This window comes from Malus domestica, chromosome 13 (assembly GCF_042453785.1).
Source record: "Malus domestica chromosome 13, GDT2T_hap1".
In the NCBI taxonomy this organism is placed as follows: domain Eukaryota; kingdom Viridiplantae; phylum Streptophyta; class Magnoliopsida; order Rosales; family Rosaceae; genus Malus; species Malus domestica.
This window is the reverse complement of record NC_091673.1, coordinates 16,074,342-16,146,430: the sequence shown is the minus strand read 5'-3', so window position 1 is coordinate 16,146,430 and position 72,089 is coordinate 16,074,342. Positions and strand designations below refer to the sequence as shown.

Here is a 72,089-nt window from a genome sequence, read left to right as displayed (position 1 = left end):
TGAAATATTATTAATTTGATTTTTCTATAAATTTTATTTTTTTATTTTTTTATTTTTTTATATTTTAATGATTAATAAAAATGAGACATAAACATAAGCATAAGAAAAATAAACACAAAAGCTCGGGAACTGTTGGCACAGTCCCCAGCAACGGCGCCAATTTCTTGATAGCGATTTTACCACTTGTAAGACAAAGGGTTAAACCATAGAAAATTCTTGCAAGAGAACAAGTGTTTGTAGCAAGGTCGATCTCCTCAGGGACTGATATAAACAATTTACGAGTTTTTGTGTATTTAACTTATTTAACTCTAAGAATTACACTAATTTGACGAAACTAAATATTACTGGATGTGACTTAAACAAATATCTAAAATGGGAATTGGTTTATGGGAATAATGATTCAACTTAAACAAAACAAGCAAATAAGGAAATTCAAAATAAAATAAATGATTGAAGAAAAATAGATTGACAATATGCTAGAGTTCAACCTTTACCAACAACACTCCTACGTAGCTATTCCAATTGCTTAAATAATTGAAAACATACATGCTTTGAAGGTTGGATTTTCCTTTTGTATGTTTTACTTGTGACATTCAAGCTAAAACGCATACCACTACATGCAACTTATCCATGACATTTGGATTAAATATAAACATGAGTGATTCATTAATCTTGGTGAAAATCCTTTTGTTAAACCATATAATCCCTAAGATGATATTTACCTTAGGAGAGTACAATTCTCAATCACAAGAAGCACAACCAATTTTAACGTGACATTCGTTCAAAATTACATCCGATAACTTTTCTAAGCATCCTAATGGTGATCAAGCATCAAGGTACGTAGATAGTTTAATTCAGTGATTGAAAATATCAAAGCAAGCATGTAACAACACTTAAGCAATTGAAAAATAAACTACGTATTCATATTGCGGCTCATGGCCTCACTCTAGCATAATAAATTAGTTACACATAATTATGTTCATACATAAGAAATTATCCATAAAACAAAATAACAAAGAAAGAAAACACCCGTTTTAACGAGATGAGCTCTCCGTTGCTCCTGACTTCCCTGCGCCTGGTCACTGCCTTCCTCTTGCTGCGTACTTCCGTCTCGTTCCTGCGCATGTACTGCTCTCACCTCCCCGCTCGATCTCCCCCGTCTGCTCTGTTATGCTCCCTTATATTATTTCCCCTTTTCTTCCTTTTGCCGTGCTATCCCCTCTGTCATTCTTTTCCTTTTGCTTTTGATGCCGTGCTCTTCTGCCATCCTTTGCTCTTATTTTTTCTTTTATTCTTCTTCTGTCACTCCATGTGTCTTCTCTTTTCTTATTCTTTTCTGTTCTTTTATTCTTCCACTCATCTCTGTCTGCTATTCTTCTTTCTGTCCATGTTCCATCCTCTTTCTCCTGCTTTATTTTCTCTCATGTCGTGGTCTCTTCCTCTCTTTTAGTCTCTCTGTCCCGCCTTTTTCTTATTTTTATCCTTTCTTTTCTCTTTTCTGCTTCTTATTTTCTTTGATGCCGTGCTGCCATCCTTCATGTGTGCCTTTTGCCCTTTCTTTTCTTTAACAAAATGGGCCATGATATGATCAAGCACCAAGGCTACAAGTGGAAGGCCAACTCATCCCACTCTTTTCTACCATCTTTTCTTTCCCACATCCGTGTGCTGCCCTCTTGTGTGCTGCCCTCCTGTCATTCTTTGTCCGTGTCTTCTCTTTTCTTCATTTTAATTGAAATTGATCCTAAAATAAATTTAACTTCACATTAACACAAGGTAAGGTAAAATACCACAATTTTAACACAAAAACATCACAAAGATTTTAGAAATGGATGGTATAAATGCATGAAATATATGAGTGATCAAATGCACATCAAAATCCTTCCAAATTATCTATTCTAAAATTGAGGAATGAATTGACTGTAGCTTAGCTACAATCACAAGTTTGCCATCCAATTTCACCTTATTTACAAAAAACCCATCTCATTTGGGCTAGTATTAGGGTTGAGTTGTTTTGGGCTGCTCATGATACTTTCCCTAGGTTTTCTTTTTTGTTGGTGTGAGGCCGGCCCTTTGGGAGTCTAAATGACGAGATTGCCCATATGGGCTTCAGATCGCACCATCAGGATTACAATTTAGAGGGGTGGATTCGTCATTTCATTCTTGGGGTTTCAGAGGGATTGAGGTTAAGTTGTTCCCAGCATTTCCTCCTTCTTTCTTCAACCTAGCCGTGATAGAGAGACAGAGAGACAGAGAGATAGAGACAGAGAGCGAGACGAGAGAGGTAGTGGTCGGGATGACTGCCCATCTATGCTTTAGATCACACGATGAGGATTACAAGTTAGAGGGTGGAGTCGTCATTTCGTTCTTGGGGTTTCAAAGGGATTGGGATTAGGTTGTTCCCCATTATTTAGTTCTTCTTTGTTCAACCTATGCCGTCACAGAGAGACAGAGAGATAAAGACAGATAGAGAGAGAAAGAGAGAGAGAGAGCAGGAAGGAAGAGGTAGGGTTGGGATCACTGCTCATTCTTTGTTGCATTGTCAGATAAGTGCTGTTTCAACTTATATTTTGTACCAATTTTTTTATTTTATTGTTTCTTGCATTTATGGTTGCGTGCATGTGGTGATTGAAAGGTCAAAAAAAAAATTTGCAAATCTTTTTTCCATGTTTGTTTAGGTTAGGCTAGGCTTCTGTATTTTTTTTTAATCAATTTGGGGATTTTCTGGGTCTCTATATACTTGGTCGCTTTTGGGTTTTTTTTCTTATTCTCGGTTCCTGTCTGTCTGAAAAAATTTCCAAGGTTCATTCCTTAACTTTTTTTACGTTTTCAATTTTTTCATCTGAGCTTTGCCATTCATGTTTGATTACAATATTTATGGTTGTAATAAACTCTTTAAGTGTATTGTTAGCTTTTGTTTAGACTGTTGTTAGTTGTTAAGTTGCTGCCATTTTTTGGTAATTAGTTTAAAAAAAATTTTAAAGAAGTTTTTGTTCTGTGATTTGAATTGGAACAAAATTAGTAAACACAAAAGACTGATTTACAATCTGTGATTTTCTTAAAAGAATGCCATTTTTAAATTGAGCTCTGTTTTAAATTATTTATATTTGTGCCTCTGTACTGTGTATGTGCATATATGTGTGTATGTGCAAATATTTATGCATGTAATAAACCCTTTCGCCGTATTGTTAGTTTCTGTTTAGACTGTTCTTAGTTGTTGTTAAGTTGCTACCATTTGTTGGTAATTAGTCTTATGTTTTTTTTAAGAAGTTTTTGTTCTGGGATTTGAATTGGTAATTAGTGTGTAAAACCCTTTGACCAATTTGAATACGATGTTTTTATTTCAATTGTTTGAGAATAAGAAAACTAACAGTTCTTCTCTTTTTTATGGATTGCAGAAATTGTACCGCCAACTCGGGATTTTGCATTACAGGTTTCATTCACTAACCCTAAATTTTTAATGTTGTGCGACTATAACTGTTTGTGGCTTACTTATTTGTGTTGTCCAAAATATTTTTGTGTGGTTTGTGCAAAACGTTTTTCATATGGTGTTTATTATTGGACAACGATGTGATTAATTAGGATTCTTTCAAAAACCTTTAAAAAAACGTAGCTCCTTGTAACTGTTTGTGGATTAATCTAGGTTTCATTTTCCGTATGTGTTTATCTTTTGCCATTGAATTTTATAAATGTATGTGTTTATCTTTTGCCAATGAATTTTAGAGTGTTGTTAGTTGTTGTTAAGTTGCTGCCATTTTTTGGTGATTAGCATTAAAAACTTTTTTTTAAAGAAGTTTTTGTTTTGTGATTTGAATTGGAACCCTTGAACTAAACATGTTTTTAGAGTGTGTACATCTATATGTATGTCTGTGTACATGTAAAAAACTCTTTAACTAACTACACATATTTTTACAATTGTGAAACACTCCCATTTGCTGAAAAGTGCAGTTTATATGTGTGCATGTGTATAAATGTATGTGCAAGTATATGTATCAGTATATACCTAAATATACGTTTAGATATATGTATAAGCATCTGTATAATTATATGTATATCTGTGTGCATGTATATATGTATGTATGCATCTGTGTGTGTATCTACATGTATGTGTATGTATGTATGCATCTGTGTGTGTATGTGTATGCATACATCTGTATATATGCATCTTTTTCTGTCATACATGTGTATGTATGCATGCATCTGTGTGTGTATGTACATGTAGATGTGTGTATATGTAAGGTTTAGGGTTTAGATAGTTTGTGTCTGGAGTTTGTGGTCTTTAATGTTTAGGGAAAATTTCGAAGTTAGTTATTGTTACGGGATTAGTGGTGATGGATTTCCTATGTTTGTGAATTTCAGAAATTTGGATACTCGAAGGGAACACATGGGGCTTTGGCTTTTTGAGGTATATTTATTCATAGCGGTTTTGTAACTATAGAATGTTATTTCTTTAAAGGTTTAAAGGTGCAAGTATAGAATGTCATTGCAACTTTTGTCAACGTAAAACTTTCCTTCAAGTAATTTCGATTGTATATTGGCTCTCGATGTCCACTTAATAGAGTAGCAATGTAAATTGAACTGTTTATTTTATGTATCAATTCACCTATCTCTTACCTTTTCTTTCATTTGGAGATGATTGTCTAAATGTGTGGTCTTGTGAGCGTTACTCATGTAAAACGCACGTTATCTGAATTGATACATTTAAGAATGTGAATGTATTGCTGTAGCATTTTTAGTTAATTTTTCTATGAATATTATACATGGTTTGAATACCTGCAGTAAAGCGCGAACATTCGTGCTAGTAAACTCTATTTAAATGATAGCTATTCTCCTCTTTGTATTTCTATATATAAATAATAAAAAATAACCGTACTTGTCATGACTAGTACTCACTGAATTATTAGCCTCATGATTCTTTCCATTTTCGTAATGGTTTGAACCCAACATGCTACGCTTTTTTGTTTTGGTTGACATGTGTTAGTGATAGAAGGAAAAATGCATGGGAAAAAAAGAGAAATGAAGAGTGAATGAGGGATGGTGAGAGAGATGAGAAGAAACGTACAATGCACACACAAAATAAAAAAGGGAAAATTAGAATGCCCTACATCTTTTTTATAGTTGTTAGATTAAGAGCTGGTTTGGTATTGCTGTGCTTTGAAAAAAAACTGTTGTGAGAATAGGCGGCTGTGGAAAAAAGTAGCAAAGTGTTTGGTAAACTTTTTTGTAAAAGTGCTTTTGGAAAAAAAAACCTGTATGATAGTGTTTGGTAAACTTTTATGTAAAACAGTTGTGACTGTGTGAAATGACCAAAAAGGGTATAATACTAGTTGTGCTATTAATTTAATTTTCTTAACAAATAAAAGTGAATTATAATATACTTTATTTTTAAAAGAAAAATATTTATAAACTTTATCTTAAATATTAATTAGTATGACAAACTACTTTAATTGAAATATTTTAGACTGAATAGCTAGGATTCATTAGTACAATATTGTTAATGTACTTGAAAGTAGTCTAATTAGATGCATTCATTAAACTTGCCGCTATTCTATTTCTTAATGCTTCTATCTCATGGGATCCTTCAACTTGATAATTTTAGTATTCTTCATCATCATCATCACTACTATCGCTCTCTTCACAATAGTCCTTGGGGTCATCAAAATGACGATCACGTTCAGAATGCCTCCGTATGTAGTTATGAAGAGCCATTGTAGCAATGACAATCTTCACTTGCTTATTGAATGGGTAATTAGGCATATCCCTTAAAATTGCCCATCTTTTCTTCCATACCCCAAAAGTTCGTTCAATGATGCTCCTAAGAGAAGAATGCATGTGGTTGAACACCTCTTTATGACCCGTTGGTTCGAGACCCCTACGAAAATCCAGGAGATGATATCTTTCACCTTTATATGGTCCCAAATAACCTCTCATTTGTTGGTACCCCGCATCTACCAAGTAATATTTTCCTTGTTTTGTATTGTAATAATTATACAAAGCAAGTATGTAAATTGTTATAAATAAGTATGAAGATTACCATTTGGAGGCTTTGAAAAGTTTAAATTTGGATTCCGAAGCACGGATAAAAAAACTCTTGTATCATGTACAGTGCCTTCCCATCCGGCACAAGCAAATGTGAATTGCATGTCAAAATTACATGCAGCCATAACATTTTGAGTCGGCATTCCTTTCCTACCAATGTATGGAACTTGATCCGGAGGTGGTATTGAAGCATCAACATGTACTCCATCTATGGCACCAATACAATCCTAAAAATAATAACATAGAAGAAAACCGTCAACCTACACTTATAGTTTGCAAACACTTCTAGTTTACAAATGAGTTAGAAGACGAGTCAAACTTTACCTTAAAATAAGGCATGTATCTTGTATCTCTCCTTATTTCTTGGGGAATGCCACGAAACTTCGAATTCATCGGTTTGATAATATCTATTGCCATCTTATATACGATATATAACATAACACCAAAATATCTACTAACAGTCTCACCAGAATGTTGAAATCTCTCTTGCGCTAATCTATTTTTCACACCATGTCCCAACATATGCAAGAACATTCCTAATATTTTAATTGCATTCATTTTCCTTGAACCTTTCAATCCATAATTAGTTTGCAAGTCATTGCATAATCTATAAAAGACATCTTGGCTCATCCTAAACATTCTATAGCATCGCACATCATTTCCTCGTAGTACTTCCATCAACCAAATATTACCTGTTTGGGAAGAATTCAAACACGAAGTTTTGTGGACATATTTTAAATAATATGTTTCAACAGCTCTCGCTACATCGCATATAATTACACCATCCTTCAAATCCTGAACATCATCATCAGAGGTATTCATATTGAATGTACACCTGTAACCTAACACATAATTCAACATTCCATAAGTCATAATCTAACAATCACTAAAGAGGTCATAATCCGACATTCATGAACAAGTCATAATCCAACATTTAACAAGAAATCATAATTCAACATTCAACATATAATCCAACATTCAATAAACATGTAGCAAGGTTGGATACATAATCTTAATGCAAAGTACAAACCACATATATAGTCCTAATTCATAGTTTTAGGGTTTTAGCTCCTTATTTTTCTTTGTTGAACATATATTTCAACCAAGTTAGTTGGACTTCAGGATCTTTCATCGTGCCAAACACCTCTCGCTTTTCTGCACTACAAAATAAACATGTAGCAAACAGCCATAACTCGCTAGGTGGCTCACAACCAGGCAATTGTGCAACAGTTGCTAACACTTCCGGAATACTATTGCCTATATGCAGTTTGGACATCAATGAGTTTGCAGAACTCCTAGTTTCATAAACTTCAACAAGACGGTCAATTTGACCACAAAGTTTTGCAGCACCTCCAATTTTTTTCCCTTTCTTATCAATCTTCTTCTTTTGCAATTCTCCTTGGTTAGCCGCTCTTTTTTTTCCCTTCCTAGTAGCTTGCCTTAGATCCTGCATAGTCTCACTTTCTTCCGAATCATCTAAATCAATTTGTCCTATAGATTCCTCTCTTGTCTCTGGTGGTAGTATCCCAGATGAAGGTGCCCAGGCATGTTCACCGGTAGCAACTGTGTTCGAGAACATCCTATCTAACTTGTCCTCCATCTCAGGACTAATTCCCTTTTTTCGCAACCTTGCATATTCTTTGTTTATCTACAAGTAAGAAAGAATATGGTTAATACATATTGCATGATATCATAATATTAAAAGATAAATACACAAACCTTAATTTTATTATTCCACCACTCCTCAGAGGCATCAACGGTATCCTTGCTCGAATTCCACCCTAGACCAGTTTCTTTACCAACTAGCTCTTCCACAACTTCCACTCATTTTTAAGTGCATCCCACTTATTTTTCAGTTGCTTTCTTTCATAATCATGCCCTATCTCTGCCTTGAAGTTGGCTCTAATATTTGCATATCCATTTTTGTCAAAGTGAGTGCCCGGATGATGTCCAGCCTCAACCTCCTTGATGCATACATCACAAAATATAGATATATTGTGAGCATTCCATGTAGCTGTAGGATTTGACGAAGATGCCACCTTGTTTGCCATCGATACTAACTAGTTGGAGCTTCAATCTGTGCTTAAAGCTGCTTATATGTAAATGTCATTTAAACCACAGTGCAGATACACAATACAAGTGAAAGGGTTGTATTATGCAAGGACTCAATTATATGAATTACACCGGATTAATTCTATATTAGAGGGAAAACTAAAGGTGGTTATCAATTCAAATAAAAGACAGTTGTAACCTACACAAACTGACAGCAATTGCATCTCTGATAGGGAGATGCAGTTGCATCATATAAAGTCGATTATCGTTTTAAGCACTGTCATGTTGGTTTAGTTGTAATCGATCCTTATACATATACTTGTCTACACATCCTACAAAGCTTCCAATATCTCTCTCACACAAACACACAAACAAATTCAAATTCCCAATTCACATCTCACGATCACCAAGTAGCAGAGAACAAAAGAAAAATTGATGTAACAATTGAACCAAAAATGAGAAATAGCAGTAATTAGAAGCAATGCTCAGGAATTCCATTACACAAAGGCAAATTAAATCAGCAACAATACAAATTAAAGGGGAAGTAGAAGAAAAAAATGGACCTCCACAGAAGAACAATCACAAAGCTTAGGTGTACAAGTCTCAATCAAACCAAACATAGAACACTCCCTCCCTTTTCTGTCTTTTTCTTAATTAGGAACTCAATCTCACATATGAATGACTACAAAAGACAATAAATTTGTGGGCAACTTTGCCCCTGTATTGATCTATTCTTTTTAATGAAAAACTTTAGTGGTTAACAGCAAACGACTAAATAAGCATTTAGGTCCACATACTTTTTCCTTTTATTTGGGGGAAGGGAATGGTGAGTGACAAACTCTTGCCATGTTGATGCAGCCCAAAAATGGGAACCACCAAGGAAAAAACAAGCAGACAGAAATATTGCACCACATGTGAATCATTGCTCATATAGTTTAAGTGATCATAGCAAAATTCAAAGTAAAGCACAACTAGTGTGGTTCTCCAACTAAATTAACTAGGAATTAAAAGTCATGATGGGCTGCAGAACACAACATCTGAAACTAAATTAACCATAAAGCATAACTTTCTTAAACAATTGGCTTCATAACAAAGGTTCACAACATGAATGTGTTAGTTTTCAAAAAGTATAACACCAATATTGAGCTCTCCATTAACCTAACTATAGAAATGTGAACTTCGATTTTCATTACCATCGTATCCATACCTTCCCCACCAAAACTTCACACTGAGTTAATATAGGCAGTAAATATTTTCACAATCATAGATATCAATGAATTCGAAACAAGTGTTATCCCGTAAGAAGCTATCGTTTATTGACTCCAGTTGGTCACAACAAATGCAACAAAATTAAGCACGGAAAACAAAAAACCCGAAATTTCGACTACCAACCTCATCGCCCGTTCCCGCTTAACTAAGAAGATAATGAAATCTACTGCTACTCTCGGAATCTTACTAACACAAAGATTTCTTGGACATGTATATTCAATAATCTAAAAATTGGGTCTAAACATGAATCTACCACTGAACCTGTTTTTCTGTTTCGGTGAGCCAGCCGGGTTCTCCCCAGCACACAGAGCACTCTGCGCATATAGCATACAGCACACAACATACACATTCTCCCCAGCGCATAAATTTTCTTGTTTCCTCCACAAACCCTAATTTTTTCCCCAAATTTTCCCCAATTGTTTTCTCCATCCCCAGTTTTCTCGACACCCATACACTCATCCCTTTGTTTTTTCCCACCCCTCTTTCACTCTCCCCATCCCCAAATTAAAAAATCCAAACAAATAAATAACAAAATTTTAGAGAAGAGAAGCTTACCAGAGGAAAGAGGGAAGGCGACGGCGATAGAAAGAGGGAAGGCGACGACTGGTGCTGAGACCGACGGAGAGAGAGGAAAAGGAGGAGGAGGAGAAGAGGGCGATTTCAGAAGGGCGTGCGAGAGAGAAGAGGGCGTGAATGTGTGAGAGAGAATCGAGGGCAACATTGGTAATTTGAAAATTTCATTAAAAGAAATACTGTAGCTCCGTGTTTTGAAAATAAGCTGTTTTCTGAAGCTACAGCTTCAGATCAGCTTCAGGATTTGGGCTTTTTTTCACCCTCAACTTTGAAATAAAGTTGTTTTTCAAAGTTTACCAAACACCAAAATTGCTACCAGCTTTTTTTCATCCCAGCTTTTTTTTTAATCACCTCACTCCCAAACCTGACCTAAACATGCATCTCTTTTAAAGATGCCCTACATCTTTTCTATAGTTGTTAGATTAAACATGCATCTCTTTTAAAGATTTGATTAAGGTGCTTTGATCAATTGCCACCTCAATAATTTTCTATTTATTTAATTTTCATATCATTAATTTTCCTTAATTTAAATGCATTTATATAGAGGCATAAGGTAGCTTAGCAACTAATTGCCTATAATATAGGAATTTAATTTCGTCAATCCCCTTCTATGCATTAAATGACATTTTTAATAAAATAAAATAAAAAATTAATTAACTAATTCCTCATTTCCTTATTATCAGTATTTAAAAAAATATATATCTTTCTATTAAAAATGTCTCAATAAAAGTCTTCAATACATTTTTTTTTCACGTATAGATATATAAAAAATATACTTAAAACTTATGGTACATTTGAAAACAAAAGTATCAACTGTTGGTACGTTTAGATTTCAAATGTACCGAGAAACCAAATGTATCATAAAACCAAATGTACCCATTATTATGTAACCCTTTTGGTACGTTTAGATTTCAAATATACAGACAAATCAAATGTACCAAAATTTCAAATGTACCATAAATCCAAATGTGCCCATTGTCAGGTAACCATTTTGGTATGTTTAGATTCCAAATGTACCAAAAGACCAAATGAACAAAAAATCCCAAATGTACCACAAAATCAAATGTCTATATTAGATAACCCTTTTGGTACATTTACATTCCAAATGTACCGAGAAATACAAAAAATCAAATCCACTATAAAACTAAATGTGTCCATATTATAGGTAACTAGACGTAGCTATATAATCAAACAAATATTTATTATGTGTTGGATCTTCTAAATAATAAAATTTGACAATTTTTTTACAAATATTCTACTATATTCACACAAAAAAAGTAAAAATTATAACAAACAATAAAAAAAATGCATAGAGATGGATAATAAATGCATAAATATAGGGATAATAGGAAAAGAAAAAAAATGAAATGCCCAGGAGAAGTTGTGAAAAACTAAAATTCTAAACAAAATTGAACTTATGTGAAAAAGCTGAAATTAATAACCAAAATTTTAGGAAAATGTTTAATCAAATTTTCAAAAGGAGTGTATGTTTAGTCTAAAAAATTAAAAAACGAGGCACCTATATCAAAACGCCCCAATAAAAAAACCAAATACAACTTTAAGTAACATTTTCAAGATTTTGTTTTCAATTTTTCTTGTTTATTATCCTCTCTCGCCCATCACTCTTCTTAATCTCTCATTTCTCTCACATACTTTCACTTATCTAAACACAAAAAAAATTAAAACCAAAAGCTAAAAATAAAGTGGTAATCAAACAGATGCTCAATTAGTAAAGGGTGTTTTGGGGTTGAGTGTATAGGTATAGTTAAAGAGTAATATTATTCACACACATTTTTTAACCTCTCCTCCACCCCTTATTATTTTTTATCATTTGGTCTTCATCAATTATTTCGATCTAATCGTCGAATGTTGAAAAGAGTATTTTAAAGGTAAAAAAATGATGTGTATATAGCACTACCACCCTAGTTACAACTTCCCTTTATTACAGACCAGCCTTTTGAGACGTTTTTGCTGCACTATTTTTAGGGGTGGCTACAACTCTTTTTTTTTATTTTTTATTTAAACAAACGATGTGGGCAAGCTTCACAATGGACTACAACTCGATTTTAGTTGTACTCAATTCTTCTCATAGAGTTGAGTATTATCTTTTAAAAGTTGTTCAAATCAGCTCATTAAATTTCTTCGAATTTTGGAGCGCACAACCAATATTTTCTATAATTTTGTGTTGTTATATCTTAACTCCGATTTCCACTTGACTATACTGAAGGCTGACTATATCAAAATTAGGCCACCAACTCCAACTTGAATGTTGAAAATTTTGGCTTGATAGTGCCAGTTTCTGGTAAATTTACCAGTAGTTGATGTAGCTTAGCTTCCCTTCTGTTGGCCACCGGTATCGACGCCTCGTCTGCCTTTCACACACTAAATAAGTGAAACACAAAAACCTGTTGTGGAGATTGAAAAGAAATATCTAAGGCCACGTTTTTTTTTGGTCAAACTAGAGATTTGTTAAATTAGATATTATATTAGGAAACCGACAGGGTCCAAACTCACACTGTTGTGCAATGACAACACTCTTTTTTACCATTGTGGTAGATGGTCACTTGTATATCTAAGGCCACGTTTGTTTGGTGGAAACTACGATATGAAATAAGAGAAATCAATACTCATAATAATTCGGCAAGCAAGCCTCTATTATTTGGTGTGAACCCGAAAGCGGTTAACAACTCATGAGAGAGCATTTTGTATTCCTTACCCGAAGTAGTTAAGAGCATTTACCCCATGCTTTGGAGCCCTTAGTTCGATTCCCCCTCCCCCAATAGCTTCTCTTGTATAGAACAACAGAAATATATGCAGGCAACATATAAACTATGAAAACATGGTATACAAGACCGCAATTACAAAACCTGGAAAACTTGAAACAACTACACCAAAGAGTTGATAAGAATTTTGGTCACATTAGGAATGGTTTATACTCTCTTATTCACAAGTTCATATCACTGATTGCTTGCCCTATCGAGAGCTTAAACATTTTGGAGTACAGAGAGGAGAAGAGCACTTTGATTCAATTTCCATGGCTTCTTCAAGTTAGTACAATTTCTACATTTGGTTTAAAATTTTATTTAGTTTAATGTGATTCAGTTACTTGAGTAGACTGCGGAACTATGAATTTAGTTATGGATTACATATAGATCATGATGCATTGCCAGTGGAAACACTATCCTAAATTGAGCAATATAATTGAATCTTTGAGTATTTTTTTCATAGATTAATTGTCAAAATACCAATGAAAACAAAAAAAATGCTCATGGTTATACATTTGTTCAAATACTAAACACTTGTATCCTCAAGAACAGAAATCGGAGGGAAGAAATAGTAGATAACAGACTGATATATCGCTTGAATGTTGCTTAGCTCTAGGTTTTTTTAGTCTGTCATAGTCGGTCAAGACCACTGTCAGCATGTCCCTAACAAAGAGGACAAAATATCAGACACAGACCTAATGGACTCTCAACGTGCAAATGTCTTCAAAGTATAACTTGAAGTGTATATACAGACTAGATAAACACATAAAACTGACACATAACAATCAAGTGAAATTCTACGATGGGAACTAGGAGTTTGAATTGATGCCATGTTGTTCGTGGCTTTTTATCAAAGCCATATTTTAATTACATGCTTGGAAACTATAGTATTGGTATTAAGTATCTATCCTACTAATGTATTGTAACCTCTCTATTTAAAGGACTTCATATGTATGTTTAAGGGAGACTTAAATGAATTAAAATATATTGTTTTGTGCAACTGAAAAGTGTATTTTTCTTCTTCTCAAATCAAGTATTTGGTTTGGTTGTGTGAGTAAATCCATGATTAGTAATGTCTAGCGAGCTTCGTTAGCCTTAATTGAGTGATTACCAAGTTATATATCCCTCGTCTCTCAATAAGCCCTTGGTTTGTCAAACATCAAAGACAAACTTGAAGATTCAGAAATTAGGGAAGAAAAATAAGGTACCTTTGGTAAAACAGTAGCAGTAACGGCGGAGCAGATGAGATTGAGAGGAGGAGGAGGAGGCGACTCTGGCTGAAGACCGAGAGAGAAACGAGAGGATTTCTTTCTGCTGTTCACGCGTTTTTTTTTTTTTTAATTTAATTTTATTCCTTCTTTTTACCACATTATCTAGTCAAGGCCCAAATGCCTCATACCAAGGAAACTAACCGGCCCAATCCATCTGTAAAGGAACATATTGGATCAGAACTCGGAAGCCCAATATACTTCTACCAAAATAAAAAAAAAGCCCTATTCCTTCAAAAGGAGAGAGAAGTCGATGTAAAGGGAACATATCCAATTTTACACCTTTACAAGGTTCCGACCATTAGAACTCCTAAAATATAGTGGTTAGTTAGTACCTTATTATCGTTCAGAAAAAAAAGTTAGTGTTGCAATTCTATTAGAATATGAATGTGATTGTGTAAATCCTAGTGTATCTAGGTATATGTTTGAATATTTCCTTTAATAGTTAATATCCTATTAGAGTTGTAATCCTAAAAAGGTAATGAATTAACTTTCCATACTACTATAAATAGAGGCACAATAGGGTGGAATAGAACACACCTCACAATTACACATATCTCTCTTTCTCTCTAACATTGCCGCACCCCTCTCTATAAGGCCTCCGTAATTGTTTAGTAAATTATGCATACAACACGTTATCAGCACACTCTTGACGTTGCGCTAAAGAGAATTTGATCTTCAATAAGGGAAGTATTATGTTTTAATCATTCTTTTTATGATTAATTTATTATTTTATTGTATTGATCTACATGCGATTGATTCAATTTAATTACTCTTTGTTGAACGTGATACAACGCATTGGAGATGCAATTCCGACTTTTCAAGAAGGATCTACAAAGTCAAAGGCTTTTGTTGTTTTCTGCCAATTAGGTACGCTTAAAATAAAGGAAGATATTTGAAATGACCGTGAAGCATGAAAGCATTCCCCATGATGCATGAACCCCCTATATTTATAGTTTCCTTCCGATATATATATATATATATATATATATATATATATATTGTATATGTTTCATATATTCGTCAATATATACATACGTTTCATGCATTACGCAATTTTTCCTATGTGGAATTTGTAAGTCAAAGAATTGAAAGAAAATAGAAGCAATTTTGGTTTTTTTTTTACAAACCCTAGAATTAAAAAAAATAAAAACAGGAAATTTAAATTTGGAAAATCTACGACTTAGTCGTGGCCTGGAGCCGCGCCACCACGCCAACCTCACCTTGAGCTTGAGGCTTGAACGCTGGAACTGTGAGGTAGCAACCTTTTTGGGCTTGCTACATGTGCGTGAGAACCAGGCAAGGCATGCGTCTGGGCTCCTTACTGAAGACCTGCAACTTTTGGCCCACATACCAGCAATTTGTTTTTCCACTGGGACCAAGCCAGCACAGTTGGGCTTTTCTTGCGCACTCAACCCACACCTAGCTAAGGCTGAGGTGTCTTTCCCTCACAGCCCTATTAGGCTTGTTTTCCTCTGCTGCAAGCCTACAACTTGGGTGCTTTTATGGGCTGATATGCAGTTATGTTATGTAGCCCAAGGCCTACAGCTTACTGCAGGGCCGTGCCTCACACAACCAGCCCACACATGTTGTGCTGTGATTTTTTTTCTGAACCCAATGTCCTGTTTTTGGCATTCCCGCTTCATAACCATACCCAAATATTTTTTGGACGATTTTTGTTAAAGCAGCACTAGGCTATATTTTCTTAATTATTTGGCCCGAAGTCATCTAAAGTAAATATGACCCGAAGTCATTATTTTGCTTCTAAGATCGACCCCGAATGGTTTCGATCTATTGAATTAATTAAAAGTTACATGTAGTCCATTAATCTGATAATTAATCCAAAATTATTAACCTGAATATCACTTTTGGACATTAACGATTCAATATTTTTATTTCTTTTCTTTGAACTGTTGACTCACTTTCATAGTGCTAAAGCACTCACACTTTAGTTCCCGAAGCAACTCAAATCCATTACCCTTAAATCAGCATATTGCATTCCATGTTCTTGCAGAAACCTCTCTGTTATGAACTAAATGTTCATAAAATAAATTAAACATGTAGTATCAAATTTAGTGCATTTGAAACCCGAAGTTTTCATAAAACAATACACCCATGAAAATTCGAATTTTTTCATGAAAACCATGTCTTAGAACTTGAATGTTCTAATTTTGATGCTTGTGGATGATTCATTCCCATAACACCAATCACAGTCTTGTTCCCTCTATTCAGTGGATTGTCGAACCGTCACAAGTTCGATTTTTCTGACTTGGACATTTCTAATAGAAACCACTTTATGTGGGGTACAAGACGTGAATCTACATTTGACTATCAAGAAGCTGAGAAACCATTGTAGCCAACAATAGCATGGAAGAGCTGAATAAGCCTTTGTCATGATCTTCATTCGAAAACTTATGCTCGAAGCATTACAAACAGAAGTACTTTCCGAACAAGGATTTCATGGCTCTTTGGCTCGCTCCTACGGACTGTCTGATCATGCGAGATATTGCGTATAAATCTGATCAAATTTTGACTAGAGAATACTTTTCTCATCCTTCCTTATTTCTAACTCGTTCCTGAAGCAACAATGTAGAAAGCAGAAATTTACCACATTCTCGGATCTGATTACTACCACAAACGTGAGAAAAAGGTATAGACCCAGCTTCGGCTAGAGTCTCCATAACGGTATAGACCCAGCTTCGACTAGAGTCTACCGCACAGCTTAACCCAATTCGATCAGAGCCTACCAAACGGTGATGCCCTGCTTCGACAGGGATGCACTGAAGGGCATGCTCTTCTTTGATAGAGGTGCACCGAATTGTACTTCTCTGCTCTGGCAGAGGCCTACCAAACAAACCTCTCCAGCTTCGGCTGGAGCCTACCCAATCCAATTTTGGGTCTGTCTCTCACACTCCAATTTCGAGTTTGTTTTTACAACATATGGTAGAATCAAGGCCTGCCAGGGTGTGGCATCATGACCGAAGCATGATCCTTGGCATCTAAGACCTAAAACTTCAAGAATAAGGGATAATATTTTTGAACCTTAACCATGCAGAATCTACTTCTGTCTTGATGGAATAGATCATTGGTTATGCACCTATTCTTGCCCCTACCAATATTGTTGAGGAGTACCATTCTAGTAGTCAATATGTGAGACTAATTTTGCTCCACCAAACACCGTTGGAATAGCAGAATTTTGACATGGATGGCCTTGTTGGCCGAATCCCCTTAGTAAACCATTTACTTTGTGAACATTTTTCTATGTTCTTGGATTCATATTTGGTGTTTGTTTTACTTATAGATAATCTTATTGATATTGTCCTCGAATACGAGTTAATTGAATCATGTTTCTTGTATACATGTGATCGAATTCAATTAAATACGTGATTAGGTAGGAATGTGGGAAAGTTAGTTGTTTGGATGAAAGTGATACTACGCACATTAACTTTACACCTAAATCACATCTCTAGCAGCGACTTCAGGTCTATCCAACCTGATTAAGAGCATTGGCACACTCCTCGTTGTATGAATGGTACTGAATTACCATTTAAAAGGCCTTATATTCTCACCGTTTTGGGGTTTTAAGGATATTCGACATGATAGAGTTGCATATCTTTGCACCACCTCTAAAAATGAGCCTGAAGCTATGATTTGGGGCCAATGGGTTGTCTTCCAACTAGGAACACACCACATGTGGCTGACCAGGAGCCTGGTGATTGAGCAGTTTACTTGTTTTCGCACGACCTTTTGGGACACTTAGGTCGAACAATGATGCTACAACGCATCTCCTCACCCGGAGTAAGGATTTTGTACCTATAAACACACTTTGCCAAGCCTGCTCATTAGGGAAATTGATTTTCTAAATCATCCCTCACAAAGATACGAAACGACCCTCTTTTCACAGTGGATTCAAGGGAATATATGTGGACTAATCTAACCAAAATGCGGACCATATAAATACTTATGGTTTTGGTTGATGAATCGACAAACTGGTCACATGTTTGTCCACACACATTGTTGCTAAACCCCATGGCCGATTAAGGGTTTACCACCCTACTTATCCCATAAAGTCCCGGATACTAGATAATGCCGGAGAGTTTATATTGACGGTTTTGCAATAAAGTATTGCATGTCTTTTGGGTTTATAATTGAACATCGAATTCTCATGTTCACCTCAAATAGCCTCGCCTAGCGATCATAAAGCGCAATTTCAATGATTGCCCGGATTTTGGTAAGTGTACAAAGTTTTCGGTTTCTGCCTAGGGCTATGCAATCTTGTACGCAGTTATGTTGGTCCGCTTTGAGGCCCATTGCCACCCAACCATTTTGACGTTACAGTTGGTCACTGGGTATGAACTTGACGTTTTTCATATTTACGCATTTGGGTGTGCATTCCATGTGCTAAGTTGAGCTGCCGCAACATACCAACATAGGTTTTCAAAGAAGGATGTGAATCTTTGTCGATCATGATTCTCCTTCACACTAGCTCTCTTCGAGCCCTTGCATGCAATCTCTTTACCGCTCATTTGCGGGTTGTCACTTTAATGAGACAATCTTCCTGTTGTTAGGGGGAGATAAGAACATCAACGTTCTTGTAGAACGGCGCGAATTTGCGTGGACATTGCCCACTATGTCTCATCTCAGTCCTCATACCGCACAAGTGTGATAAGCAAGTGCAATGAATTCTAGCTTTCAAAATGTTTCTCTAGACGCATTCTTCTGATTTAGCTAAAGTGACGAGATCATATACCAGCTGCAAACATGCCTACAAGGATAAACGTACTTAACGGACGTTGAGTCAACATACTTGGAGGGTATGCCGCCATTGTTGGACAATTTAGATGTCATTGTTGGACAGATCACTAGGTTCATAGGATTCACTTCCCTAGAAGAGGAAGACACGACACAAAATGAATCCATACTTGATTGCTATCTCAAATCATTTCCATCTCATGAGATTAATCCGGATTACTCTCGAGACTTGAAGTTCTTGGTACAGTATACTAGTTTGGATAAGCTAAATGGAATTAAAATGAGATTACCATCGATGATGTTTTCACTTATATGGTAGTTACCGACATAAATGAAAAGCAACAATATTGAACCATAGTCCATTGATTAAGTGACAACGTAGAACTGATTAGACAACTGAAATTATAATCCGGGTCAAATTCCTTACCAAAGTGTGTTTTGGACTTATCGTTCCTACACTGCCTAAGGTAACCATGTTATGTTACAAGTGGGAAAGGAAACGTAATGAGATGAATGAAATAATGTGATATGATGCACGCCTTATAGCGTAAGGTTTCTTTTAAATGTTCTGTGATTGATAACAGCATTACGAAATGTGGTTAGTGTTTCTCCATGAGGATAGTAATATGGATATTTACATGTAAGTTCCCGAAGAATTACATGGACTGGTTCAAATAGTTCCAAACCATGGAACACCCTCTTAACTTATTTGAGGCATTCATTTATGGATTGAAACAATCTAGTGGATGTGGTATACTCGTCTAAGTGATTATTCGATTAGTTAGGGATTGAATGAATGCCCTTGTATGTTAAATTATGAAGTCTTATTCTGAATTGCTAGAGTTACAGTTTATGTCGTTAACACGTATCTCACTAAGACTCTAGAAGAGCTTGAGAAAACTGTTTCGCACCTTAAGACAAAATTTGAGATGAATGATCTTAGGAAAACTCTTTTATGCCTTGACCTGAAGTTCAAGTGTTGTTCTAACGGTAACTTGGTCTACCAGTCGAACTACACCCCGAATGTGTTACCTTGGGGTATACCTATGATCGTCCATACATTATATGCAAATGAGACCCTTGAAGAGGTTATGGAATCAGAAATTCCATATCTGAGTTCAACTTTGCGCTTCGTTGTACTTAGCTCATTATATTAGACAGGATATCTCCTTTGTTGTTGATCTATTGGTAAAGATACAGCACCGCGCCTACACGTAACCACTGAATTGGTATTAAAGACTTACCCTAAAGGTATTACGAATTTGGGCAAATCCCAATGCATCTCGAGTGAATCCAACCCTCATAATCCTCGAAATGATGCTTGCCTTGTTTGTTATGCTGACACAGGTTACTTATCAAACCCACACAAGGAAAAATCCCCAAATGGTTATGTCTTTACCATTAAGGGATATCGTAATATCTTGGAGGTCCATGATATGACCTTAGTTGCGAAACATTCAAATTGTTTCAAAACTCACCTCACTTCACTACGCCACAAGTGAGACATGGTTAGAAGTTCTTGTTGAGCATATTCGAAGTACTTGTTGTGTTTTCATCTATCGTTGAGTCCCAACAACAATCCATGAAGATTATGCCTCATGTATCCACCCGACCAAGACTTGATACATCAACGAAGACAACGCCAAGACATATTGCGTCTACATCTACATTAGCAAAACATCAGGAGATTGAAGTTTGTAAGCCAATCCTAGATAACCTTGCTGACCTCTACACGACGTCACTGCAGAAGTCAACATTCCAAAAGCTTGTCTGAGGAATTAGTATGCCTAACTATTCGTATGCAATGCTTGTAATTCTCATTTGGAAGTTCTGTAAAACTCAGGAGGAGTATTCTGAAGTATGCTCACTTGATCTTAGTGTATTGTTTTTCCCTACGATTAAGAGCATTTTTCCCACTGGGTTTTTGCTACCTAACTAGGTTTTAACGTGGCACCTATCCTGGGTTGATCATACCCTTGTAAGCTCTTCTACTTGCGTCCAGAAGACGTATAGTTTTGACTTAATGCAACTTCTCACTTTTCTCCTTAGTCTATGGGTTTTCTCCCACCTTGGGGGTTTACCATAGCGATATTTTGTGAGCCAATCCTATTTATGCATTCTTCGGTTAATTTGAAACTCGCATTCACTCATTGTGCCGACGACTTCATCAACTGAACTTACTTCATCATTGAAGACTTGATGCACCATTTACTTGAGTATTTACACACTCAAGGAGGAGTGTTGCAGTCCTATTATAATAGGAATGTGATTGTGTAAATCCTAGTGTATCTAGGTATATATTTGAATATTCTCTTCAGTAGTTAATATCCTATTAGAGTTGTAATTCTAAAAGAGTAAGGAATTAACCTTCCCTACTACTATAAATAAAGGCACGATGGGGTGGAATAGAACACACCTCACAATTACACATCTCTCTCTTTCTGTCTAACATTGCCACACCCCTCTCTCTAAGGCCTCCATAATTGTTCAGTAAATTATGCCTACAACAGTTAGTACCGTATTAATTACCAATTAGTATTTACTAAATAGGCACTCTTCCAAGAGAAAACTTGGCTTCTCAAGGATTAAGGATAACTCTTCTTATAACACCTTGTGGTCTATTCACAGTATTTCCTGTTTATGATTGGAAATGTTCATATTATAAATTACTATTTAAACATCATCTCCAAAAAAAATCAATTAAAACTAAGATCGTTTAGTCATTAAACTGTTTAAAATTAGATGGACAGATTTGGTAAAAGCATTACGAGTCTTGTATCTATATACTACAATTAATTAACTAAACGATCTTAGTTTTATTTTTATTTAGTTTTATTTATTTATTTATTTATTTGCAGAGATAATTTTTACAACGTGCTAGGTGTTGGCTAGCTACCCAAATTGGCACAATTCTTCCACTTACGGGTTCATTCTCAGATTTATTGCTTGTTTTTGTGTCAAAGCAGTTTTCTCCACAACTTCGCAATGTCTGGCTAACTTCAAGGTTTTTCTTGCTAATGGCTACTTGGAAGATGCGTAACAAAGTGAGGTTTGAAAGTAAGCCCCCTTCCTACTCACGCCTTTGACGTTTCATTTCGGCCTGGATTAGGCAGGTTGGAGTTTTCACCCTTGGTCAGGTACGAGGTATTTTGGATAAGCAACTTTTAGTCTCTCTTGGAATTTCGGATGAGTTTTTGTAAAGCTCCTTCTATAGTCCCTATTCTTTGGCATCCCCTTCCATCTTCTTGGGTCAAAGTGAATATTGATGGCCTTGTTAAAGGTAACCCGGGTTATGCTGCTTGTGGTGGGGTTTTCCGAGATTCTATGGGTTATTTTCTTGGTGGTTTCTCCATCTTACTTCGTTTTATGCGAAGCTTCATGTTGTCATCCTTACTGTAGAGTTAGCTCACGTGCAGGGTTGGAAAAATTTATGGCTGGAAAGTGACTTTTCTAGCGTGATATCTTGTTTTGCTTTTGGAATTTTTTTTTCTCCTCCTTGTCACTCTAGACACATTGGAAAAATTGTATTGTTCTATGGCAGATCATGGTATTCTGTTGCTCTCATACATTTCGAGAATGGAATGCAGTTTCTAACAAATTAACCAATTTAGGGTTCTCTCGTCTTCACTTGTTTGGCATGCCGCTCCTCCTATAGATATTCTTCATATTCTGCACTCAGATTTCTTGGGCATGCCACCCTACAGGTTTCTCCCCTTCTTGATGCGTGGTTTTCTTTTTCACCTAATCTTTTTCTTGTATTTTCTTTTTCAAGAGGGGTAAATTGTATGTCCCCCCTCTCCCCCTCCCCCCCCTCCCCCTCTTTTCTTGTATTTTTTTTTCTGCCTATAAGAAATAAGGTTTATGTCCCTTCTGACTACATATAAATTCTTTTTTCATATCAATAAATTTTCTTTGTACCGTTGTGGTTAAAAAAAAAAAAACATGCATAACAAAGGTTCTAATAGTGCGCTTGTGTGATTAACGTCACCGACTCTGAAATTCTGATCACCTGTTGGTGTGGAAAAGTCATAGATGTTTAAATGGGAAAGTGGGGGCGTTAGGGGCTGACGAGGATGACAAGAGCTGGACATGTACTCAATGCGTCGTGGTGGTGGTTGTTGGTGATCAATGATTTCTTTTCTGTACGGCTTTACTTTCCATGATTTCTTTTCTTTCTTTCTATTTTCTTCTGATGGACTGATACTTAACCCACTCAACATGGGAAGGTTGTTTTGAGAAGCACTTTTAAAAGAGTGATGAGAAATGGAATCTGTCTACGTGTGAAAGTGCTTATCGTACAATCACTTTTTCTAAAGCTCGTAAGGCAGAAAGCCGTTTCAATGTTTTCGTGCTGCACGCGGGGGGATAGATATGCAATCAAGCATACATTGGTTACCAAAGTGAAACGAAAGCCTGATACACTCAAAAACGTTTTTAATAATGCATCATTGTGCTCTGGATTATTGTTTACTTATTGATCTTCGATTTGTGTTGGCAATCGAGTATTCATGAGTTTTTCATGTTGGGGCAAGATTAGAGACGTTCAAACACTGATTTTCAAGAGAAGGTCGGAAGTATTCCCTACCACAATATCTAGTTTCTAAAATAACTAGTTCCAACATTTTTACTGACATTTTGTCGAACACCTTGCTCCAATGAAATATATCCTCAAAGAGTACATTAATGTAGTGTGAGGCAATTTCAAGGATAGTACAAAATGGCAAACATTGGCAATAGCCAAACATGGGCAATAGCCATCGCTTGCCCTAGTGTACATCCACCATTGAATACTAAAATTGCATGTAGAGAGTTGTTACTGTTTTTCATATTTAACCTCAACGTAACTTTGAAATAGTCCTTGAATATGGTTACGACCAATAGTCATTTGGTGTAGTGATACCCGATTTGGAGGAAATGTTCATCCTCAAATATCATAGCACAAATTGATTACTTGGTGAGGCCAAAATTCACATGGCACTGCAGTGAGGTCCATGACATTTAAACCAGTGGAGCTATATAGTAGACTCTCAGCTGGACCATTCTATTTTTGTTCTGTAAAACCAGCAACCATCATACAGTCCTCTTAAAGTGGTATTTTTTAGGAGCTTTTACCTTATGTAAAGAAGAAAAAGAAAGGGAAGGTTGGGTGGAGGAAAAGGAAGTAGATCATTAACAATAGACAAAATTGTAGCTGTTGCCTGTTGGTACACTGACCTAGTATTCCTCTAGGTGCTATACTAAGTTATATACATTGTTGTCTCATTTTAGGCGGCTTAAGCTTTTGTAATCCAATATCATCGGAATAAGAAAAGGTCGTACCCAGTGCACAAGGCTCCCGCTTTACGCAGGGTCTGGGAGAGGTGAATGTCGGCTAGCCTTACCCCCATTTATGGAGAGGCTGCTCCCAAGTCTCGAACCCGAGACCTACCGCTCATGGGCGAAGGCACTTGCCATCGCACCAAGTGCGACCTCTTATATCATCGGAATAAGAAACGAGATAAAATTCCTCTAGTGGTCGTCTAACATTCTTGACATCTTGTGGTACTGGGAGAAAGTATTGGGAACTTGTCTCAAGGACGAGATGAACTTACATGTCACGAGGTGTATTCATTTGTAAAGGCATTCTATAGACCACAAAGAAATGTATCAACTAATTTACTCCCATCACTGATTCACTATCATCTGCAGTCATCATAAATCACATTAACTCTTATCTCCTACCTTCTGAGACATGAGACACAAATTCATGTAATCAAGCCTTCTTACTTTCATGTTAGTGGGTAATGTACATTGATTCAATTTTTTTACCTGGAATTGTTTCATCTGAGAACAAAACCTACAGGTTGTAAATTACATCTCAGCTTGTACAAGTAATAACCATCACATTTGTTTTTCGTATCGGTGAAAAGAGGCACCTGCTAGTATTATTTGAGGGTGTGGTGTAAACCTGGTGACAGAAATAGAGAAGTTGGCAGGCCCCTAAACATCTATAGCATCGACCGGTAGAGAAGTTGCCCGGTGCAGAGAGTGTGGAAGCAATGCACCAATATAGAAACTCTTTGCAGTAATGATTTGTTCAGGACTGTAAGCCCCATCAAATGCCTCGTGATTTTGGACACCAGGGCTTGCCAAATGTTTCTTTTCAGCATCCACTGGAAAATATGTGAAATGCTTCCCCGAGGAAAAGGATTTCAAGGAAGGTTTTTTGTTTTCTTTTGTCCGCTGGGGCGAAGCCAAGGACATTGAAGCTCCATTTGTCTCCCTGTTCTCTGAGTGATTTGAATTTGGAATTAGGCTTGAAGCTTTCGGTCTAGCTCCAAGCTGTTGGTCCCTAATCTCCCTCAACTGCATTTGATACGTTGCTTTGAGCCATCGCAGTTCTTGGCGAAGCTCATTCTCATAATCATCTAACCGATCAGAAGTGGCTGAAAGTTTCTCTGAGATAGAATTTCTTGCTTTCGAATCACTCTGATTGTCCATCATTATAATTCTCTCTTCCTTTCCAAAGTTTGTTACATCCAATGTTTCATGATTTTCGTTGCATTGGATATCACTCGAATCTCCTGAACCTTGTGAGCTTAATTCCGGTCCTTCTCTTTGAGCCCAGATATCAGCATAGTGCAAGCCATCAGAATGGTTTGATGTTCTAGGTGCACCTGTAAGACTACGCTCTGCGCCTTCAACTTGGTATGTAATCTCTTCGAAACGTCCATGGACAGCAGCTGATCCGTGTTTTGAGCACTGAAGAACTTGGAGGTGCTTGACACCAGGAATATCCGGTGATGCATAATCCAAAATGGAACCATACGAAGCACAATTTTGACAAAAACTTGCATTATTGCAATGGGGAATTTCTTCTATGCCACGTCCCTTAATCCACTCCGGTACCAAGGTAGTAATTTCACCATCAATCATCTCTGCTATTTTTGTAACATCTTGGTCTGTGATATCAAGCTCAGAAACCATCTCTCTGGCAACACTCAATGCCGTGTCATTCTCAGTATCAAAAGGGAAATAGATGTTTCGGATGCGGCCTGCAGAGAAAAGGAACGTATAGTTTCATTTCAGAATTTTACACGACATAACAGCACATGTATGCAGTTAAACTGAAACTTTTACCTTCTTTATCTGCAATTCTGAGCCTTAAAAAGATGTCATCGTCTTCTCTCCGCCTCCCTTTGATTGTGAGGTCAACATCTCCAAAATGCTCATCCTCTTGACAAGCGAAGAGATCAATTTCGCTCAATCCATAATCAATCGGATTGTAGTCCAAATCATTTTCTGTTTCGTAACCAAGATAATTGCCATGCCCGTTGCTCAAAGAGCTGTTACTTTGATGAAGTGAAGAGTGAGGTTGTCTTAAGAGAGGCCCTATTTCATACATATCCCTTTGATCCTCTGTTGGCCTTAAATTGTATCCGTAGTCATCAACCTGGAGAAAGGGGTCTCTCAAAAGCTCCCTAGCAGAAAGCCTACGAGACACAGTCACTAAGCACTTCTCAACAAAACGCCGCACCTCAGGATCCTTCACCTTGAATAGGGCTTCTGGCTTTTTCCCCTATATCAAAAATTAAATACATAAATCATTTGGAAGAAACAAAAACCAACTCGAAAAGTAACTTGAGAGTTCAGAGTTCCTACAGTGATAACTTTCTTATAGATTTGAGCAGGATTATTGCATTCGCTATATGGATATTCAAAGGTAACCATCTCCAAGATGCACATCCCAAAAGAATAAATGTCAACCAACTCATTGTATTCCTCTTCGTAAACCTCTGGAGCCATGAACTCCGGTGTTCCTGAGCAAGCGGAAAGAAACCAAAGGGAAAGAGAGAGAAACAAGACAAAGATGAGATGATCTCAAAGAGTAAAAACTCTATCGAATTAGTTCATGTGCGAAAAACAAATATCCGGAAGTTCGTTATGAACACTGGCATATGCTTGAAGAACCTCAAATTGTCAAGCAATTCTAGATATTCTAATCACTGAAAAGACATTCAAGCACCTCGAAATGACTTACCAACACAACGATCAGCGTGAGATTTACGGAGGACAGCAGCGAGGCCAAGATCACCAATCTTGACCTCACCTTGGTTCCCATTGATGAAAATGTTGTCACACTTGAGATCTCTGTGGATCACAGGAGGGTCATGGCTGTGAAGATAGAGAAGCCCTTTCAAAATCTGCCTGCACCAATGCTTCACTGCCCTGATATTAACTCTCTTGTGTTTTAGCCTATACCTACACACAAAAACCAATAAAAAAAAAAAAACCCCCCACATTGAATAATCAACAAAAAATTTACATTCTCGGACCAGAAAACAAAGGGTGAAACTGAAACTTACTGCCTGAGAGTACCAGAAGTAAACATCTCAGTAACAAAGTTGATATTTCTGTTGGTAGTATCAACCCAAGAGGTGTAAAACTTCATGATATTGTTGTGTTTCAAGGTCTTGAGTAGATGAATTTCGCGGTATAGCCTCTCGAGATCCTCAGGGTTTCTCAGAAAATCATAAAGCTTCACCTGATTCCATGCCACTTCAATCCCTTCATACTCATCAAAGGCCCTATATCTGCAAAAACCAACACAAATTATGAACAAAAATACATTTTTTTGCACAAAAATTCGAACTTGGGCATTAATTTGAAAAAGGTTTTGAATTTAACCACATAAAAATATATACTTGTGCATAAATTCAAAAGGGTTTTGACTGAACAAACCACATAAAAATTCAAACTTCTGCAGTATTTTGAGAGGGGTTTTGATTAAACCACATAAAAAGTCAAACTTATGCATTAATTTTAAAAGGGTATTGAAACCATACACTGTTTTTGAAGCTCCTTTGCCAAGAACTTCGTTGTACTGCAAAAACAAAAACAGCAATCTTGGAGTTAAAAACAAAATTATAAACTAACCCAAATAGCAGAAAGTCATGAAAATTGAAAACAAATTAGAGGAGAGGAGAAGAGGAGCTTACTCTTCCATATCTTCCAGTAGGATCAACCTCTACAAACTCAGAGAATTCTTCTTCAGAAGCTGTACCACCATTCATTCCTTTTTTTCTTTTTACCTATTAATTTCTCTATGTTAAATTGTTTCTTCTCACCATATATATCAAATGTTTCTTGTTATCTCAATCAATATACAGTCACAGGTAGGGAGAGAGAGAGAATGCTAATGGAGGCTGATATGGTAATGAATATTAATAAAAAAATGCAGGGAAGAAATAGAATGCTAGTTGTTTATTGTGGAGGGAAGAAGAAGAAAGCAGAGATCCTTGGAGAGTCCATCAGGAGGAGGACAAAGATAATTGCCAACTACAACAAACAACTACTCAGAAACAACAGGCCCCAAAACCACAGAACCTGACAAAACAAATCCCTTTCACCTTCCTGTCCTTCTCTATCTCTTCACGAGCTGCAGTTAAAACATTTAAACCAACTACTTGCACGACATGGACCAACCAACCAAGCTTCCCAACTTTTAATTTTTATCTTCTTTTCTTTAACGTATTTATTATGGAAGCGATATCCAAACCAAACAATCTTTTCTTTTTCTGCATACATTTATTTATTTTTTATTTAAAATAATTTCTTAATTAAATTTAAAGGCTAAAAATTAATAGACTACTTTGATATATTGGAGTTTATTTTATTTTATCACCACCATGAAGTTGTGGTACAGTTTTGATGATGTGGTTCAATTTATATGCTACACAAATTTCAAAACTAATACTTATCTAACAATAGTTAATCCAGCGGTAAAATGTGGTGAGCGAAATGCTCACAACAAAGTTGACACATATGGAGGCGAGCCCTATTATTTTAGGGAATTTTAACGAAAAACACCCGGTACTGTTCACTTTAACGAAAAATCACATTTTTACACTAAAAAGTCAATTCTGGTACTATTCACTTTACCCTTTATTTTGTCCTTATCATTAAAACTCAAAATTTTCAAGCCCTTTTCATTAGTTTTCCTATTATTTTATATGTTGGTTTCATATGCATTGAAGAGTGTGTCAACATACATTCAGATTTTTATCCAAATAACCGCTTCAACTAAAAGTAAATAAAAATGTACAAGAAGAGACAATTAGTGTGTGAAAGTTTCATCTATTATATACAAAATTGATTTATAATTATGTAAATGTGCTATTTTATGGTTTTGTGGTACAAATGAGAATGTGGAACCTTTTCATTTCGGGGAAAGTTTTAAATTTAAATCACGAAAATCTTGTGAAAGACTTTATAGTTGGAAAATGGTGGGTGTGATGAGGACTCGACTCTGGTCCTACAGAAAACTTCATACCATGCTTTTTTTTGTACCTTGTTCATCTTATATTGGCTTGTTCTATTTTATCGACCTATTTGACAATATTTTAGAATGACTAAAAAGTGTTTATTTGGTTAAAAAAAAACGTATTTGGGAAGAAAATGTTTTGAGTTATAAACGTACTTTTAGGAATCACATGAACCTTTTTATAAACATTTTGTTATATTTTAAATACCGCTTATACAATAAGCACTTGCAAACAAAAGTGGCTTCTACAAAAGTACTTTTAGACAAGCCATGTATATTAGGCTCGATTTGAAAACAAAGGCTAAACAAGGGCTCGATTTGTACCTTTCGGGTATTATATTTATTTTCCTTTTCTTTTATAATGACATTGAATATGGGTTCTAATCTACGCTCAATCGTACAGTTCTCTTTCCAACTTTTCCATCGAGCACGTAGAAACCTCACGATTGCATGGCATGTGATTTATATGATAAAAAGTCGATGTGTCTATACTTTTGTGTCAAAGCCTGCAGTGAATGAATATTGGTCCCCATGCAATGCAGGTCCTGCGTGCTAAGTATTGTTAGGTGAATGATACCATCTATATAACAGAAGCTACCGTTCGCAAAACTAATAAATCTACACAAAAACCTAACCAGAGCATATAATTGAGTATACGTTCCGTCCATGTACTGCTGCGGGCAAGAGGAGCAAAGACTGGAGATGCACATGCATAGGAGTCCTACGTACTCAACCAAATTCAAGACTAATTATGGCTTAGCTTTTGTGTTGTAATCATATTTAATTTTGGTGTTTTAGCGTGCGTGTCAATAAAAATGACATTTTAGATTCATATTATCTTGTGGTAGATTTGTATTGTGAAGTTTTCAACTCATAAATGATGCATATATACATGAATTTAACTAAGTTTGTTAGAGCAGTATCTTTGCTCCTTTACACGTAAGTTCGAATATTTCTTTCCATAGTTTAGATGAATTGAGTCTAAAATATTACTTGTATAAAGAAAAACTCAAAATTTATTTCACTTGAGTCGCATAATACAATGAAATTGAAAAGTGAAATATGAGTTAGGATTATATTAGTGGAGACTTAACCTAAAAAATTCTTAGCTCTTTGGGTGAGTTACACACTTATTTTTTTGTTTTTAATTTAAATGAATTTAGTTTGTGAAATTTTATTTGTACCCAACTATTCTCATTCTACACCCAATTTTAATATTTTTACACCTAAACTCTCAATTTTATCCTTATAAAAAAAGTGCAGCACTACTAAAAAAATTTATGATGTTTTGGTTAGTAACTTTGTAAATACCATCCGTGTAATTCCTTTTAAATTTGTGACACTACTAGAAAAGGGCCTTATAGTGTCAGTAGGTGGTGTCGGTTTAATATAATATAGTGGCAGATAAGACAGTTGTGACAATAACTGAACATGACGTCAGATTTACTATCGCTTATAACGATCATAAAATGTCTACGTCGCTTTTAAACTGACGTAAACATTTAATGTTGCTTATAACCAACATATATTTTAATAATTTTTAAATATTGGTGTCGCTTTAAACAAAACAGTGTCACTTTTAAGCGACATAAAGTATTGTGTTTAAATATTTTAAAGCCTACGTCGGTTCTGAGCGACATAGATTTTAGTTTTTTTAAATATCTATGTCAAATCGGAGTTAAAATAACCGTTAAATCGTGATTTTTCGTTTTATATCTTGTTAATTGATCTCTGAATGATTGTTTTTTGAGATTTTTTGCTGATGCGATCTCGAAGCATATATAAACAAGTTTGACAGTTGGATCGTTGAAATTAGTTTCGTAGAATTCGTTACCCATCAAGTTCAATGGTGTGTGTGTATATATATATTAAGTAGATTTAAATTTATTTATTTTGTACGTATAACACTTAAGAAATTGAATGGTATGTATATTTAAGCCGATCCAATGGTCACCAATTTTTAAAATTTAATTTAATATATATAATTATTATAGTTTTTAGGGGTATAAAATTGTTAAATTAATATATATAATTATTATAGTATTTTTTAGGGTTAGAAAATTATAAAATTAATATATATATAAATTATAGTATTTGAAATATTAGGCGGGAAATTTCCCGCTTGTTTTGCACGAGGACATGGATGGAGAAACTTAGTGTCGGTTTTAATCGACGCTAGTTTCATTGAAGCAACGCGAGTTTCATTGAAGCGACGCGAGTTTCATTAAAGCGACGCTATACGAATTTCAAAAAGTGTGTCAGAAGTTGGCGTCGGTTTTAACAGACGCTAGTTTCATGATGCTATGTGAATTTCAAAAAGTGTGTCAGAAGTTTGCATCGGTTTTAAGCGACGCTAGTTTCATTAAAGCAACACTATGTGAATTTCAAAAAGTGTGTCAGAAGTTGGCGTCGGTTTAAACCGATGCAAACTAAGTACCCATATTTAAACCCCTCTCTTTCCCATTTCATCTGTGCTTTCATTTCTCCCCCAATTTCAGACTTTCTTCTTCTGCGTCCCTTTCTTCCTCCTTTTCAGGTTTTCCTCTTCTCCTTCCCCATTTGCTATGGCTCACCATTTTAAAGATCAACATTCTGAGGAACTCCAATTCGAAGAGGAAGAGCTCGAAGGTGGTTCATTTTTAAATTATTATGATTATTAATTTTAGTTTCTATTTTGTATTCTAACTAGTTTTATGCTTAAATTGAAAATTTATTTTTGTTTCTTGGTTTTTAATTTTTTTTTCTGTATTTATAAGGATCAACTCAACAGAGATACGGACCCTCAATTTCAAATTGGAAAGAACAACCTTGTTCGTTTGATACGTCTGGAAAATGCATTAGTTATAATTCTAGTGCGTTTTTGAAACATGTAGCAGCAGAGGTTAAAGATTACAGAAATATTTCGATGGTGGCACACTGGAATAAAGAAAAAACGATGGTAAACGTTTCATGATTTATTTTATTATACCTTGAAATTTGTCTAATAAATTCTTTTATTTTTCAGGAGATTGCCGAAAAAAAAAAAGCATAACAGAGGTTAAAGATTACAGAAATATTTCGATGGTGGCATACTGGAATAAAGAAAAAATGATGGTAAACGTTTCATGATTTATTTTATTATACCTTGAAATTTGTCTAATAAATTCTTTTATTTTTCAGGAGATTGCCGGAAAAAAAAGCATAATCGGCAGTTGAAAACTATGAACCACACAACCGGTTCAAAATCTTTTGCAAGAGTTCGGGAAGAATTTGTATTAGTTGGACATTTTTAGGAATTGTAGTTAATTTTAAATTTAATATATAGTTGGTAGAAATTTTATTTTTAATATGAAGTTTGCTTAAAATAGTTTGTTTTTTCATTGACATATGGTGGGATTTATTTTTATATAATAATTTTTAATTACTATTAATTAAAAACGGAAAATGATTTTTTTATTATTAATATATTTGGTGTCGCTCATGAACGACATCATAAAATATGTATCCATATGTTATGTAATGTCGGTCAAAATCAATGGTAGTTTGGATATTTTATAATTAAATTGGTAATTAGCGTCTCTTTAAACTGACGTAATGTTGAAGTTTGCATTGCTTTAAACCGATGTCAGTGTCAGTGTCGCTTTTAACCAACGCTGCGTACTGGCGGATTAAGCGTACAAACCGACACTGAAGCCCTTTCGTGACGCCAGCATTAGTGTCGCTATTCCAATCCGACATTACATTGTTTTATGTCGGATTTTTTCTAAATTTCCGACAGAAATTGATTTCTTGTCGGTTTTTGCTTCGCCACTGATAAGGTATATTGTAGTAGTGTGAGATGCCTCTTCTCACATGAAATACGAACTCTGCCACTAATGAGTATGTGTTGGGATCGCGTGCGTAACTTTTGTTAGCGGAGAAGATGGCGATGCTAAAGTTGAGAGGGAGTCACGTGGTGGTTGTTTGGATGGTGGCGCGATGTCTGGTGGGGGATGGGTTTTCAGCAGTTGTGTTGAAAATTGGAGTAGAAAGATTATTATGTGTTACGGTAAAATGGGAATTATAAATAATATTTTTTTTTGTTAATGTATAAAAATAGGCACGCATGATTGCTGTCCTTCGTCTGCTTTGTTGATAATATGTTCGTTTTTGGTCCTCTATATTATAAACCTACATGATTTGCCAAATGTAGAACAACAGTTTGAAGTTCTCTATTAGGATCTTTGTTGTATTATGTACGCTTGTTTCCTTGATTTTACACACAATATTTATAACTGTTCTATTTGTCTCATCAACCATTTTGTAATGTTTGTTTGGTTCTTTTAATAAATTTATAATCCGAGAAGGAGCAGGTGTTGTATTTATTTTTAAGTTGCAAGTGAAAAGAACAAAAACATAAGAAGTTCGAATAAAACATTAACACGCATCGCATTGCAGACAAGATAATTTGTATCGGTTCTCACTCGGTGATTTGTGATACGATTTTATAAAACCTTAGACCTGGAGATGTTTTGTTTCGTTTTGTTTCATCACTAGATTAAGTAGAGAGTATATATAGTTCTTAATTAATAATCGTGAGTCATGCTGTTTTTTGTTTTGTGTTTTATGGTCGAAACGAATCATGCTGTAGGCCCGCAGCAGATTGGCATCTGTGTTGAATTGTTAATGTCATAATACCATGAGCCAAGGGGGGACACCACTCCTTTATTGAACACACAACCACCACTCCTTTACAAAATTGGATGTTGAGAGTAGTTGAAAATTGGATGTTGAGAGTAACTAATCAACTAATTAAATCCTTTCCCAAACAACCACTCAATATTACAGTCTAGTAGTATTTCTCTTCACTGGTAAGTGAGAGGTCTTATGTTCAATTCTTGTCAAAGGCGAATTTAAACTACATTATTGCTAGCCCCTTGTGAGCTACTCCTCCACCCCTTAGACCTACTCCAACCCTTTGAGTAAAACTCAAATTTAGGTTCTAAACTTACCCTAACTTGGGGCAAATATGAGTTTTAACCCAAAACTTATTTCTAGGACAAATTTAGACCAGGATTCCCCTGGGTTAGTGGGGCTGCCCCACTATATATGTGTATTTGTTTTAGTTTTAAATTTATAAATTCATTGAATCCAACTACTAAGATCTAATATGATTAAATCCAATGGTAAAAGAAAGGTTTAAATGTTAAAATGCTCTCTATGTTTTAGTCATTGGGTCAATTTAGTCATTGTGTTTTCAATTTAAACAATTTGGTCATTGTGTTTATCTCTGTTAACCAATTAAGGACAGTTCTGTCTAATTTTTGTAAAAAAAAAATATAAATTATTATAACTTATTTATAAAATTATAATTTATTTGATTTAAAATATTTAAAATTAAAATTAAAAGAAAAATTATTCTCCTCCCAACTCTCCGACCTTTTCCCTAACATTACCTCCTATCTTTTCTATGTCACAACCTTAATCATTTTTCAGATTAGAAGTTTTATCTCTTATGTGTTATTTCTCATTGATTTACATTTTTTGTAAAGAGAAAGGGTAATTATATCTCATACATTTTTATTATGAATTTTTAAAAGAGATTAGATGAAATGTCCTTAATTGTTTAACATAGAAATATGAGGACTAAGTTAGCCAAATTGAAAAAAACGGGGACTAAATTGGTCATATGGCTATAACACAGGGACCATTTTGACATTTAAGCCTAAAAAAGATCTAATGGTCCAAATTTAATCCAATGGCTCAAGTAATTAAAAAAAAAATTTGCTCAAGTAATTTAAAACAATTCTTTTATGTATTTCATATTCTTTCGTATTGTTCTATGAGTTTCATGATGTCGGTTTAGTGATTTTCAATATTTTTGAGTTTAAAATTTTAGATTTTAACCTAAGAGTTGGAGATGATTTTAGTGTAGATAATATCATTTGTTAAAAAACAATAAGTTAAGTACATGCAGGTACACAAATAAATTGGACCCAGGCCCGACCTAGGCCTAGTGCTGGCAGGGCGACCGTCCAGGGCCCCAAAATAATTGGGGGCTTTAAAATTATTAGGGTGGTATATTTATACATATTTTCATAAAAGTATAAATTTATAAAATTTGGTTCAATGACAAAGAAATTTAACTAGAACTGATGATTTTGTTGTTTGATATTAATGAGGAGTTCTTGGGTTCAAAACACCATGCGTGCTTATTTCCCTTTCAATTTTTACAAATTTCTTTTCATTAGAGTATAAATATATAAAATTTGGCTAAATAATCAAGAAGTTTAACTAGAATTAATGGTTTTTGTTGTTTAAAATTAACGAGATGTCCTAAGTTCAAAATGATAAGTGCATGTTTATTCTTTTCAATTTTTACAAATTTTTGTTTGGTTGTTAATTTATTTTTAATTAGTAGCTAGTAGCTATGTGAATTGTTATTTTTAAACATTTGTTCCAATTCAAGTCTAATCTTCAACAAAGAGTAATGCGTTGGCCAAATTTTTAGACCAAATTTGCAAATCATATGACGTGTCATCAAAACATTTAATTTAATACTCATTTATTACTTATACATATCAATTAAAGACAAAAAAACATCATTACTTTTTTAATCCCATATTGACAAGGTTAGTAAATAAGAAAAAACACCTCATGATTTATACAAAAACACTTTAAAAGTTCAAATGGAAAACAAAACTCATATCTATCTACTTGTAAACCTGGAGTTTTTTTGTTTCCTTCTCACGATACAAAATGAAATAGTTTTTTCGTGTTTCTAAATTATTAAGTTTGAAGTGATTTTCTAAGTATAATTTTATCGATGTCTTACGTGTGAAAACAAATAATTTTCTTATATAAAGTGAGGGCACATTTTTTTGGCGTCACCCCAGACCTCAAAAATCTCTAGACCGGCCTTGATTGGACCACAAGCAGCCCTAAGCAGTCTTAAAAAATGTGAAGCCTACACCGTAGTGGAAGCTGGTCCAATATGATAAAAACATATGACACTTTACTACTGTTTTAGTTTGGTTTAGGTCAAGACATACATGTGACGTGTGACATTACGGTGGGAATCGAATTGGGAAATTTGGAAAACTAACCAAATTTTGGACCCTAAATAGAATTCTAACCACCTTTTTAAATTTATGATAATTATAACAAAATTTTGATATGAAAGTACTAATACACACTTCAAATAAAGTTTTCTCAACCAAAAAATATAAAAAAATTGTCATCCATGGAAATTAAACAAAGCAAGATTCAATTGAGATAAGGAGATTCGAAGTAGAATTGAATAAGTTCAAAGCCACCTGTGCTCCTTGAAGTTCGTCAGACAAACTGTTCTAAAAATCCCCGCCTAGCACCGCCTAGGCACTAGGCGGCTGGCCACTACCCCGACTAATGCCTAGGCGTTTGAAAATTAAGAAAGGACGACTAGTCTTGCTGAGACACTCACCTAGACAGCCTAGGCAACCGCCTAGCCCGCCCAAACCCGCCTAGGCACTAACTAGGTTGCAACTTACTTAGACAAAAAATAAATAGCTTTCATTTTGCATTTTATTTTAATTTTTTTCAATAAATTGTAAAGACTTGTTGAATACTTAAATGAACACATTATATGCTTGTTCCCCATGTTTTCATTATGTCCAATACTTTATAATATATATGTCATTCTATTTTGTAGTTTATGACGAAAAAAAAATTATATATATATATATATATATTTAAGTATAAATAAACACTTATTTATATGAAATATAGTAGATTTACTTAAATCCGCTTTGTCCGCCTAGGTGCTATGCTCTAACCCACCACTCAACTAGCGCCTAGCGTCTTTTAGAACCACCCCAATTCAATCATAGAATAAAACAAAATCTAAAGTTCAACCTTTGGAGAAAATGGGAGAAAGAGATAGGGACCATCACATTTTAGGCGTTTCACTAACAATTTGGTTGTGGAGCCGATCTTAGAAGTGGAGGTCCCAATTGAGGAGCTGAGATGTTGAGGAAGGGCAACGGACATTGAAAGTGAGCGAAGGCCTCGTTGTAAGCTTGGTGGTGCAAGTACTCAAACTCAAGGATTACATCGTCGTAGTTGAAAATCAGAAATTGGAGAGCAGAGGAGGAAGTTGACCGAGACTGAGAGTGAGAGTTGTCTTCATATGAAGGAGGTCAAAAACATTTTGGGGGTTCAAAACTAAATGAAGGTTATGTGTGAGAGTATAAAAGAGCAAGATAGATGGATCATGATGCACACCATGGCTGGCTGTGCTTGGGTTGGGATGTGATGGGTTGGGTTTCTGTGGTTTTGGATTATCGTATATACTATAGAAAAGACAGAGATGGCGGTAAAAGACAGTCGAGCCTTTTGTTTTTTGTTTTTTTTTTGTTTAGAAAACTTTATTTTAAAGGTGCATTAGTATTTTCATATTAAATCTTAGAAGTGGAGGTCCCAATTGAAGGGCTGAGATGTTGAGGAAGGGCAGCGGACACTGAAGTGAACGAAGGCCTTGTTGTAAGCTTGGTGGTGCAAGTGCTCGAACTCAAGGATTACATCGTTGTAGCTAACAATTAGAAATTGGAGAGCAAAGAAGGAAGCTGACCGAGATTGAGAGTGGGAGTCGTCTTCGTGTGGAGGAGGTCGAAAATTTTTTAGGGGATCAGAACTAAATGAAGGTTGTGTGTGAGAGTATAAAAGAGGAAGAGAGAGAGATCGTGATGCACACTATGGCTGGCTGTGCTTGGGTTGGGATGTGATGGGTTAGGTTTCTATGGTTTTGGATTATCGCCTATATTATACAAGAGACATAGATGGCGGTAAAAAACAGCCGAGCCTTTTGTTTTTTGGTTTATTTTATTTTATTTTTTTAGAAAACTTTATTTTAAGGGTGTATTAGTATTTTCATATTAAATCTTAGAAGTGGAAGTCCCAGGGGCATAGATGTTGAGGAAGGGTAGCGGACACTGAAAGTGAGCGAAGGCCTTATTGTAAGCTTGGTGGTGCAAGTGCTCGAACTCAAGGATTACATCGTCGTAGTTGAAAATCAGAAATTGGAGAGTATACGAGAAAGCTGACTGAGACTGAAAGTGAAAGTCGTCTTCGTGTGGAAGAGGGCGAAAAAATTTTGGGGGTTTGGAACTAAATGAAGGTTGTGTGTGAGAGTATAAAAAAGGAAGAGAGAGGGATCGTGTTGAACGCCATGGCTAGCTGTGCTTGGGTTGGGATGTGATGGGTTGGGTTTATGTGGTTTTGGATTATCGTCTATACTATAGAAAGGACAAAGATGGCAATAAAAGACATATGTGACGACTCGTCCCTAATTTTCCTATGTAATTTCTCCCCTAGTATGTGTATTGATTGTTATGCCCTTATTGGCAAGTGACGTGGACGTATTCATATCGCTTTTATTTTATTTCTCGCTATCACATTTAAATTGTACACATTGCGATTGTACGTAAACTTTATCAGTGTGAAAATACTATTCCGGATAGATTTTCGATACTCTTTTCTGTACAAAATCCAAAACCCTATCCCTAGCTTTTATTTAGCCTATCCTGTGCACCCTCCTCCATTATTTCACTTTCTCACCAATCTCATTCATTCCCTCATTTCTGTTCCCTAATCAGAAAAAGAGAAAAGGAAATCTCTCTCTTCATTCTCTCTCTCCCGTATACTCTCTCTTTCTCTGCAAACCCTCAAACGAGCTTCAAAGCTCGCGGATCAAACCCAAGAATCTCATTTTTGTGTTAATCTCATCCTCAAGAACATAACCATGTTTTTGAAACCTGGAATGGATGAGTTTTCAACGTTGAACTCGTGAGGTCCAAACTTGGGAAAACTGAGTTTGACGAGTTTTCGAACTAGTTAGGAAGTTTTGAAGCTTGGGGAAGCTTCTACGCAAGCTCCTACAACAATTTGGGAGAAATTTGGAAGTGAAACGATTGAGTTTCGAAGAGTTCACTTTTGGCCGAAATTTCGAGGATTTTTCCGATGATCTTTGTCTATTTTTTGGACTCCAAACAGGTATAACATGATTCTACTCTTCACGAGCTTCAAATCCATATAAAGTACGTCAAAAATGGTTGAGAAATGAATTAGAATAATGAGATTGAAAATTTTCCAGAAATCAAGTGAAAAACCAAGTTGCAGACTGCGGCGGAATGCGGCGACAGCTAGGAAAACTGGAGAAGGAGACAAAATATTCTGTCATAGTTGACGGAATATTCCTGACGGCGTCAGGTAATGCCGTTAACTTCTATTAGCTTTTAACGGAATATTCCTGACGGCGTCAGACTAACTGACGACAGTGGCTTGTGCGTGGGGGCGCGTCTGGCTGTGCCATTGCCAGCGCATGAGCCGTCCAAAAATTATTTTAAAAATTTGGGGATGTTCGTGACGTCGAGTAGGTCACGAAGGTATATTTAAACCCTAGGTTTGAGCAAACTATGGGGGTTTTATTTAGGTTTCCGTATATATGCTTTAATTAATTCTATTTTAGTTATTTCACATATAGGGGAAACGTATCCCCGAGGACGTTCGAGGCCAAGCTAGGCTCGAGGGCTATGACCCAGTAACGTACTTGTGAGTGGGTAGTTTGTTTTTATACCTATACGTAATTATAGTTTCCATAAATGCGTATTTACTTCACTTTTACGCTTATATTGCCAAGTATCCGTTATTGTGATATAATTATGATAAATGCTGCTATAAGGTTGAGATATTACTGTCATGATATTCATATATATTTGTACATGCTCATCTTGCTGCACTGGTGTTAGTACTCGCCCTAGGGCCAGGGCCAGTCTTTCACGTGTATGTTCACATCGCACTATTCGCTCGTCTTGGATTCAAGTTAGGTGCCAGTCCTGTCGGGTAGATTGCATTAGGCAATTCGACTTGTATGTGACCATGCTTCTGCACCAGCCTTCACATGATTGTAGTACTAGAGCATATTGATTACACCCAATCCTGTTCGTGTCAGAAATTATCTATTCGAACTTGTGTGTCAGCTTAGATGGATGAGCACTTAGCTATACTTTATTATCACATGATTATATTATTGTGGCATTTGATACATCATAACTTGGCATATTTCTGGTTATATTATTATTACAATGTTGTTGATTTATTGTTTACATACCTATGTAGTATGTTTTAAGGAAACTATACTTGTTTTACGGCGAATGGTTAGTATATTCAAAAATAAAGGATTTCGTATAAGCATTGTTTTGCTAACTCACTCAACTTTGTTTTTCGCCCCTCCAGGACCTAGATAGTTGTACTCTTTGTGGCATTCAAGGAATCACGGCAATTCTGACATACTCTTCTGTTTAAACGTACAAACTTATCACGATTATGTAATAAGTGTACTTAGTTGTTTTGACTACTCTTCTGTAGTCTCACTGTCTATTACGCTTTGAATAATTGTAGTGGGTTCTTCCCACGATTGCGCACTTTTTCACTATTTAGTATAATTAGTCTCCATTAGTCTTGAAATTTTTCACTTTTGCACCACTTACCCTTATGGTTACGTCACCTCACGGTGATGACCAGCGTGCTTCGACCTTTCCAGGTCGGGGTGTCACCTCACTTTTACATCAATTGATCCGTTAAGAGCTAACGTGTCTGCCACATTTGTGCCACGTGGCAAAAAAATAATTTTTTATGCATTATAAATATTATAATATTTACCCTATTTAAAAAAAAAACAAAAAAAAACACCAAACCCAGAAATCGTCTTCCCCACCCAAAATCCCATGTCTTCCCCTTCCCCATCCCCAGCCGCATTCACTTCTTCTCCCTCCCTTCATCTAAAAGCCTACAAAACCCTATTCCCCCCCCCCCCCCCCCGGCGCATTCACTTCTTCTCCCTCCCTTCATCTAAAAGCCTACAAAACCCTAATTTCCCCCCCCCCCCCCCCCCAAAATCTCACACAAAAGTCACAAAATCCTAGGGTTTATTCCCCTATCCGACAAAATAAAACAGAAATTAACAAAACCTTAATTTTTCTCCCAAATCTCACACACAAAACACAAAACTCCAATTAGGGCTTCCTTACAGCAAATTAGATAGAGGGAGTTAGGCTTACAACATTGACAACCACAAGGGGTAGAGCTTCAAGCTTCGAGCTTCGTTTGCTTTTCTCTACGATCAAATCTCATTCCTTCTTCGCTCTTCTCTACTTTCTCTCTCTAAAATGTTTCACAATCTCACAGTTTCTCTCTCTTCCGTCTCTCTTTGTATCGTTTTCTTTCTTTTTTCCCTTATTTTCTCTATTGTTTTTCTTTTGGCACTTCGCGGGTCGTCGGATTTTAGGCTCCAAGGTCGGGTTTCTTGGCTTCAAGCCTTCAACAAATCAAGAACTAATCTAGGCAAAGCAATCGCATGGATGTAGGTCATGGTCGCGGTGCGGGTATGGTAGGTAGGAACAGTGCGACCATTTTTTCGTCGATGTTCCTCTTGAATTGTTTGATAATTAGAGCCAATTTATTTTGGATTTTGATGATGGGGATGATGAGATTAAAGAGGAGAGCAATTTGGCAATGGAGAAAAGTGGCGAAGTACAATGGAGAAAGGAAAGGAATTTGGCAATGGAGGAATTTGGGTGAATGCGGCTGGGGATGGGGAAGAGTAGGGGTGGGCACGGTGCGGTTCGGTGCAGTTCCGCTTAAATTTATTACTAGAACCATACGGTTCAGTCTACACCGGTTTCGATTCAGTTCTTGCCGGTTTACGGTTCCGAATACTAAATTATTTGAACACCAAATTATCATGCATTCAAATACATCTTCTAAAACTGTTTATATAAAGTTGCATACAACACATATCATTTTTAATGCAAATGTCTTTGGTCAGTGGCACCAAGTCAACAAGCAGCAAAAACAAAAATCAAACAAGCAACAACTCCTGATATTGGCAGTAGCAAGCAGCAAAAACAAAAATCCAATTGTCCTTTGCAGTGGTAGATTCTTTTTCAAATAGCAGCTTCTATACACAATCAAACAACATATAATCAAACAATTTAAGCACCATGTAATTTGTATTCATTACACTAGTGATACAAACATGCGCTAAGAGCAATTGGTCAACAAAGTTTTGAGCACCATGAAATTTGTTTTCATTACACTAGCTATACAAAACATGATCTCAAACAATTTAATTATCCCATGTGATCTCCTTCATGTATTAGTTAATTATATATATATATATCTTATTCGTTGAATTCAAAATTATATATCTTACAACTCAAATTAGTAAGGAATGTGCTAAAAAATTAAAGTTTCATACATAGAGTTTGTGGTGATGGTGTTAGACCCGGTAATGACGAAGGTGATGATGAAAAAGCAGATTGGTTCGTCATTCCTAAACTGGACAAAAAACAAAACCCAAATTCAACACAGAGTTTGTCATTCACATCCATATTGAAATTGAACCACAAACTGATCCACAAGCAACATCAATTTGAAATCCACATAAGCAAAGCCGTATAAAACCCGAATACAAAACTTAGAGCAGATTCTAACAATAAAAAATAAAAAAATAAAACACTCACACAACAAATGAAGAAAGATCAGTTGAGAAGTCACACGACTCGGTACAGGGGAGCCTCCAAATGACTTAACACAAAAAAGATCTCAGATACCGGGTAAAAAAATTGCATAACAAGACACAAATCACTAAACAAAATAGTAACAAATCCAACACTAGTGACCATTCAGGTGTTTTTGAATTACAAATTACAACCATTAGGTCTATCAAAGACACAAACTAGTACAATTAATTAATAAATTATTTATACGTAGGTTTAAAGAGAGAGATATTCCAAAATAATTTGAAACAAAACAACCCAACACTTGAAAACCTAACAAATCCTATAATCCCAAAACAATTCCACATATCCATCCACATCTGACATCTCGCATGAACAAATACAGGTTTAATTTAACTTCATTTAATTTAATTTTTTTTTTGGGATTAGAGAGTACAATAGATCTGATTAACAATTATAACAAAAATTAGACGTTGGTCCAAAGATATCTCGAAACAAGTGGAGAAGAAAATGGAGTTTTACCTCTAGAAACCGAGTCCACGACAAGTCTACGCTGCACGGGAGTTGGAGTTGTGGGCGAACCAAAGCTTAATTTAGGTATAAAAAAACTGAAACAATCCAACCATGAAGTGATAGAAATTAACCCAACTCGAAAACTCCCTCTGAAGAAACACAGTGGATTTTAGAGAGAGAGAGAGAGAGAGAGAGAGAGAGAGAGAGGGAAGAAATCTTTACCTATGAAGAAAGCAGAAAGCAGCTTCCTCTTCCGTGGAGAAGTGTTTTTGGTGTGATTGCAAAAGCAGCGGTTGATGAAATGGATAAATCAATTGTTTTTCTTATAAAAGCAGCGTCGACAAGGAAGAGGGGTCGTCAACTATGTGAAATGGGGGAATGGGGATGTGAGGTTGTGAGTGAGGTGAGGTGAGCCGGTGAGGTGAGTGAACCTTAATTGGGATGGGATCCACTACTTTGCAACTTGGTGAAACTAATTTTTCAATCTATTATACCATGACATGTGTGTATATATATGATTAATTAATTTATTATTAATAAAACAGTTTGGTTCGGTTCTGGCCGGTTCTTGTTCATTTGAAACTGGAATCGGAACCGATTTAAACGGTCCGGTTTGGTCATGGAATTTTGGGTGGGGAAGACGATTTCTAGGTTTGTTGTTGTTTTTTTTTTTTTTTGAAATAGGGTAAATATTATAATATTTTTAATGCATAAAAAATTATTTTTTTGCCACGTGGCACAAATTTGACAGTCACATGGCACAAATATGGCAGTCACGTTAGCTCTTAATGAATAAATAGATAGAAAATATAACGGACGTATTATATTGAAATAAAATAGTACGTGATGTATAAAATCAAAATATTTTGAAGATGTTGTATGATGTTATAATAAACCTCAAACCTGAGGTGGTAAAATGTAATTTACCCTGATTAAAAATTTAAAATGGTAATTAGAATTCTATTTAGAATGCGAAATTTAGTTATTTTTTCAAATTCCCCAATCGAATTACCTGTATGCGCTTGCGCTTTTACCAGAACGGCATCAACGTACAGCATCGACCTTGAATGGTCCGCTTGGACAGAACGCAGCCCCCAGTGTTGACTCTCTAGTCCTTTTGCTCCTCTTTACTATTTTATGAATTATATGCCATTTTTAAAAAAATTGTAGAGGAATATTCCTTTTGTATAAATAGAGTAAGGCGTAATTGGATTATTAGTCTCGTGGTTATATAATAACTAGAAGATAATTTTTGTGATAAAAAAAATTAGGATTTAAGCTCCTGTAGTGAAGTTTATTAGTTTTTATGTGTTAACAATAAACGGAAAGTTGACGAAATTTTTAAACTTGAGCCTAAATCCTAACGACTTCACCACATGGTTTAAATCCTAATTTTTTACCACAAGAGTTATCTTTCAACTACTACACTATCACGACAAAGACTAATAATCCAACTAGACCTAAAAGTAAAACTGACCACAATATTTACCTACTCTCTCAAATGAATGAGTTATGACATGATTTTACGGTCTAATAATATATGTGTTCACTTATAAGTAAACAAATTTAGGAGGGTGTATTCAATTGAGAATTTGAGAGATTTTAATGGATTTATAAATCCATGGATTTTTATGGAGTTTAATTGATTTGTAGAGATTCTATGAAAAATTTTGATTCAATTCTCTCGAAATCTCTTGGGGGAGGTGAGATTTGTGGATGCTCAAAATACACTACGAAATCTCTCCAATTCCCTCTAATTCCTCACCTTTCTCAAATTCTTTAAAATCAAATTCTAATTGAATACACCTGGAATGTTATAAACTTCTTTAAAATTCTAATTGAATACACCCGGATTTCTAAGGATTTTCATAAACTATCTTAAAATCCTGATTGAATACACATTGAATTTCAGAGAATCACTTAAATTCCTGATTGAATACCCCTAGATTCATTAAAAGAATTAAAATCTCTCAAAATCCTAATTGAATACACCCCCTTAGATTCGATACTTGCCAAACTCCAACTCTTCTATTCTCTTCCTATAGATAATATGTTTTGTTAAAAAAATAAAATAATTATTGAAATATTTGAGTTGGATTCTCATTTGCTCTATGAAAGGTTAAAAAGGTAAAAAGCAAAACTTTATATATGATGTGCCCAACACTGTTGCAGTTCATACTTCCGTATTTTACTCTTGCTCTATCATTAGCAGTCTATTTTCCTCCAAATTCCGAAACCAAAACTCAGAGAAACAAGGAAATGGAAAACGCCACTGTCATCTCCGGCGACAAGCCCACCGTGATGGTGACCAACGACGACGGAATTGAAGGGCCAGGACTTCTCGCTCTCGTCCAAGTCCTCGTCTCCACCCATCGCTACAATGTTCTCGTCTGTGCCCCCGACTCGTACGTAAAAGAAAGGAATTAAACGTTTAAATGCTCTTCGGTCTTCACTTCCTCCAATCAAAATCCAATCCTTCATTTCTGCTGATTCAAAATTCGTATGCCTTTGCAGGGAGAAGTCAGCAGTGAGTCACTGCATCACATGGCGCCATCCGATTGCTGCCAAGAAAGTGCATATCGATGGAGCAACAGCGTATGCTGTTTCTGGTATGGAAATTTCAAAACCCCAGAATGTTTTTTCCAGTTTTTTTCCAAAGTGATTACTTCCCTTTTCACCCAGAAAGGTAAAAAGTAAAAAAGCTTTGTTCTTGATCAACTCTGTTTGCAGGATCTCCAGCTGATTGTGCTTCTTTGGGTGTTTCCAAAACGCTTTTTCCGACAATTCCTGACCTGGTAAATATTTTTTACTTCTGCGCTGTTGCCTTTGATCACATTTCTTATCTGGGGTTTTTCTGATTTGTAATTACATGTGTTGCTGTTTATACACACAGGTAATCAGTGGTATAAACATGGGCAGCAACTGCGGTTATCACATGTTAGTAATCTTTTGTTTTCTGTTTCCTGTCGATAATTAGTTATCATTTTTTAAGATTTTGTCTCAAAATATTTAAACACAAAGATATGTGTAAGTTGCATCAGCTTTGTCCAGTGAAACTGAAATGATTATCTTTTAATTGTTGAAACCCAATGTAATTTTATACTAACTATTTGCTTTCGAAAAGATTTGGGTTTCCAAAAGATGGTATAATGAGGAAACTAGAATGATTTTATTCCAAGCACAACTTCTCACAAAGATGTAATCTTTTCCCAAAAAGTTATGAAGATCTATTATCTTGATGAATAAAAGACAAACACCCAATAAGTTTTGTTCTCGAGAGTAGCCTACAAATCTAGTTGTCCCTAAAAATTTCAAAGTTCTAGTTTTATTTTCTTGCTTCTTTCAGCCCATAACATTATTAATAAGTTCTTTATTGTAACTGTAGTGTTTACTCTGGAACGGTGGCTGGTGCTCGCGAGGCCTTTTTCAACGGTGTGCCTGCAATATCTATATCATATGATTGGTAAGTGTGCTGGTTTGATGGCTTATTGCTTGATGAACAATATTTTCTCTGCACATGAATGAATGATGAATCTCAATGAACATTTCAAATTGTTAGGGCCGCTATTATATTTTTCTCGTAATTTTATTCTTTCCTTTTTTACTTTGAGAAAAAGCAAATTCTTGTGTGTTTTTACCTATTTTAATCTCCTGTATGACTACGTTGAGTTCTGGCCGTGCAGGGTTGGAGGTAAGAGCAATATTAATGATTTCACAATTGCTGCCGAGGCTTGCTTACCCATCATAAATGGAGTACTGGTGGAATTAAGAAACAAAACCTATCCTCAAACATATTTCTTGAATGTAGATCTGCCATGTGATGTTGCTAATCATAAGGTAAATTTCTGGATGCATGCTGTGTGTCTGTAATATTCAGTATAGCAACCCTCGTCAAATGCAGTTTCTCCTTAACAACTACATTTGCCAACTTCCACGCTTACTCTGTCTTTTCTCTTTTCCATGTGCCTGTATTGAGTCATTTTAAGACTCACTATACTGCAGAAGACAAAACTCTGATAGGTGCAGTGGTATTTGTGCATGAACATGCTTATCCAGGCTATTTCACTACTGAAGTAATTTGTATCAGTAGCTTTTCTTTCTTTCCTTTCCTTCTTTGTCTCTCGTTTTCTTTTACTCTGAATACCTTTCAATGAAAGATTTGTAGGCAGTTTGTTTATTGTTTATGCTTTAGTGAGCGTTACTGGATTGCACTTAAGTTTGGTTTTCTCTTAGGGTATGGTCGGGTGAGGGACTTCCAAATTCCAAGGCATTTAGGCAAAGTGAAGAAGAAATGGACAGAAAGTTAAGACTGGAGGAATTAGAAATGCACCTCATGAGCATTACAAAGGTATGTGATAGAGATTTGTAAATGATTCCAAGTAGTCATTTTCAAATTCCTCTATCATATCTTTTATAATGCTAATATGGTGCATGTCTAATCCCCCTGTCAAGCTTTTTGTGGTCCATTTCTTCATCACTATGCCTAAATCTCTTGGAATTTCAAAGTTCCTCACCCAAACATACCCTTAGTGAAATGGATGCTGCTTCCAGTTTTATGACAGGAGCATTATCCCTTGTATTATCCATTGATTTTAACATATGGCTTTGCAATATTGTTCTCTTTTCTTGTGCCTTAATAGGGGTATAAGCTGACTAAGCAAGGTAAAAGCATAATAAAAATGGGGTGGAGGCAAGTTACTTCTGACTCGGAAGGCGGGAAAATGTTGTCAACAATGGTAAATTCGATTGCATCAGCTGAAATTGCTACATCAACCACACCAGCTGAAAATACTTATTTCGCGAGAGAAGTGGGTCCTTTTCTCTTTCTTTCTGCTTTACTGTATTCTAGGCTGTTTCCCTTTTCCATTGCTTTTGTTTTCTTTTAAATAAAACTTGATTAGTTGTTTACCTCCTTATCATTTCTTCCTTAGAAACATAATAGTTGGCTTGTTGTTAGTTCTCTTGGTTACGTCATTGAATGAGAAATCTCGAATCCAAACTGATGAAGGAATTAGATAATCAAGCAGTGCAGTCTTTGGTGTCTTTTTGTTGGTGCTAGTCTGTGTTCTTCTTTAGAAACTAGTCTAAAAGTACACCATCTAGAATTTTGGGTTTTCTCGATCTTTCAAACCGAAAACTATCATTTCCTTGAAGAAGAGTGTTTAAAAGGTGGCCATGGGATTATTGGTGCTCTTGTAATTCTATATTTGGTTGAAACAACTATCGGTTAATCTGATCCTTTTTGGGGTACACCAATGTGGGTGGTTGACGAACACATTTGATGCTTTTGTTCTTCCTTTAAAAGGAACTGCAATTCTTGAATTGAGGTATCTTCGAATACCAGAAAATATGGGGAGAAGGGTGGTCAGGGGCCTTATTTATAAAACTCAAATTTAAGCATAGAATGATAAATTGTAGTTTAAAGTTGTAGTCTTTGAAATTGTTTAGTGCTAAATGCTGGGTTATCGATGCTGAAATTTGAATTGCTGTAAATCTAGAACTGATTTAAGTTCACCTTTTTGGTTAATAGTTGAAAATAGTTCCGAGTATGGGAAAGCTGGTGCTAATTGCTTACAACTAGATAAGAAGGCTGATAATTTGGTGGTTGTGGTCTTGGTGGTGGAAGGTGGTGCTGCCAATGACTGATGGTAGACGCATGTATTTGGCTATGTCTGAACATGAGGTGGTAATGATGGTGGCAATACTGGTATTAGTGGCAGTGGTTGCCAAAAAGATAGTAAGGAGGGAAATGATGGTAATAATGTACAGGGTTTAAACAGCATTCAGTTCAAGGCTAATTAAGATTTTGGATGGTGGAACTAAGGATGATAAAAATTGCATTCTTTAATATTTTTCATTCCGCAACGTGCAATACTTTCTGACATATTTTCGTGTGTTTGATTACCTTTCTCTCGTTCTTTTGATTGTAGTTGACTTGAGTGAATGAGTTGCACAAATCTGATGCTGTTTAGAGCAGCCAAAATTAAAAGGAATGTTTTCCTGGTTTGTGTGCATCATTTCAGGGTAATCTATTTCCAATTTTGCAGGTAAGGGGTGCCCAAGCTGATGAGGATGATAATGACCACCGCTTTCTTCAAGAAGGATATGTGCGTATCTTTTTAGTTTCTGCAGACGTATCTTTGTAGTTTGCATCACTATACGCTAACACAATACTCATGATTTCATCAGATTACTGTCACTCCTCTTGGTGCCATCTCTAATGCTGAGATAGAATGCCAGACCTACTTAAAAGAGTGGCTTCCAACCGTGGTTGAGCGCCCCTCTCCATCGGCTTTATAAAGCTATTGAACGACCTGGTTAGTACAACACAGTAAAGTTTTCATAAGTTTGAAATTCTTTTATATTTGTTAATTTTGAACCTTATAATTTTTAGGTGCTTGTGTGATCAAACCTGGTCTTTGCACTGCTTTTACGAATTAGTATGAAAGTGTTATATACATTGAGTGCCTGAAATAAATTCGTTGCCAATTGAGTCTTCGTGTCACCAAAACGCTTGCAAAGTTCCTCAGGTATTATTTTCGGCTGGGCAGCCGTAGTGAGGCAGCTCACCATAATACACATGAACAGTTGTCCTACACAAGTATTTTCCAGTGATTAGAATGACTTATAATATACGGATATACTGTTATAAAGATATGTGGCATGTATAAGTTTAAAGATTTTTATTTTATTAGTAAAAGACAATGTATGAAATGTCATGTAAATTGTTCTGCCTAATTAAAGTCGAATTTTGCGAAAATATTGAGAGATGAGACTTTAGGAGATTTGTCATGTCCTATATAACGTGTTGAAGTTGTATTTGCCCAAAGTGCAAAAAAGTTGTAAAAATATCTAAATCTAGTAAAAAAGATTAGGCTAAATCGCACTACCTTATTAGCAGATATTAGTGGCCTGAAAGTGGCTGTTGCTACCAACTTGACCAGGTGTCTTGTGTTTCCAACGCACACTTATAAAAAACCGAAAAGAAGGAAATAATTACATCAAAAATTAGTAATAAAGGTTTCGAGTCACACATAAAAACAATGACCTAAAGACAGTTTGATTACTGTTTTTTAATCATCCATGGACCAGGTCGGTGGACGCCAAGATTTAGTATGTAACTAGCAAAGTGTAGGGGTTGTAGGTTCGAATCTCGTGGATGACGAATTTGACACCAAATTAGGTTGCTCATTGTGTGGCTTAGCCGAACTCCTCCTCCCCTTAGCGTAAGATATATTGTTGTAAAAAAAAAGAAGGGGTAAAACTAGAACTCCTCTCTCTCATTCAGAGAAGTACATGCATGTCCGTTTCAGTTCTTAAAACCAAAAGAAAATATTAGGGTTTCTTAGTTTCTTATCCAAATCCACCAATTTGAATCAAATTTTTGCAGCTCAGCTTGAAATCCAACTCAAATCACCTCCACGAACAAGAATCTTACAACATGCATGAAGAGGAATCAAATAAAAACTCAAATTCGAAATTCGAAATTCTCAAATCTAGAAGTTGAAAATTTCGAGAAAGCTACATCCCTTGAGGAGAGGAAGAGATTGATATCCTATCCGACGTTGGGGGTGGTTGGGATTGACCGAGATCGACAATAAATCACTTAAATTCGTCAACTAGTTAGGAGCTCGACACGAATCTATAGCTTTCGACCTTGCGCGATTTCGTAGATTATTTTTAATTTTCAGTTTTTAATTTTTTAAATTTTGTTAATTAAAAACCAAGAACCCGAAAAGCCAAATTTTAAAGACTCAAGAAAGAGTTTTCATTTTTTGGTTTTTAGTTTTTATTTTTAAATTGAAAGTAGTTATCAAATGAGTTTTAAGTTTTCAATTAAAAAATGAAATTGTTATCAGACAGTCATAAAGTTGTCTACATATTGATCCAAATCTTTTAACTTTTATATTCTATTATTTCGATCACTTCGTAAAGGACCCACGACATCGCAAATTTCAAGTATAAAACTACACATGAAAGTTCCTCCCTACTTTTTTGAGGAAATGGGAGGAATGGTCCCTGAACTATGCTCGAATTGTAGATTTGGTCCCTAAACTAAAAAATCATTAGATTTGGTCCCTGAACTTAACAAAATATATAGCATTGGTCCCTCTATACTAACACCGTGAGATTTTCCGTTAGTTTGATGACGTGGTCTTTGTGGGCTCCATATTTTTGTTCCCTAAATGCCATGTGGCTTAAAAATTCAAAATAAAAATAAATACAAACATAGAAAAAGAAAAAAAAATAAAAAAAGTAAAAGTTATCTCTCTCTCTCCCGTCTTCCCTTCTGCCTTGCTGCGACGACGAACTGCGACGGAGAGGGAGGTCGCATCGATCGAGCACGCCTTGAGGGAGAAGGAGAGGAGGAAGGCACGGATCATGGCTGGGTCGGAGGCGTCGAGTCAGAGCGCGGATCATGGCTAGGTGGTGAACAGCGAGGTGCTCCCGGGAAGGAGAGAGAGAGAGCGAAGAGGATGGCGGCGAGGGAGACCAAGAAGTCCGACGCCATGGTTTCTTGGAGCTTTCTGGAATTTGGAGGAGACGGCGCTCGGCGGTGGTGAAGTCGGCGAGGGAGTTTGGCGCCCAGATCAAATGGCATGATGTCGCCGTGGTGATCACCCAGAGACGGCGCTCGGCGGTGGTGAGGTCGGCGACATTCCATGGAGAAGCAAAGTTGAAGCAGGGTGCTGCTGAGATCGACGATCGGAGATGGAGGCTCGGCCGTCGACGGCGACGGAGTACGGAGCTTCTGATTTTGAACTGGATCGCCATGGCAGAGAAGTCGAGTCGACTGGGAAGCTTCTGAGGTGGGCAGCGATTGAATCTTGGAAGTGTGGACATCGTGGCTACTTACGGGGATTTGGAGGAGTAAGAGCACCGGTGGGAGAGAAAGGGAAAGACTTTGGGGATTTTGCGCAGTCGAAGTTGGTGTCGACGCCGAGGTTGGTGAGGCGCCGGATTTCCTGGGCGTTGCGGTCCAAGCAATGAAAGGGAGAGAGAGAGAGATAACTTTTACTTTTTTATTTTTTTTCTTTTTCTATGTTTGTATTTATTTTTATTTTGAATTTTTAAGCCACATGGCATTTAGTAAACAAAAATATGGAGCCCACAAAGACCACGTCATCAAACTAACGGAAAATCTCACGGTGTTAGTATAGAGGGACCAATGCTATACATTTTGTTAAGTTCAGGGACCAAATCTAATGATTTTTTAGTTTAGGGACCAAATCTACAATTCGAGCATAGTTCAGGGACCATTCCTCCCATTTCCTCTACTTTTTTTCTAGAATCAGTCAGTCAATAAATCCTTGGGAGCAGCCTCTCCATAAATGGGGGTAAGGCTAGCCGACATTCACCTCTCCCAGACCTTGCGTAAAGCGGAAGCCTTGTGCACTGGGTACGACCTTTTTAGTCGGTCAATAAATCACATTATTAAAGATTGCTTCACATTTTTGTGCAATCATAAACTACTTTACTGATTTGATATTTTTAGTTTCTAAAAAAATATAAGACATGTAAATCATGTAGGTTGTCCCATCCATTCGTTGATAGACAAACTGAAGAAACAAAAAGAGCCACCTCAACCACTGGAAATAGACAAAACAACAACAAAAAAAACACATGGAAGAAACAGAAAACAACTAAAAAGAACTGCCCCTTGATTAATTTGTGGTAAACTTATGAAATATGTCGTTTCGTTTCAGAAAAGCATACTGCATATCTGATTATGTAGAAGAAAGATTCATTCATCTTTGAAGCCATTCAAAAACTGCTAAATCACAAGAAAGGCAAAATATTTTAATGCATTGCATTTACAGGTAACTGGAAAAAAAAAAAAATTACTGGACAAAGACCTTTTACATGTACCCCAGTATAAAAAATGTATATATACAGACATGTATATAAATAGGATGTATACTTGGCAGCACGAAATCACTCTCACTCATATACTATGGAGAACAATGGAGCCTTCATATGAATTCATGCTTTTGGTGGTGGTAAAGAAGGTGTGGTATGTGTATGGGCCTCCACTAGTATTGACCACAGGACGTGCACATCCTCGCAGGGGCAGGATTTTACATCCTCGTACAGAATGTAAATCCCTCTTCCTGCTACAAACAACCACAAAGAGATCCAAATATTAGTAATCGCAATAGATTGTAGATCTTAAAAAGGCTTGTGCGTGCGTGCGCGACAGTTTGAAGAAGACGTTGATATTGTGCAGAAGACTCAAAAGTGGAGGGAAATGCAGGTTATGTGCATGAACATGAAACTAGAATGCGTAGTTGAGTGTGCAGAAGTACGGAGAAAATGTAAGGGTTGGAGAGAGTGATGGGAACTTACTTTTCTTTGGACCGGAATGGAGGCGAAACCACATCTTCTTAAGAGGAGAGAAGAGGGAGTGCAGCCACCCCATTTGCAGAAGAGGGTGTGACACGCATGTAGGTGAAACCAAATGAGAAGAAGAAAAATAAACAAAAAGAGACAAAGAAATGGAATGAGAGAAATGAAACGTAGGTATTGCTTAGAGAAGGGGTGAAGTTTTTAAAGTCACTGTTTTCTAAGACAAGTTTTACTTTCATTCCCTTTGCAATGCAGGCCAATCACGCGTATCACATGTTGCTCTTGCTGCCATGTCTTTGTCAAACCCTCCCCCTTTTATATCTTAAAACACAAGGAGCCACTCAGCCACCCTCACCAATCACATTTGCTTTTCTACACACTTCTACACAGAGCGCTCTCTCTCTCTCTCTCTCTCTCTCTCTCTCTCTCTCTCTCTCTCTCTCTCTCTCTCTCTCTCTCTTGTGAATTGAGTTCCTTATGCCTCAAGCCACATTTTCTGATTCCCGCATACTCCTTTTCAATTTTTTACTTTTTGCACACTTTGTTTATTATTTTCTCTTTATTCTCCTTTGAGTTATTCAATCCAAAGGCTAAAACTAAACAGAAATTTGCATAAAAAATAAAAATAAGTGTACGGAAATCAGTTCCCTTCTTTGTTTTACCATTTTAGGTCACATCTTGCGTTTTAAGTAAACCCCCAAGCTTCTCATTGGACTCGTGTACAAGGTATCTGTCTTCAGTACCTCAACCTGTCCCATACTCCGATTTGGTTGCATTAGAAGTGTCTCAGCCATGGTTTCCTAGCTGACTCATCAACCCTTTGGTTCCATAAAACTCATCAACCCTTTGGTTCCATACCATTCTTAATTTTCTTTTGATTAGTCCTAATTTTCTAATTAGGGAAATGACCTTCATGATTGAATAGCACATTCTTCAAACTAATAAATAAGAAGCACAAAACATAATCTCCTCCTCTCATAGGTGAGAAATGGCGTTTAGCATCTTAATCATATATGTCTCTGTTATGATCAATTGGTCTAAGTAATTTGCCTCATTCACATCCAGGTCTTGAATGTTTGGAATCCATATTATGAAAAGAGACATTGCTTTTGAAAGAAAAAGTAAATAAAAGTTATAAAACTGCTTCTAGTCTAATTCTTGGGCAATAATTGAGTTGAGGCTTACTATAAAGTAAACATCAGCTACGTAGCACATTAGTTTCTTCTATTCATTCAATTCATTAAGTTCTTCAGTTTGGTTTATCAAATGCTTAAATTTCGCTCGATTCTTAATCAATAATGAGGATTTCAGTCTAGCCCAATCACTCTTTCCCAGCTGCTATTCTTCCGATGTTCCTGCATTGGGCTTTTTTATTTTATCAACGTCGTTGGGCCTTAAGCCCGTAATCACTAAACTGGCTCCTATAATAGGCCTACAGAAAGCCCAACACTTCTTTTGAAATACAGTAGTTGATTTGCAACTTTAATTTTTGTAAATAAAAATATATTTAAAAAAAGAAAAAGAAACTATGCAAAACAAGCAGCATAAGCTGCAGCCACCAGAAACAAAAACGTTGCATCAAAGCAATAGCAGCAACAGGAGGAAAGTACAAAACCCCAAAGTAGGGCAACAAATGGGGACATTCCATTCTCGCAAAATAGTGGTTTTTCTACTTTAGTATATGCTTATTGTAAGTCTTAAATTCCGCTTTTGTAATTTGATTTGTAAAGTAATACGATATGGTGGAGGATCCCTAATTCTGAACACAACGAGATTATAATAATTTGGTATGAAACTCGCCTTCCATGAGAATTGACTTTAAAATCTTCGTAGTACAATAATATGATTCATGAAGAATCTCTTTCTTTTTTTTTTCGCTAGACAAATATTTCTATTTGTGCTTGGTAATAAGTATAGAAAACCAAGAAGACTATATTTATGAATGTTTTCTATTTCATTGAATGAATCAAATAATTACATCAGTTGTTGTATATATAGCGACAGTTATGTACAATAATCTTTCTAACAGATCAAACAAACTTTGTACACATGGCACACTATAATTGGCTAACTAAAAACATAATGTATGTCATGATTTGGCATCCTCATCTTTACACCCCCTCAAGCTGAGCTTGGAAGAAGTTGGAGTACCAAGAGATAGCTTGGATTGAAGAAGAAGAAACATGTTCTTGGTTAACGACTTAATGTGAATGTCTGTTATTTAGTCCTCACTGCACACATACTGAACTTGAAGAAGATTAGCAAGAACTAACTCTCTAATGTAATGATAATCAATCTCAAAATGCTTTGTCCGAGTATGGTTAAAAGCAAGAGAGATAACGGAGATGTTATCACACCAGATTGTAGGTTTAAGAGATAAGGGAAAGCTAAAATCATGAAAAACCTTACAAATCCATGTAATTTCAGCTGCAATGTGAGCCAAGGATCGATATTCAACTTCAGTGGAAGATCTGGCCACTGTAGGCTGCTTCTTAGCATCCCAGCTGATTAAGTTAGATCCAAGAAAAACACAAAAACCACTAGTTGATCTTTAGTCAAAGATACAACAGGCCCAATCTGCGTCAGAGAAGGTTGGGAGATTGAGATTACTTTTCTGAAACCACAAACCATGTAAGGAGGTGCCTTTGAGAAATCTGAGAATCCTTTTGGCAGCTTGTATATGAAAATCAGTGTGAGTAAGCATGAATTGGCATACTTGATTTACAGCAAAAGAAATACCAGGTCTAATCCATGTCAAATACTACAAGGCACCTACAAGTGATCGATATTCAGTGGGATTTGATAAGGGAATGCCACTGTGATCTAGTTTAGTAGTACCAAGAGGTGTGCAACATGACTTAGCACCCTCAATCTTTGTTTTCTGCAATAAATCTAGAAGGTATTTGCCTTGATGAAGGAATAGACCTTTGTGATGATCTTTGAACTTCCAACCCCAGAAAATAGTGAAGAAGACTCCTTGACGGGAAATAGAGAACCAAGTTTATGGATAAACAAATTACACACAGAGGAGTCTGAACCACTGACCAATATGTCATCTACATAAACCAAGACTATAACAAGAGCATGATCCTTAATGACAAAGAGAGAGGCATTAGAACAAGATTGAGTAAATCCAAATGACTTGAGAGCTTGAAAAAGTTTATCAAACCATGCCCGGGGAGCCTGTTTGAGTCCATACAAGGACTTCCTGAGTTTACACACATGATTTGGCAAATTTGGATCAGTGAAACCAGGAGGTTGTTGCATAAACACCTCTTCCTTTAAGTCGTCATGGAGAAATGCATTGCTTATATCAAGCTAATGCAGAAACCAATTAAATTGAACTGCAAAGGTTAACAAAATTCGAATAGTAATTGGCTTTGCTACAGGACTAAAAGTTTATTGATAATCAAGCCCTTCTTGTTGGTGAAAACCCTTGGCAACTAATTGAGCCTTACACCTTTCAATAGAACCATTAGGTCGAAAAACTATTTGCAACCTACCACATTCTGAGAGGGTGATGAGGGAACTAGAAACCAAGTTCCAGTGGATTGAAGGGCATTAAACTCATTTTGCATAGCTAATCTCCATTCGCTATGCTTGGAAGCTTGATTATAAGTAGGGGAAATAATCGATAGTGGATGACAAGGATGTTTAGTAGCAGAGAAGGCTTTGGGTCGAAAAATACTATTTTTGGACCAAATGACCATTAGGTGAATGTTGGTGACTAGTGCATGAGAAGAATGGTCAACATAAGTAGGAGAAGGGATTTGATCAATAGGTTGAGATAATGAGCTTGAGGGAACATGTTGAACAACAGGCGTATGGGATTGAGTAGTAGACGAAGGTGATGATTGAGAAATAGGAAAGTGAAGATCAATGATAGAAGGAACAGTGATAATGGATTGTGAGAACTGTGGAGGATGAACTTGTTGAAATGGAAAAGAGTTCTCATTGAACAAGACATGCCGAGATATGTATACTCGATCCATGAGCAAATCCAAGCATCTATAGCCCTTATGTTGCAAACTATATCCAAGGAAGACACATTCCTTACTTTTACCATCCAACTTAGAGGAAAGATAGGGTATTAACTAAGGGTAGCAGCTACAACCAAAGACCTTAAGCCTAGTATACTCGGGGGAGATATGAAACAATAATTCTCATGGAGAACAAAGAATACCAGAAATAGGCAATCGATTAATCAAATAAAAAGTAGTAGATATAGCTTTAACCCAATATTTGCGAGGAACATGAGATGCAACTAAGAGAGTTCGAGCTGCCTCTATTAAATGTCTGTGTTTACTTTCTACACACCCATTTTGCTTAGGAGTATATGGACAACTAAGTTGATGAGAAATACCATGCAAACAGAGATAAGCTTGAAATGAAGAATTAACAAATTCACCCCCTGAATCTGAACGGATAACCTTTATTTTATTTCCAATAGCATTTTCTACATATGTTTTAAAGTTTACAAATGTAGAATACCTCAGATTTTGCTTTCAATGGGAAAAACCAGCTCTACTTAATATGATCATCTACTATCAACAAGTAATAGCGAAAATCACTAACAAAAAGTATAGGGGCAGGTCCCCAAACATCACAATGAAGTAATGCCAAGCTTTGAGATGCAAAGGAACTTGCAGCCTTGAAAGGAAGCTTGTGGTTTTTAGCTATAGCACAATCAAAACAGAAAAATTCAACTGAAGATGCACCTTGCACATAAAGTTTATTTCGAGAGATAACCTTGCGAAATATAGGAGAAGAGGGATGACCCAATCTATTATGCCATATCTTTACTGGAGCTTTGATACTAACTAAAGCTGATGCAGTGAGTGAATGAGGAACAATACCAGAAGTAGAATGACCAGTTATAGGAGTAGATTGCAGATGATAGAAACCTTATTCAACTGAGCCCTGCAAAAGCATCTTCCCCGTAGAACGATCATTAACAACGGATCCATCAGAATCAAGGGTCAATGAACAATAATTGTCTCAGAGAAATTGAAAGGCAGGCAACACATTGTGTTTCATGTGAGGAACATGAAGAACATTGTTCAATTTAAAAGAAGCAGCAGGTGTACGTAATTTAGAAGAACCAACATGTGAAATTGATAGACCTTTACTGTGACGGATGTATACTTTTTCTTCAGTAGTGTAGGGAGTAAGAGAGTTAATGTTTGAGATTTCATTGGTGATGTGCGAGGTGGCTCCAAAGTCGATCAGCTAAGAAGGAGAGGGCTTTGCAGTGTAGCGTGCACACATTACTTAAAGTTTGGCAGAAGAAATATGACCAGAGATCTCTGGATTCATGCGATCAAAACAGTCAAGGGCTTCATGACTAGGATTGCCACATATTTGACATGGAGCTCGAGGACCAGAAGTTGACCACGAGAATGAGAGATGTTATTGTTGCGATTGAAGCCATTGGTATAATGATTTCCTCGAGAGATACCTTTAGTGCCATGAATATTATTGTAACGATTGGTCTTTCCTCAATTCGAATTATAACGAAAAGAGTTCTGAAGATGTGGATTCTGTACTGCATACACCTGAGGCGATGTGGGAAGGAGCGGTGGTTGAGCTTAGATAGATAGAGCATGAAAAAGTTCAACATTACTGGATGTGACAGCTTTCTTACGACGATTCATAGAGAGCTCATTGGTGAGTAACTACACATGCAATCTGTTTGTACCATACTTGACCAATCCTGAAACTACTAAGCACCGGTCAACGTTATACCGTCAAGGACCTAGAAGAGTTTCCTTCCAACCAGGAAGCCAATCACAGCGCGACACGTGTCGACATCAGAAGCCAATCATAGTGCGACATGTGTCAACATCAGAAGCCAATCACAACACGACACGTGTCAATGTTAGAATGAAACTATAAACGCTCTTCTATAAATAGAGATCATTCTCTCACAATATTTCCAAATGTCATTTGTACTAAATCATTCACTAGTACTCACAAAAGGAGAGCTTGAACCTATGTACTTGTGTAAACCCTTCACAATTAATGAGAACTCTTCTACTCCGTGGATGTAGCCAATCTGGGTGAACCACGTACATCTTCTGTTTGCTTCTCTGTCTCTATCCATTTACATACTTATCCACACTAGTGACCGGAGCAATCTAGCGAATGTCACAAACATAATATTTTCTGTTGTACCAAAGTCCTCACTGATTTTGTGCATCAACATTTGGCGCCGTCTGTGGGAACGACACTTATTCCCACTTTCTTTAGCTTTGCCAAGCTGGTTTCCATCATTCGTACACTCTCTTTTGACCAGGCATCCCTCTCCAACATGGGGAGCGAAGGAAGCCACAGCACACAGAATGACACCCATCTTGCACCTAGTGCGAAGCAACGAAAGAAGGAAGGAAAAAGGGTTGCCCTTCAAGCTAAAGTCGATGAGCTAGAAGCTCAGACCAACAAGATATCAATGAAGAATGATGACCTCCAGGAGCAGTATGAGAAGCTCTTTGAGACGCTTTACGAAACTGGGAGTACTCAAACACGCGAGCTTGTTGCCCCTGTGGACATCAACCATCATCTGGGTGCCCTCCAACACGGAGGATCACCTCCATTCGACATGGGTATCCCTGATAAGGAGCGAGCTAATCATCAAAACATTGATCAACATGAGACTTATCTCAACCCAGATGCTTCGACCCGAAGTAGAAGAAGTGGAGGAAGACACCTCCTTGCAGAAGGGTTGGAAAGATCGAAACCGTTTATCGTGACTGCCGAGACTTCCTAAAGCAACGTCGAGAGAATCCCCTCTACATATGCTCGAAGATCAATGACCCGAGGGTTTCTGAAAGACTTGGTCGCCTCCCATGACCCAGGCCAGCTGTCAATCTAGGGAAGGAACGACAGGTCCCAGAGGAACATAAAGGTACGGGGGACTCTGAGGTATTCCCACAGACTCGCCCTAAAAGTCAATACGGCGAGTCCAAGAAAAAACCACATGCCCTTGCTCAAACTTTCCTACTTCCAATAAGCGATGGAGACTTACGAAAGAAAATTCCAGTGGTACATGACTCCACTTAGGACCCTCTTGTCCTACAGCTCTTTGAGGAAGTAAACAAGTTGAAGGTCGAACGTCAATCCGAGATACCTAACTGGAACCAACCCAGGCCTGGCCCTCTCAGAAGAAGGATCATCGACCCCCTTTTCAAGCGAAAACAAAACAAAAGCTTGGTTTACAACTCTATACTAGAAGGAAGAACCCAATTGAACACCTTAACCTCTTTGAGTCCACCATGGCATATCAGATGCACACCGACGAAGAATGATGTCTTCTCTTCCCCTCCACCCTCTCTGGCGGAGCTCTAAACTGGTATTGTTGTCTTCCACCTGAGACAGTAGACTCATTTGAGGAATTGAGGAAATTGTTTGTCTCTCAACACATCTTCCAGATCGATCACTTGCATTCTGCAAATGACTTGTACACTATTCGTCAGAAACCGGACGAGTCACTACGAGAGTATGCCGGTCGCTTCAGCCATAAGTATTCTCGCTGCGCTGAGGCAGATGACAAGACCTCATTCAAGGCCTTCACGGCAGGCCTACGTGATTGTTTCTTCAAGTACATGATCAATGCCAATACTTGGAAAAATTACTCTGAGGTGATGGCACAGGTTTACAACCACGCCTCCGCCGAAGCAAGAACATACCAAGGGAACCCCTATATGGTTAACCCCTATCAACAAATGGGAAGTGGAAGTCAAGTTCTACCAAGTGAGGAGATATTGGCCATTCAGACACCCATTGCATCATTTCCTGCCTCATTTAGCTACTCGCTAAGTCACCAAACGTATCTGTCTATTGGTAAGAAGAAGGATTTTTACTCTCAGCAAACCCATTACAACAAGAGGGATACAAGTTCGTATCAAGATAACCAGGGGTGAACGTACCGTCAACTATTATGATTATGGGTCTAAGCCTCACTCTTTCAAAGTGGATGACTAGATATTGAAAGAAATGCTATTATAGAAGGCATACACATTACAAATGTTTTGACTCTCAACCGCTTGAGATCTTTTGTCACACAAGCCATTCAGCAAATATTTAAATAAGAGGGAATTCAGACAACTTCTTCTGAGTCTTTTGCGTTCCTAGCACTGGAACACTTGGTTTATGCTAACCTACCCTTATACTCCAACTCAGAGCTTCAACATGCGTACTTTGACACAAAGTATGTGATACTAAATGTTACAACCAACATGGTTCACATATCAAAAGCATGGATCCCTTCATGCATAACAAAACATTCATAAGCATCACTCATATCAATCAATATAAACATTATACATTCCAACACATTCATACATAAACATCATACATTACAACACATTCATACATAAACATCATACATTCCAACACATCCATACATAAGCCAATTGTGCTTCGAAAGGGTTCAACATACTTTGTGTCTTCGACATTTGCTACAATGTGCCTCGACACCTTGCCCTTATTCTCACTAACCAGGTGATGAAATGTGAAGAAAGAACTCATCTTCATGCCACCAACCAGGTGATGAAATGTACAACCCATACTCTCCTTCATGCCACCAACCAGGTGAAGAAGGAACTCATCTTCATGCCACCAACCAGGTGATTAAATGTACCACCCGTACTCTCCTTCATGCCACCAACCACGTGATGAAATGTACAACCCGTACTCAAATATCATTTAGCAACTTGCCATTCATGCCACCAACCAGGGGAAGAAGGAACTCATCCTTGTGCCACAAACCAGGTGATGAAATGTGATGAAAGGTGATGAAGGAACTCACCTTCGTACCACCAACCAAGTGATGAAAGCAACTCATCATTCATTCCACCTACTAGAAGACGAGTGGTACAACTTGTATATGTGAACTCCTAGCATTCACAAATAATCAAAAACCCTCAAGCTTGACAACTCAACTAGGGGAGCACTTATGCCCAACAAGAGTTATAGTCACCAACAAAGTCTTATTGCAAGCTAACAACAACTTCAGTGCATGGCATACGAAGATCAAGCTATTCAGCCCTCTTGCATCTGCTTCAAACATTTCCCCTCTGTAACAATGCAAACACTACAACTCGTAGAAAGCTTCACACACTCTTGATCAAGACAGTGTGAAGCAAAACCAATTTATGGCGCCAAGAAGAGCTTCATCAAAGGAGTTCAACCACAATTCTCAAAAGCTTCACACACTCTTGATAAAGACAGTGTGAAGCAAAACCAATTTATGGTGCCAACAAGAGCTTCATCAATGGAGGGCAACCACAATTCTCAAAAGCTTCACACACTCTTGATCAAGACACTGTGAAGCAAAACCAATTTATGGTGCCAATAAGAGCTTCATCAATAGAGGGCAACCACAATTCTCAAAAACTTCACACACTCTTGATCAAGACAGTGTGAAGCAAAATCAATTTATGGTGCCAACAAGAGTTTCATCAAAGGAGTTCAACCACAATTCTCAAAAGCTTCACACACTCTTGATAAAGACAGTGTGAAGCAAAACCAATTTATGGTGCCAACAAGAGCTTCATCAAAGGAGGGCAACCACAATTCTCAAAAGCTTCACACACTCTTGATCAAGACAGCGTGAAGCAAAACCAATTTATGGTGCCAATAAGAGCTTCATCAAAGGAGTTTAACCACAATTCTCAAAAGTTTCACACACTCTTGATCAAGACAATGTGAAGCAAAACCAATTTATGGTGCTAACAAGAGCTTTATCAATGGAGGGCAACCATAATTCTCAAAAGCTTCACACACTCTTGATCAAGATAGTGTGAAGCAAAACCAATTTATGGTGCCAACAAGAGCTTTATCAATGGAGGGCAACCACAATTCTCAAAAGCTTCACACACTCTTGATCAAGACAGTGTGAAGCAAAATCAATTTATGGTGCCAACAAAAGCTTCATCAAAGGAGTTCGACCACAATTCTCAAAAGCTTCACACACTTTTGATCAAGACAATGTGAAGCAAAACCAATTTATGGTGCCAATAAAAACTTCATCAATGGAGGGCAACTACAATTCTCAAACATTCGAAGCAAATTCAAGACTGTTCGAAGCCAATTCAATTTATATGGTTCATCCAAACCTTCGACTACTACAAGGTGTGGCTTGCATCCTAATCTCTTGCTCAACAGTATGGAAGCAAAATTTGTATATGTTGTCTCTCCCACATTTTCAAATTTCTAGTTTCCCAAAAAAGAAAAAAAAAAGGGAAATTCAACAAAGCTTCATCAATAGAGGACAACTACAAATTCTCAAAAGCTTCACACTATCTTGATCAAGATAGTGTGAAGCAAAATCAATTCATGGTACCCAACAAAAGCCTTAACTCCAAAGTTTCACCAACAAAAGCTTCATCAATGGAGGACAACTACAAATTCTCAAAAGCTTCACACTATCTTGATCAAGATAGTGTGAAGTAAAATCAATTCATGGTACCCAACAAAGCTCCAACCTCAAAGCTTCACCTACAAAGCTTCAACACCAAAGCTTCACCTACAAAACTTTAAATATATATATATATATATATATATATATTTTGGAAATTTGAAAATTCAAAAATTCGAAAATTCGAAAAAAAAAAATTAAAAAAAAAATTGCCTAGGCCTCATCTTCTTTGGGCCTAACAACTTTCATAACAAATATATATGAAGGAGGAGTTTTGGGCTACCACTTACAAAGGAAATGCCTTATTCGTTAACTCCCTCGACCGGAGACTTAGGGGACACCTACCATATGCTACTGCACCTTGATACTCAGAAGTTTCACGACCACTCAGTGACTTGGATTTTTCAAGTCTCCAACCGAGAAGTTTTCCTCACTCGGGAAATTAAGGGAGCACTACCTCAACATACATGCTTTACTCTCAAAGGTTCAACATACAAGCTTCAACAAAAGAAAAAATTCAAAGAACTTAGTGAAGAAGGCCTTGGTGTATTTAACACAATACGTTGAAATGAAGCAAAGCTTGTTTATTGATATCTTCGATAAGTTACAAATATGTACATATACATGAATCAAAATAAACAAACAAGAGGGAGCCTTCACAAAGGTTGCTCATGAGAAGTCTCAGCAGTCGGCAGAGTTCCAGAAAGAGTAGGCATCAGAAAGTGATCATTCGGAGCCTCAGTACTGGGCAGAACCCCAGAAGGAAGAGGCACCGAAGGTTGATCATTCGGAGCTTTATTACGCGGTACAGCCTTAGAAGACGAAGGCAATAAATGCCTTTGGAACAAACCCACAGACTTCTAATGATTAAGCAAAATCTGACCATCAGATTCCTGCAGCTGGTCAAGCTTCCTCTTCATGTTTGTAGCATAGTCATGTACGAGCCTGTGCAACTGTTTATTCTCATGCTTGAGCCATCTGATCTCCTGTTTGAGACTTATCACTTCAGCCGCCAATGATTCAACTTGGCGGGTTTGAGTAAATAGGTGTTGGGCCATATTAGACACAGAACATGCACACTGAACACTGAAAGCCAGAGAATCCTTAACAGCTAACTCATCAGACCGTTTGGAAAGTAGTCTGTTATCTTTGGGAGTGAGAAGGTTCCTGGCCACCACCGCAGCGGTTATATCATTCTTAATCACAAAGTCCCCAACGGTAAGAGGACCAGTAAGGGATAAGAAGGATGAGCGCCATATGTTGTCTTGAGAAGGCATGGTTGCCTCTTCACCAAAGTTCAAGTCAAAACGACGGTAAGATGGGCCAGACATCTTAGAAATGATGAAGGAGAAATGAGGTGCAATAAATCTCTGAAGTAAAGGGAAAATTCCTACAAGCAATAACTCTCTGAATGTACTTCTTGCACACAATTGGTGCCCTTATAAAAGAAAGGGAACATGGTCGTTGGTTTAAAAATCGAAGAGGCACTACTCTCCGGATTCCGAAGAGGCACCACTTTCCACACGCAACATCAGCTCCTCGGGTACCACAGATAACTTTGCCAAAAATCTCTGACAAAGTTTAGACACATAAATTTTGAAGGTCCAGCTACTCTACTATTACCCACAAGGGTAAAGGAACAGCACCACTGCTTGATAACTAGAAAGTCCTAATGTGTGTCAACCTCCGTGCTCTGTGGCAAGGCAGACTGGCAAAAATGCCCAACCTTTACTCATATTCGAGAAAACACTCCCAACAAGATTGCTTGCTCAAAAATCGAAGAGGCACCGCTCTCCGAATCTCGAGAGCCAAACTCCCAACAAGATTACTTTCTCAAAAATCGAAGAGACACTGCTCTCAAAATCTCAAGAGTCAGACTCCCAACATGATTGCTTTCTCAAAAATCGAAGAGGCACCGCTCTCCGAATCTCAAGAGCCAGACTCCCAATAGGATTATGTGCTTAAAAATCGAAGAGCCAGACTCCCTACATGATTACTTTCTTAAAAATCGAAGAGACACTGCTATCCGAATCTCGAGAGCCAGACTCCCAACAAGATTGCTTTCTCAAAAATCGAAGAGGCACAATTATCTGAATCTCGAGAGCCAGATCCCCGACAAGATTGCTTGTTCGAAAATCGAAGAGGCACCACTCTTCGAACTTCGAGAGCCAGATTTCCTTGGATAAAGCTTATCTGCAATCTTCACACGCAACATCAGCTTTCCAAATACCACAGATCACTTTTTCAAAGTGCTCTGACAAAGTTAAAACGCTTAAGGCTTGCAACTCCCACTACATTGCTATGACCAAGAAGGGTAAAAGAATAGCACTACTACTTGTTGTTAGGGAGACTCATATATATGTCGACCTCCATCCTCCATAGCCAGGCAAACCTGCAAAAAAAAAAATGCTCAACTTTTCTTCACATCCGAGAGGGCACTCTCAGCAGAGTTACTCGAAATACTCAGCTTCTTTTCCTCCAGATAATACCTCTGCAAACAAGCCATACCAGAGCAAGAGTATCTCATATCATCAGGGTTAAAAGCAAGAGTATCCCATATCATGCTTTTTCCCTATCTTTTCCCTTGGCCTTATTCTTACCTGCAAAACAAGGAGAAAGAGAGCAATCAGTCAACACTTGGAATCAAGCTTCCAGTTAGGAACTGATTGCCTAGAACCCCTTGCCTGATTACTTACCTGGCATTGCTCTCGAGTACTCATCTTCAACATCTTATGCTTCTAGAGAAGATACCACATCTGCTTGAGGAACAGATAGGGCAAGTGAGAAGGATACAAGGAAGCATGTGAAGACAAGCGTAACAGAACACGTGCCAATACATCTACTACTTTGTCAAAAGAAAAAGTATCCCATATCATCAGGGTCAAACGTACTCTAGATTTGATAGACTTGTTTTGACTCACAAATTCTTGAGTCGGCCTTATACTCTGGAGGAAACCAGAAAACCCTCCAGCCCAGTTCAAGAATAAGCCTGTGGAAAGTTACTTCTTCAAAAGCAAAAATATCTCATATCATCTCTTCTCCATTTGCTTGTCCTTATCCTTAGTGCTATTTACGACAAAAGGAGAAGGAGAACAATCAACCGGAAGCCGAAGTCGAACCTCCGATCCAGGTTGCTTGCTTGGAAGTCTGATTACTTACCTTGTCTGTTACCTCTTTCGGTAAATCTCCTAGCTCGACGACTTGGGGGACTCCTACTATAGGGTTTGTATCGCACTTGACCAAGCTTGAAACTACAAGTAAGCTTCAAGTGAAATTGATACATTACCTTGTGCATCTTCATCGGTTAAAGATACCACCCTTGGATAGAGGAAAAGTACTTCCAGAGAAGATGCCATATCTACATATGAGATAGATAAGGCAAGTGAAAATGATACCACACTTTGGTACTTAGAAGTTTCGTGATTAGTCAATGGCTTGAATCTTACAAGTCCCTAACCGAGGAGCTTCCCTCACTCGGGAACTTAGGGGAGCACTGTTTGTACCATACTTGACCAATCCTGAAACTACTGTGCACCGGTCAACGTTATACCGTCAAGGACCCAAAAGAGTTTCCCTTCAACCAGGAGGCCAATCACAGTGCCACACATGTCGACATCAGAAGCCAATCATAGCGCGACATGTGTCAACATTAGAAGCCAATCATAACACGACACGTGTCAATGTCAGAATGAAACTAGAAACTCTCTTCTATAAATAGAGATCATTCTCTCACAATATTTCTGAATGTCATTTGTACTAAATCATTCACTAGTACTCACAAAATGAGAGCTTGAACCTATGTACTTGTGTAAACCCTTCACAATTAATGAGAACTCCTTTACTCTGTGGACGTAGCCAATTTGGGTGAACCACATACATCTTGTGTTTGCTTTTCTGTCTCTATCCATTTACATACTTATCCACACTCGTGACCGGAGCAATCTAGCGAAGGTCACAAACATAAAATTTTCTGTTGTACCAAAGTCCTCACTGATTTTGTCCATCAACACAATCCATCTAAAGAAGTTGATGATAACCAGAGCATGATTGAATCGGCAAAAGACTTAAAATCATCAGAAAGCCCGACAATAGTGGCTGCAATCAGATCACGATCAGATTTTGAGGCTCTAGCGACAGTAAGAGAGTTGGAGATCTCTTTAAGTTCTTGTAAGTAAATAGACATGGACTGTGAACCTTTTTGAATTCTTTAAAGTCGCGATCGAAGCTGATGAATATGTGTATCAGAAACACCCTTAAATCTTTGCTCCAGTTTGAGCCAGAGATTGCGAGAGGACGAAACTTCAACCGTGAATGGAATGACCTCTTCAGACAATGTGGAATTGAACCAAATCAGGAGGTTTTGATCTTTCACATACCAAATTTCAAACGCCGGATTCAGAGAGCGATTTGTAAAAAATGGCACTAGACAAGGTTCTTTGCCATCGACGATACCAAGAAGCCGATATCGTCAAATAATTAGGGCAAACAGAGCGCGCCATGGCAGATAATTGGATCGCTTGAGCTTGATAGGCACCATGCTGCCAATGTTTTGGATCGTGAGAGAAGTATAAGGTTAAGGTTGAGAAGAATTAGGGTTTGAAGAGGAATAGGGATTCAGAATTGGCACCAAGTTAAAGGGGGAAGAAGACGCAGATGCAGACGCCATTAAAGATCAAGAATACATATCAAGATTGATGATCGGAGTACAAAATCAATGAAGAAATCGATCGAATTTGACAGAAATCAGAGAAGTAAAGTAGAAGAGAGAAGGATCGAGAGAGGTCATGAGACGGTTGGCGATGAAACCATATAGAAAACTAAGAAGACTATATTTCTGAATGTTTTCTATTTAATTGAATGAATCAAATAATTACATCAGTTGTTGTATATATAGCCACAACTATGTACAATAATCTTTCTAACAGATCAAACAAACTTTGTACACATGGCACACTATAATTGGCTAACTAAAAACATAATGTATGTCATGATTTGGCATCCTCATCTTTAATAAGAAACACAAAATATATACATAGTTTACTTTTCCTCTATGAAGTAGGTAGTGTATGTGCCAAAACATTTTAAGGAAAGTTCAGGTTCTACTCTAAATTAATTAGCAAAATGGGCATAAGAGTTTACATGTTTATACGGATATGTGAGATATGTTATACTTTTTATGTGAGGCATTTCTTCATGTATGACATATATAACACATAAACAACACTAGTTCGATATGGTGGAGCACTTGTGGTCGTTAAGCTTCATATGTGGGCTAACCAGATTGGGGATGGGTAACGGTTATAGCGGGCGGGTAACTGCTGTTATTTATCCATAACCGTTTATTCTCATACCCGTATAACTGTTTACTCGTTGGATAATTGCCTAAATGGTTATACCCATACCCATAACCATTTATAAATGATTAACCATACCTATAACCGCGTACCCATTTAATCATAACCATTTAGTACCCATTTACCCATTTATCATTTTTTAACCCGTTTATCCTTTCTTTTTTACCATTTACACTTTTTTCACCCGTCTACGTGTTTTTTTTAACAACTTGAAAATTAAAAAAGAAAAATTTGTCATAATTTTTTTTTTTCTGACAATTAAACACCATTATAGGTACATTCATACTACATTTTCGCATTTTAATTTTTGAAGTCCTTGTACCATTTTAATAATTGAAATAATACTTTACAAACAATATTTTTAACTGTTATCAATGAAGGTAATATAAAATTTGCTAAGTATTCTTGGGTTACAAAAATTGTTAAAATACAATATTCTTGGGTTATTTAACTCGAAATGTAAAGTATTAACATAATATATATAATGGACCATACAATTTAAAGTCGTTAAGGAAAATTATCTTATATTAGTTACAGAAACCATGCACTATAGTCAATAGCATTGATCTAAGTTTTGTCTGATAGAGAACATGGTTTGTGTTAATTATATATATATATAAAATAAACGGGTGAACGGTTACCCGTTTATAACCGCGGTTAATACCTATAACTGTCCATTTAAATTTTGCGAGTAAACGGTTATACCCATAACTGTTTATTTATCTAAACGGTTACCCATAACCGTAATCGTGAAATTTAAATGGGCGGCTAACCGCGCGGTTACTCATAATCGATGAGCATTTGCCCATCCCTAAACCAGACTTAGATACTATGAAGGTAGTTGAAATTTAACCATGAAACCAACTGACAATATGAAGAGTAACTCAATTTCATATACGCACATACAATATTTCGTAAACTTTCAATGTAGAATAGTTCTTCACGCACTAACAAAAAATTGAGTCGGATTCAATGGATTTGGGTTGCCCTTGCACCACTGGTGAGTTAATCCTACCAATTAAGGTCAAAGCCTATAAAACGAAAGCAATTTGTATAGAATGAATAACCACTACCGCACTACCCGTTGTAATAATGTCATGCTATGTGTAAGTTTCTTTTCAGATACACATGTGCCAATACCATGCCTGAATAATCTAGACTATGAACCTACGGTTCAATCAGTGTCCTTGAAACCGGATCAATCCTCTGGCCCAAGGCGAAAGCTCAGCTGATAGAACCAATACAATCATCTGTAAGACTGACTGAGAGATCGTCTACAGTACAAGGATTTCCAATAATTATTGATTTTCACACAGGGTTCCAATCATTTCATCCAAAATCCAGAAATAAGGATGCTCCATCTCCACTCCCAAAGTTTGACCTCCCCATATCTCATACAAGTTACAAGATGATGTAATTTATTTTTACCATTTAGAGATGCAGCCCTCATTTGGCAGGGCACCTGCATTTCGCCATGTGATTGGAAATGGTCTGCAATATTTACGATAATGCATACTTGATTCATGGGCTTCTCACTTCTGCATGGTAAAAAAGTAATACAAACATGAGTAAAAGAGCTAGTAGAATAGTTAAAGGCATGTTATTTGTAGCAAATACGAATTGGAATCGTTTTAACCTTTTAGTTTCTTGCGTTTATTAAAATGTGTACAAAAATGAACATAAAATGCTGGTTTAATTTTCACTTTGTGAGTAGAAAGACCAAATATAAATTTGGTTCTTTGGTGCAAAGATTAAAACAAAAACAATTATACCTCATATATACTACAATTAACGGTGTTATGATTTTGTACCTACAACTTTTGGAGTGCTTGGGTAATTTTACAGAAGGACATTGTTTGTGGGTTCTAGTTGGGTTTGCATACAATAGTGAGCAGTGCAGATTTAGATGTTCAAATTTGAAAATTAAATTAACTGACATATTTGGTGTGCGTGATTTAAATTTGAGATAATTTTGAGGTTAATTAGGAGTTGGATAATCTGGAGATCTCAGTGGCAAGGCTAGTAATTTAAGATACATATATGTATGTCACTAAGATGAGTTATGACAATGTGATAAATAGAGGACTTGAATCAAAGTTTTGAACTAAATAAGGCATGAGTTTCTATAGTATGATCACGAGAGACCGGAAACTAAGTGTCTCTAGAATCATTTTAATTCTTAACTTTTCATGTATTTATTTTTTGAAATGAAACAATAGCAATTTTATTCGAACACGTTAGCTTGTAATGTATTTATTAGCTCATATGGTATATGAAAAAGCTGTAGATTTTCCTTCAAATTCGTACTTGAATAAATTATAAAATAAAAAAAAATAGAAGAACTAGTTGATCCGATTCACTTTCTTTCTTTTATTCCGATTTCTCCGGTTCTTTACTTCTAATTCATGTTAAGTAAACATATCATCAATTTATTAATTTACACCATATGCATAAATTCATTTCTTCCATCTCAGTATCACTTGTAAAAAGCGCACACGCAACAACCTAAAGAAATATTGAGATATTGGAGTCAGATCATCTAAATGTTACAGATTCCTTTTTGTCTAATCACACCAATTCATCAGGGACAAAGATTGTCTACCCTACACTTCCGGTGTCATTTCCGTGTTCTTCTGTTTGTGTGGTCACGGTTAAGCCACGTCAACATTTTATATTACTATTCATTTTTGTCTTATTATATCTATAAAAAAAAATATATAAAATATTGACGTGGCTTAACAATGATCACACAAAACAGGAGGGTACAGAAAAGACACCGGAAGTGGAGGGCAGACAATCCTTGTCCATTCATCAGACCAATTGAAAAGGTTAATAAGTTAAACTTACTATCATTACCAATTCACTTTTACTTAAATTGTTGTCCCAATTCAACCATATCCTTACATGATTTCAGTTTAACGGTAGT

The 72,089-nt window shown here is 36.7% G+C and overlaps 2 protein-coding genes and 3 long non-coding RNA genes across 6 annotated transcripts; 1 reads left to right on the top strand and 4 right to left on the bottom strand.

Annotated features, from left to right (window-relative positions):
* Nucleotides 1–13,116: 13,116 nt before the first annotated feature.
* LOC114820653 (uncharacterized) lies at nt 13,117–14,020 on the bottom strand. Its single transcript, XR_003768094.2, has 2 exons — nt 13,904–14,020; nt 13,117–13,358 (listed from the first exon to the last, which is right to left on the bottom strand). It is a non-coding gene; the product is annotated as an uncharacterized lncRNA (long non-coding RNA).
* A 10,438-nt stretch (nt 14,021–24,458) lies between these two features.
* On the bottom strand, nt 24,459–28,181 carry LOC103453116 (probable serine/threonine-protein kinase WNK9). The gene is made up of 7 exons (XM_008392664.4): nt 27,694–28,181; nt 27,541–27,578; nt 27,061–27,288; nt 26,736–26,956; nt 26,357–26,514; nt 25,835–26,273; nt 24,459–25,749 (listed from the first exon to the last, which is right to left on the bottom strand). The coding sequence occupies exons 1-7, from the start codon at nt 27,766–27,768 to the stop codon at nt 24,695–24,697; spliced, it is 2,214 nt and encodes a 737-aa protein (XP_008390886.3). The 5' UTR covers nt 27,769–28,181; the 3' UTR covers nt 24,459–24,694.
* Nucleotides 28,182–42,166: 13,985 nt separating this feature from the next.
* On the bottom strand, nt 42,167–43,486 carry LOC114820669 (uncharacterized). 2 transcript variants are annotated; one of them, XR_003768105.2, is made up of 3 exons: nt 43,268–43,486; nt 43,055–43,140; nt 42,167–42,350 (listed from the first exon to the last, which is right to left on the bottom strand). It is a non-coding gene; the product is annotated as an uncharacterized lncRNA (long non-coding RNA). The 2 variants fall into 2 exon arrangements; XR_011574870.1 differs by having other exon boundaries at nt 43,055–43,194; nt 43,268–43,445.
* Nucleotides 43,487–45,106: 1,620 nt separating this feature from the next.
* On the top strand, nt 45,107–49,805 carry LOC103410284 (uncharacterized). The gene is made up of 10 exons (XM_029091302.2): nt 45,107–45,450; nt 45,560–45,654; nt 45,776–45,840; nt 45,939–45,982; nt 46,431–46,508; nt 46,729–46,882; nt 47,686–47,853; nt 49,093–49,152; nt 49,235–49,362; nt 49,440–49,805. Exons 1-9 carry the CDS (start codon nt 45,194–45,196, stop codon nt 49,343–49,345), a joined length of 1,032 nt encoding a protein of 343 aa, XP_028947135.2. The 5' UTR covers nt 45,107–45,193; the 3' UTR covers nt 49,346–49,362; nt 49,440–49,805.
* A 2,968-nt stretch (nt 49,806–52,773) lies between these two features.
* On the bottom strand, nt 52,774–53,618 carry LOC114820506 (uncharacterized). Its single transcript, XR_003767901.2, has 2 exons — nt 53,393–53,618; nt 52,774–53,160 (listed from the first exon to the last, which is right to left on the bottom strand). It is a non-coding gene; the product is annotated as an uncharacterized lncRNA (long non-coding RNA).
* Nucleotides 53,619–72,089: the final 18,471 nt, after the last annotated feature.

Bases quoted from the DNA above. Each gene is read 5' to 3' on its own strand.
- LOC103453116 (XM_008392664.4), bottom strand. From the start codon at position 27,768: ATGAATGGTGGTACAGCTTCTGAAGAAGAATTCTCTGAGTTTGTAGAG. The intron at 27,579-27,693 runs GTAAGCTCCTCT...TTGTTTTTGCAG, and splicing joins CTACTGGAAGATATGGAAGA to TACAACGAAGTTCTTGGCAA. The intron at 27,289-27,540 runs GTATGGTTTCAA...TGGTTTTTGCAG, and splicing joins AAAGGAGCTTCAAAAACAGT to ATATAGGGCCTTTGATGAGT.
- LOC103410284 (XM_029091302.2), top strand. From the start codon at position 45,194: ATGATGTGCCCAACACTGTTGCAGTTCATACTTCCGTATTTTACTCTT. The intron at 46,883-47,685 runs GTAAATTTCTGG...GTGCCTTAATAG, and splicing joins GTGATGTTGCTAATCATAAG to GGGTATAAGCTGACTAAGCA. The intron at 49,153-49,234 runs GTGCGTATCTTT...TGATTTCATCAG, and splicing joins GCTTTCTTCAAGAAGGATAT to ATTACTGTCACTCCTCTTGG.